Source organism: Poecilia reticulata, chromosome 22 (assembly GCF_904066995.2).
Source record: "Poecilia reticulata chromosome 22, P_reticulata-male-v2, whole genome shotgun sequence".
NCBI lineage: Eukaryota > Metazoa > Chordata > Actinopteri > Cyprinodontiformes > Poeciliidae > Poecilia > Poecilia reticulata.
The window spans coordinates 7,227,158-7,298,361 of NC_088851.1; the positions used below are offsets into that span (position 1 = coordinate 7,227,158).

Below are 71,204 nucleotides of genomic sequence, written 5' to 3' on the forward strand. Positions count from 1 at the left end.
ATAAAGGACGACAATGTTTATACATCGATAGTGTCAAATATTCAGCAGTTTTCTTTCAAACTTTTAAAACAAAGTCGTTGTTTCTTTACTATATAATAACAAAATCCCCATGTTGCTGTCTAAGTTTAGCTTTCACGTGTTTTATTGATAACGCTTTAAGAAACCCTAATAGTCAATATCATTTCAAGTTTAACAAGACTAACCAGTTAGAGCAAAGTGATGGGCTATGCTAACGAGGCTAATTTTTTACAGAGGGATGTTTGAAGGAAAGTGTTTGCTAACTTCATGTTTTTAAAAAACGCAATAAAACTGAAAAAAAAAAAAAAAAAGTTGCCACAAAGGTTTAATGTTGGGGAAACAAAAAAGAAAGAAAAACTCACCGAAGCCCCCAAACTCGGTTAGCAGGCGTCTCCTTTTCGGACGCGAATATTTGGGGTGGAATAAAAAAAAAAAAGTTTACAACATTTCTCTGCTGACAGCGCCGTGTTTCTCCTGGAAGTTCATTTATCCTTGACAGACCGTCAGTGTGAGGTTAGAGGCGTCTTCTTACTGAGAAACATTACAGAGTGCGGATAAACAAAACAAAACAAAACAAAAAGTCTTCTTGACTCGCTTCCTCGAGTCCCCCTGGCTGTACAATCATCCTCCAGAGGTTTGTAGCGGATTTTGAAAAGCGCTTGACAGAGGAAGGGGCGGCGACTGAGGGCCAGCGGCGGACTCACTGGTCCCAGCCCTCGTCCCCCTAGTGGACGGAAGCGGAACTGCTCAGTTTACAAGGCACCATGTGGTAAAACTTTCACCAGCTTTCTTCTCACTGCTCTCCTGCACAACATATGCTCTCTCGCGATATGTCTCTTTGTCCAAAAATAAGCACCTCTGTATTTGACTTACTATCAAAGTGGAGGTCAAATGGGAGCCCACTTACAATCTATTAAAACCAAAAGCCACTAGAGGAATTTATTTTCTCTATTGCCACACTTTACCTATGTGATTGGAAGACAGCCATCTACATACACATCCATATTTAAGAGTCCAGGCTGGGATTTGAACCTAGGACCTTCTTTTCACTAAAAAACAGAGATTTTCTGATGGAAATGAAACAGGCTGAACAGTGGTCACTATGTAGCTTAAATAACCCGTTGTTTTGGTTATTTGTTGCTGAAACTCATTTGCTTCGATGTATTTTCAGCAGGAGAAATTGTATTCTACAAGCTCCGTAGTCATTGTTTAGATAATTGTATTAATTTTATGATCTAGAACCAGATTATTCTCTGAAATCTTATATTGACAAGACATTTTGGACCACACAACTGCCACAGGCTGGATATTTTCTGTATTTGGATCATTCTTTGTTAAATTTCAAAGAGTTTTATGTTTGAAAGTCCCAGGAAATCAGCAGTTTCTGAAATACTCGACCATGCAGGGGAAGTTTATGATCGATAAACTTATATTCAATATAATAATTATCACAATGAAGAAAAAAGTTAGCAGAAAAAACAAATAATGTAACAGCTGTATGCTAGCATCATGTACTAGCTTAAAAATATAAACATAAAAAGATCTAAAAATAAAATAGGCTAAAATACATACTGAAGAAAAATATTGAGCTAAATAATCATTCGACACATAAAATTGTTGTTACTGAAAACTGCTATAAAACAATGCTAAATGAACGAAATAAGCATGTATCTTCTTCACGTTTAATCGGCGCTGCTTCGTGTCAAAGAACTTCACTTCCCACAGTGCTTTGCTGCGTAACGTCAACCGCGTTCGCATTGTTTTGATAATTATCGTCATTTGACCGTGTATTCTTAACTGAACTGATTGTTTTTGTAATCTTAATACTCAGTAGGCAGAATTTAAAAATATATCTCTTCTCTTTTGCAGACTACGGTTGTTTTTTGTTTGTTTGTTTGTTTTCTGTGCATGTCCGCCTCACTGTGTGAAATGTGAACAAGCAGCAGCAGAGGAAAGCTGAACTTTGACCTCCTCTTCCTGCGTTTCGCCACACCGCTGCTGGGTTTTCTGTTGGTAAACCCAAACTGGAACAAAAAGCCAAGGGCGGACCTGATCTGGACTCCGAAGAAGACAGTGGAGAATAACTTTGTCTGCGGCACAAATGAAGAAAGTTGTGTCCTTCCTGCTGACCGCGTACGTCTCGGTGCCTGTTATTCTCTACCTGTTTCCAAGGATACTGAGCTATGCCATATTCTCTCATCTGCGTAAGTAAATGTTCCTGGTTTAAATGGGGCACCAAAGGATTTCACTGGTAAAAAATATATAAATTATCATTGCATTTACAGTGACTGTAACATTGTTCTCATAAATCTCAAATAAAAAAAAAGTTTTTTCCAGTAGTTATTCCACCAACACCAATGGGACATAGTAAAATAATTTTAAAAACGGATTTTCACATAAACTACAGGAGGACACAGATTTAAACTTAAACTATTCTAAAGCTTTTATTCTAGAAAATTATTCACGGAGTTAGAAGAGTAATCACACCCTGTGAATTTGTTGCATTTTGTTAGATCACAGCCACAAACTTCATATCGGTGTGTTTTTTTACATTTTTATTGGCATTTTAAATGCTGGACAAACACAGAGTCACGCATAACAGTGAATTGCATGTAAAATAGTCCACAGTTTTTATATTTTACCATAAAAATCAAAACGTGTGCTGTTCGTCCACATGTGGTCCCCATTTACTCTGCCTTCAGAAGCCATCAAATTAGAAAACAGAGACTTCCAGTCCTGTGAGTGATTTAATCTCAGCATAAATCCGGCTGTGCAGTTTGTTAGACAGCATTAGTGAAGATGAAGAAGCTCATTAGAAAGGTTGGGGATGAATAAAACTGTGGAGAAGCATGAAGGAAGGTTAGGTTGTGGAAACTGTCGGACGTGTTTAATGTCTCATGGAGTTTCGTTCCATCCATCATCAGAAAATCGGGAGAACAAGAGGATTTACTGGCAGTGCGCCCCACCAATCTGGTCGCTATGGAGAAGTGTCTAAATTAAAACCATTTAAGGATTTATGCAGCTTCCCACAGGCCGTAACGGCACAGAGCAACCTGGGGGAAGAATTTTATACCAAAATGTAAACTTTTCTGGAGGACAACCTAGTTAGAGCTACACATGAAACTTTTTTTAAAAATTTGACCTAGTCAAAGTCCAGACCTGAGTGTGTCTGAGATATTCATAGTTACACTCCATCTAATCTCACAGGCACATTTTGAATAGATGTTCAAAAGGGAAACGCACAAAAGACTTTTGCGGCGATCATTATTGGATCCACATGGAATTACCTCAGAAGGGCAGAAAAATAAAACATGCATGCCACACTTTCTAGATGTTTATTTTTTTCATTAAAAAATACAATGTTTTGGAAACATTTGTAATTTTTCATTTTTCCAATCAGTCTGTCACATAAAATCTCCCAATAGTAAAATTAAAAATATAAATAAATCCTTCGTTTTTGGTTCAAATGACACAAAATGTGAAAATGTAAATAAATAATTTCATAAAAAAAAAAAAATCTAATGACATAAAATGTGAAAATGTAAATAATTTCATAAAATATAATAAAAAAGAATAGTCCCTTAAATGCAGCACATAAAAACCCCAGTAAAACATGAAGTTTAAAAATCTGTGGCTTTCGATGCGTCTCGAGGCAGTGTGTGCACGCGTGTGTGTGTGTGTGCGTGTGATGTGATGCTGCGATTAGAAACGCCGCGGCGCTGACCTGCTGCGCTCTCACCTGCAGTGAGGTTTCCATACTGGGTGGATCTGCGCAGGCCTCAGGATGTCCTGAACCACACCTGCAACTTCTACCTCAGCCCAGAGGAGGGCGTCTCAGTGGGAGTGTGGTAGGCTGACTGTAGCTCTTTATCATCAGCGCTCTCGCCCGGCGCAGGCGGCTCTTGAGGCATCATGGCTGCACGGGGGCCCCCCACTCTGAAAACCCGCTGTATATTCTTGAAGCTCCGTGCTGTTCAGTTTCTTTTTTCGTCTTTCTCACTCCCTCTCCGTCTCAAAGGCACACGCTCCCTGCCAGCCAATGGGAAGCGGCCGCTGGGAAGGATCTCGACTGGTACCAGGAGGCCCTGGGAGACGGGCGTCCTGTTATCATCTACCTCCATGGAAACATAGGGACCAGGTGGGTTAAGTGCAGAAGGGATGCGCGTCCTTGAAACGATCCTAATAGAGTCTAGTGGGCATTAGACGGTTGCCTTGGCTCTTGTTGGCTGGAACAGACGAGTCTGAAAGTCTCTCTCATTTCGTGTCTGCAGGGCAAGCAGGCATAGAGTGGAGCTGGCGAAGGTTTGGCTAAAATAATAAGTTGTTTCCAGGTGTAAATATTTTAATCTTTGAGCTTTTGATAGAGAATTTGAATCGTTTTATAATCTCGTAGATCCTGAGTGCTGCAGGATACCACGTCTTATCTTTAGACTACAGAGGTAAGGAAGACCCAAAGCGTGCCGACGCAAGTAAAAAGTGAACCTTCACTTACGTAGCACTTTTCATAAAGTAATCTCTGAAGGTTAGTTTTTATTTGCTGTAAAAAACAAACAAAAAAACCCCCCCAAAAAACAAAGACCTCAAACTACAAAGGAGAGAGTTCTAATTTCCAGACTAGTTATTTTTATAGTTTATATGCAAGACATGAGGCATAGAGACAAACATGGATGGGGTTTTATTTATTTCTTAGAAGTTTCAGAATACCTAAGGGAAGAAAAACATTCAAACTTGACAAAAAGACTGGATTTGAATGTAGGAACCTCTTTCTGCGAGGAAACGGAGTTAGACTGTTGCGCCATCCAGACATATACGTTTAGATTGAGTCCAAATTCATGGAACCTCACTATCAACGATTCTCCTAATTCTGACTCTGAAAGTGGAGAATAATACACGTTTAAGACTGAAAGTAATGCAGCATACTTTCCCACGTTTGGCCTAAAAACAAACAAGCGACAAAAACGTTAAAGCGGGATAGTTTAACGACGTCGGCCTTTCAGCCTGTAATGTGTGTGTGTGGTTTTTTTTTAATGAGGATTTGGAGATTCCACCGGAGAGCCCAGCGAGGCTGGACTGACCAACGACGCCCTCTACCTGCACCAATGGGCAAAGACACGAAGCAGAGGGAGCCTGGTCTGCCTGTGGGGACACTCTCTGGGCTCCGGGTCCGTTTCTCTCTTAGATTCATTCATTCATTCATTCATTCTTTCATTCAGACAGCTTCTCATGACATAGACACAACACTCAATTTATCATTATCAAGTTTTCTTTTTTTTTTTTTTCCTCCTAGAGTGGCAACCAACACTGCAGTGAAAATCCAAGAACAAGGTGGGTTCGAGTTGAACTCCTTTCTCAGAAGCGCAACAGCTGATGGCTGTTACGCTACACTCAAAATGAAAAATAAATAATTAAAAAATACAGTCATTAACTTCTTGTCGTCTCCCGCTCAGGGTGCAAACTTCTGTCGAGGTCCAAAATGCTTTTAAAACATATTTTAAAAGCACATTTTGTCATGTTGCAACCAAAAATTCAAGATTCTGTGTCAGAACTCAGCCGATGCTGTAATTGTCTCCCTTTGACCAATAGCAGTTGCACATGATGTTTAGAGTAGTACTTTTATAAACACCAATCTGTGTTCTGCATAATAAATAGGGTCGTGTTTTTGGCACATCAGGGTCTGCCGTCGACGCTCTGATCCTGGAAGCTCCGTACACGAGGATCGGAGAAGCCATAGCAAACAATCGGCTGGCCAAGGTGAGAGGTCGACACGACATCTGGTCGGTTTGCCCAGGCTTTGGCTGAAACACGGCTGAAGTCATTTAAAAATGGACATCACTGCTTTTCTTCTGGGACTGTTTTGTTTTTGTAGTTGCTTGTGGTGTAGTAAATCCACTTTTGAGAGAAGATGTAGAGTAGACCATATAAGATCTTCAAACTGCGTTTTTTTTCTCCCCCCCATTCAAAACCTTTGTGTTAACATGTTCATTTTAAATAGTAAGTGAATGAAATAAAAGTGTGGATTAATGTTGCAGTTTGAATTTGGGGGAAGAAAAGTGTAAATGTAGAATTTAAAAATGCATTTTAAAGCACACCTAAAGCTTTCATTTGCATTTTCCACAAACCGTCTTGTTCTGGTGTGGATCAGAACTGCAGCACGTTTAAAGTCTTTATGAATTCAGATGTTTTCAGAGACCTCTTCCCCATTTATGTTTCTTTATATTTAACCCAACATTGCCCACATAGGGAGCCCATCATTTCCAGAAACTAACGACAAAGTAACAAAACTGTAGATAAAAAAAAAAAAAAAAGTTAACACTTGCTCAGTTTAAGTTTTTACTCGATTCCAAAGACGTATCACTTACCGTATTTGACAGTTTCACATTCTAATACTTCTCTGCGACTTTAATTGTCAAAAGTTGACTTTTACGCTTCGTGCCGCATTAGTTATTTACCGCGTTAAATTGTCACTTTCGCCGCCTCTCTCCGTATTCCCAGCTGTACATGTTCCTGCCGGGTTTTGAGAGCTTGCTCTGGAGCATTCTGGAAAGGATCAACATTTCATTTGCCAACGATAAAAAGTAGGTTTTTCCTGAAACGAAACCAGATTGAAAACGTTTAGTTTTTTTCCCCCTTGATCATCAGTAACATCTGCCGTCATTTCTGCAGCTTGCAGACGCTGAGCAGCCCCCTGCTGATCCTGCATGCAGAGGACGACAACATCATTCCGTTTCACATGGGTCAGAAGGTACGGCGGGTTTTCCTCGTCTCTCTCTCTCTAAATTTCCTGTCCGCTTTCCTCAAGCCCTTTTCGTCTATCTGACCCAGCTGTACCAGATATCGCTGCGAGCCCAGAGGGAATCCGAGACGAGCGATCGAGTGCAGATGATCTCCTACGCGGCGAGCCTCGGACTGTCCCACAGCCACATCTGCTCTGCCCCCGACTTTGCAGACGTCGTGCGGTGAGTCGGGAAGTCGTCGCCGGTTTGCGTTCAGAAATCGCGCCGGTGTTCGAATTTAATCCACACGCTTCTGTGTTGCAGGAAATTTCTACAAAACGTGGAGAGAGAAAGATGAAAGTCTGGGGGAAAAAAAAGGAAGCAATAAATAATTTTGACTTAAGTTTTGGGTTTTATTTTATTATGGACAGATTTTTTTTTTTTTTAACTCTACGTCCTTTTTCAAAAGTATCTTTTGATTCTAAAACATGGTTTCTCTATCAGGACAGGCCACCAACTCAAACTCAAACAAATGTTTAAACAAAAAAAACAAAACAAAACAAAAAAGCTTTTAACTGCTGCGTTCCTGATATCCATCTAACATCCTGGAACCTCTGACCGTCCCTCGATCCGCAGGAATGTCAGAGTTGAAGCGAGTTCTAGAGCTTTTCAGCTCCTCGCAGGCCGAACGTGTTGGCGCTAAAGAAATGTAACAGTGGTTTGACTTGAAGTGTGCGTCTCTAATAGCACCACAGAAGAAGAAGAAGGAAAAAAAACGTAATGTGTCGCATAAAGGTTTTGTTCTGTAAACGCAAAAGGCAGCTCAGGAGGTGAGGAACATTTTTCACATCTTCCTCAGAGCCTTGGCGGTTTCCTCGATGGCCTCGCGCGGCTCGCTGGGAGGCGGGATCTTCAGGTCGGTCGGCTCCACCCCCCACACCTCGGTGGCGTACTCCGTGATCGTTCTGTCGCTCGAGAACTTCCCCGTCGCCGCGATGTTCTTGATCACCATCTTGGTCCACTCCACCGTGTCCTAATAGAAGAGAGAAACATTTGAAATACAGAAATAAACCTGTGGAAAATACGTGATTAAAAGATTTTTAACTGCAGAAGCGGAATCTCTCAATGAAAACATTTTATTTATTTATTTTTTTTGCGACTCAAAAACACAACAAATAATGGCACAAATCCTGGCATCCACGCCGGCTATGTAAAGTAAATCTCGACGAAACCTTTCTGAACGTTACACCGACTTTAACTGGACCCGCGTTTTGTTAAAACGAGATGAAGGTTGAGTTTAGCTGCGACAAACCCTCCAGGTGGGTCTGCTCTACAACACGGGATAAGAAATTTGCTAAAGCGTTGAACGCTGTCGGGCATGGCGGAGGATCGGTGATGCTGTGGGCCTGTTTCTCTTCCAAAACTCCTGGGAACTTTGGTTTTACAACCAGAAGTGATCAGAAATACTGTGTTAGATGTAAAAATGCAGGAGATTCTGGAAGTAAACACACAAAAACAACATTTTTAAAAACATCTTTCCGGATGTCTCTTAGTGTATGGTGGCGAGATAAATATGGATCCTCCAGTTCCAGCATGGCGGTCGTCGTATTTACACCCCGGAAAAAAACAACAAAAAAAAAACAGGAAGTCACGGATGATCAATTTGTACGTAGAGGATTTAATGATCATTGCTGGGGGAACCTTTTGATTTTGTTCCATCAAAAATGTATTTTTTTTTCCCTCTCCGAATGAATGTACTGAAATTAAAAGAAAACTGTCCGAATTTACTGAGAATTTAGTACTACAGCAGAAAGAACAATTAAGAAAAGGAAAAGAAAAATAAACATTACCTGATAGAGTTTGCTGACTTTTTCTTGGGTTTTCAAGTAATCTTCAAAGTCTGCAAACACTTTGAATCTAAAAAGAGAGAGAGAGAAATAAAAGAATGTAACTAAATACGAAAATACAAGAAGAATAACAACAAAAAGGAAAAGTAAAGTTGCTCACCGGTCGTATTTGAAGAGCATGTTGGTCAGGTCATTGAAAAGCTCTGGATTCTTGGGGCTGAAGAATCCACTTGCAATCTGATCCATCACTTGTTTCAGCTCGGGGATCTTCTCGTAGTACTTCATGGCATCGTACCTTAAAAACAAAAACATAAAAACAAAAAACTTGATCCGTAAAAAAGACATTTTCAAACTCCGCTCCACTGTGTGCGTTTTATCTCGTCGGGTCTTTTACCCCTTTTTGTCCATCTCGGCCACGTCCTCCACCCGCATGCCGAAGATGAAGAGGTTTTCCTCGCCCGCCTCCTCGGCCATCTCCACGTTGGCTCCGTCCATGGTGCCGATGGTCAGCGCTCCGTTCAGCATGAACTTCATGTTGCCCGTCCCCGAAGCCTCGGTGCCAGCGGTGGAGATTTGCTCCGACAGATCAGTGGCAGGAATCACTGAGAAGGAGAAAAAAAACAAAAATCAAAAAGTCACAACATTTTCTTTTCCTCTCCAACAGTTTTTTTTTTTATTTTTTTTTATTAAATTATACCTTTCTCCGCAAGAGAAACTCTGTAGTTCTCCAGGTAGATAACCTTCAGCTTGTCTCCAACCACGGGATCGTTATTCACCACGTCAGCCACCGAGGTGATGAGCTTGATGATCATTTTTGCCATGTGGTATCCCGGTGCGGCCTGCAGAGGGCGACGATGCGAATCGTTCATTCCGGTCGTGTTGCTCTGTCGAGTTCGGCGCGCGCGCTGTGACCTACCTTCCCACCGATGATCATCGTTCGCGGTACGAAAGGCGCGTTGGGGTTCTTCCTGATGCCTGATGGGAAAAAAAGACGAACATTTATAAAGTGAAAAAGTATTGAAACTGAATTGATAGAGTACAGTATTTTAAAACTGAGGAAGAAAAATGCATAAAAAACCAGTATTCAAAACAGATTTGTAAAAAGAAATACATCTTCAAAAGGAACAGATTATTATTATTATTATTATATTCGGAACGGCGACGATAGAGAAGTGCATTTAAATTGAAAGTGCTATTTATGGGACAAGCTTGACAGAGACAAAACAATCAAAATTTCTGCATTTAAAAGAAATTTGAAAATTATGATAAAGATATGGCATGGGAATAAGCTGATATTTTGCTCTTTTTAAAATATATATATATCTGCATTTTAGTTAAACAGCTAATTCTCATTTTTTGTGAATAGATAGATATTTTATATTTATAGTTTATACTTCTTACTGCATAATTTCCTTCATTCGTTTTCTTTCAGTTGTTGCACAAATGAACTCAATTTTTGCACCGGTTTGGTTCATCCATTACACAAAAAGCCACAAAGTATTGAAATTTGAGCGTTGTGAATACTACAGCAAGACACTGCAAACAGCACATCTGTGGAGAAACGTCCTAAAACAAAAAGAAAAGTAAAAAAAAGCAGTTTCGCTGTTTATTGCAGCTTTGTGTAAAATTCCCCACTGCTGATTGCAGTGGCTGCATTCCTCGTGTCTGTTTTAACATGAAGCCCCAGGTGGGTGTGGAATATTCCACATCAGGAAACGTCTGACTACATCATCTAACTGATCACTCAGAGATTCACATGTACAATCACTTGTGGAAACTTTTTTTTTTTTTGACTTCACATCAAATGACTAAGCAGAAAAAAACAAAACAAACTCGTCGCTGCACGTACGGTTGTACAAGGCGATGATGTGCAGGCAGTTGAGCAGCTGCCGCTTGTACTCGTGGATCCTCTTGACGTGGACGTCGAACATGGAGGAAGGGTTGATCTTCACCCGGTACTCCTTCTCCAGGAACTGGGCGAACTTCAGCTTGTTGTCCTGTGGAGAAATGCAACGCGACAACGGGAGTCATTGATGTGAAAGCTGCTGAGTCAGGAAAGCGCTGCCCTGACACGTGCCGCGGCGCTTATGGCCACAAGGTGCGATGTCGCAACGCCTGGCTTTGTCAGACCGAGATGCCTCTTCATGCTGTGATGTGCAGAAATATTAAGATGTAGTTTTCCATGTGACATGATGATATGTTACTTCATCGTTTCTGCTCTGATCCATTTTTCACCTTTTAAAGGATTAATACCTCAGGAAGAGCAACAACTGATTAAATGGGCGTTACTTTGTGTTTTCCCAGTCACATAGTGCCATTTTATAGCACAATTAAGTAGCCATGTTGGCTTCAAACATGACTGAGAAGAAATTTTACTTCCTGATTTAACGCCTACAAATTGGGCCTCTGTCTCTTTAAGAAGCTCCTGCTCTTTCTGAAACTCCGCCTTCAGGAAGTCATCACAACATATCTCCTATTAACCCTTTAGCTAAGTTTATAACCAGCGTTTCATTCAAAAGTAGCTCCTATAATGATCTCAGCAGACACAGTTCCACCAGGTGTTTGCTAATTGCTGCTGGCTAGTCTGAAGGAGCCGAGTTAGGGAGGACTGCTCTGTGAGGCTGAAGCCGCATCTCTGAGGAGGAGCAGCGTATCGAAGGCGGGGCTCGCTTCTCCCAGGCGTTTTAGCACAGCCGAATGGTTGCCGTGGAGATTAAAGGATTTCTCAAACGTGCGCAGAAGAATCACAGCAACGCTCCCGGTTATGTTTTTGATGAGGGAACAACATAAGATGATGTGAAGCCCTTTAATTGATAATCTTATGATGGGATTTTTCCCGTTTCTCCCAGTTCTTCTGACCCAGCTCAGCTCATACTGGATAAGAAAATGTCAGCAGACCAACCCGTCAGACTCACCTGTTTGATTTTAGCGACGTCGCGAAGGAAGGCCAAGTCGTTAACAAAGTCATTCAGCTTCTTCAGCTGGCTCAGGTCCTTCACATAGTCCTCCCCAATGACCTGAGAACGTATCACATTACAGTAACCAATGTTCGCATTAGTCAAATTATGGGATTTTACGTCCTAAAGGCTAACTGGCTGCTGAAGCGTGGTAAAACTGGTCGAACCTCAGCAATAAGCTCAGCCAGCCCAGGGTTGCAGAGGAGCAGCCAGCGTCTGGGAGTGATGCCGTTGGTTTTATTCTGAAACTTGCCCGGTTCAATGTCACTGAAGTTTTTAAACCTGTAAAAAAAAGAAAACAGAGGAAAAGTTAGGATTTGCTATCTGGACAAGCAGCAGTTTGATTTCAGCTGGTTAACCAACAAAATCTAGACTAAATAGATGGTTTTCATCCCAATATGCTGAACCAGGACGACATTATTTTTATTATTTTTTTTAGATGACCTCTTTTACACTTCTGACCAATCTTGGAACTTTTATCGCAGTCGACCGTCGGCGAAAGGCTTACACTTCGGTTTTGATGATGTTGGAGTGTATCTGAGCGACTCCATTGACGGCGTGAGAGCCTACGATACACAGATGGGCCATGTTCACCCTCTTGCAGCCGTCCTCTTCGATCAGAGACATCTTCCGCAGTTTGTCGATGTCGTTCGGGAAGAGAGCAGCAATTTTCTACGGGGGCAAAAAAAACAACAAAAAAACAAAACACAAAAACGTTTTCAAGCTGCACAGCTGAGGAAAGCGGTGACATGTAAAAGCATTCAGTCCTTTAACTCGCATTAAAATTATACATTTACATTTTATTTGGGTTGATTGTGGGAGTAGTTAGAAACCCACCAAGGCGTGTTTATCCACCTACACTGATTGGCCGCCTTTTATCAGTGGAAAAATCAATAAAATACACGCGCAAAATGTCATGTTTTGCATAACTTTATACATGGTTTCATATCTCAGAAGATTAAAAAAGAAAAAAACCACATTGATTAGTAGATATTCTGCGTCTCTGCTGCGACATGCTTACGTCTAGGTGAGTCTGGTTGATCTGGTAGATGATCTGCAGGTGTCTGGGCAGCAGTTTCTCCAGCAGCTCCACAGGCCAGCGCTCCAGGGCCTCGGGGAGGATGGTGTGGTTGGTGTAGGCAAACGTACGCCTGGTGAGGTCCCAGGCCTGCCAAGGAGGAGGGACAAGTTCTAGTTTAAGTGTTGCATTTTAAGAATCATAAATAAGACCAAGCTTTTATAATAAACTCGACTATTTTAGTCGCAGATTGAAATTCAGCAGGAAGCGGAGGTTTTCGTTTCATCCCCTCGCTCTGTGGTTTTAACCTCAGCTCGCATTACTTGCCCTTACTTGTTCTCGATTTCCTAATTTGCACTTCCTGTCATGGTTGCCGTTGATGATTAAGACCAACAAGAGACACTCGAAGGCGACTTTAACTCACCGTCTCCCAGTCGAGTTTCTCAATGTCCACAAAGATCCTCATCAGTTCGGGGATGGCCATGGCAGGGTGGGTGTCGTTCAGCTGGATGGCGACCTGGGAAACAGGAAACAGTCTGTAGCAATGAGTCAGTCATTTTGTGGATTATTGAAATCAACTTTAAGTCGTAGTACAATAGACAAGAGGGGGGAAAAAAGTAAATGAATAAATCGATCCATCACTGATCTGATCTGAGCACAATAGGGGCCATTGTAGATGGGGAGCAGAGAAAAAAAAAGAAGTGATACATTTCTGCCAGAAAAACTCACAAATTTTGAGATCTTAGAAATTTTCTGGAAAAACAATTTTTGAATTGGAGAAGTCAAACTTTTGCTAGAAAAAAAACAAAACAAAACAAATTAATTAACCTCAAATTTTCTAGAATTTTTTGTTTCGACATTTGGAAATTTTTGTTTTCAAAAAGTCAAAAGTCTTTGTTTTTATAGCACATTTTTGACTTTTCAAGCTCAGAAATTTCTGAGGTTTTTTTTCTAGATTATTCTAAAAAAAAAAAAAAATTTACTTGTAGAGCTCAGAATTTTCTTCTGTTTTTCTGGAAAATTACTGTTTTTTTCTTGGCAGAAATTTTTCTTTTCTATCTACAATGTCCCTAACACACCTTTGTGGATTATTTTTGCTTTCCCCTGTCCTTTTTTATTCAATAATTTTTTTAAAGCCAAGGTAACCATGACTTGACAAACTTCATTCACCTCGCAGCTTCGGCAGCTGCAACAGACGGAAGCAAAGAGGAAGTGCTGACATAATGTTGCAAACCAACCAAATGAGGCAACATGCCAACTAAAAGCAGACAACCGCTCCTCCTTTTGCGACACAGAGTCAGAGTTCTTACTTTGTCTGGGAAGGCATCGAAGGTGGTGCGGCTCGGTCTGCCCTTCTTGGTGGTCTTGAAGCGGCGGATGATGTCTTGGAGTGTGGCTGCCACGACAAAGTACTCCTGCTTCAGACGGAGCTCCTTTCCTTCAAAGAACTGAACCGCAGAAAGTTACACCAAGGTGGAAAACATCTGATGGTTTACTGGCCGTGAAAAAGTGAACTTACATTATCGTTTGGATAGAGGACTCGGGAGATGTTCTCCGCCAGATTTCTGTCCAGAACGGCCTGTATGTAGTCGCCTACATTAACTAGAGAAAGAAAAAAAATTACTAGTTTTAGTTTAAAAAATTAAGAAACAAAATCCCTAAAATGTGGCAGAGAGGAAGCGACCACAGTTGCAGAAGTTTCTGTTGATTTTGCACAACTCAAGTACAAGTATCTTTAAACTTTTCCAGAAAACAAGCAAGTTATTTTATAATAAGTATATTGTGGTAGACCAATATCAGATGGTGGAGAATTGTGAAGATTTATAAATTGAACAGTTATAAATCTTTACAGTAAAAAAAAAAAAAAAAAAAAGTGTGACAAAAATTTATATTCAACCCTCTAAAGCACCTGACCAACTTTGGGGTACTTGCAAAATTAGACTGTTCTTGTTAAAATAAGTCAAGCTCAGTCAAAAGTGGATGAAAAGCATCTCGACATAATCTAAAAATTTCGCAGCATTCAGGGAATCACCCTGAATGCTGGGTGATTCCCTGCATTCATGTGTATGTGTATCTTCTGATAGGCAAACTTCTATCAGAAGATACACAAAAGGTTTGTTTCACCGTTTCCTTTTGGTCTAGAAGTGGACAAATATGTCCTGGATGTGTTCATCGGACTTAATGGTGTCACTTTTCTTTCAGAGCCGCTGTATTCATTCAACAGACGACGGACAGAGACTTGGTTTTAGTGGATTTAGAGGTAACCAAGTCAAAGAAGGCTGGCTATTTTCCTTTTACTTCAGTTGTACAAGACTTTACGGTGGTCTACCGTGCCAAAGTCGAACAACACACCCTAAAGAATGCGGTTGGAACGTGCCAAATGATTCAGGGGATCTGAATACTTTTGTAAAGCCCGGCACATTGTGCAACTCTTTTGCTGAAGAGGTCTAATATTTTTTTTTGCATAAAAGCGAGACATCGTCCTGGACTTACAGTCTTTCAAGTTGAAGTCGTTGGGCGCCCGGGCCGACCACAGCCTCATCGTATTCACAGTGTTGTTCATGTAGCCAGGAATGGGCGTGTCGTAAGGCATTGCCAAAACAACCTGCAGGTGAAAACCCAGTCAGAGGTCACAGGTCGACCACATCTCACAAGGTCATTTACTCTGGCTCAACCCAAATTCATGCAAATCTTTTCCACTATGTAGTCGCCACCAAGTACCTGAGTGTTAACCCACTTGGGCCCGTCTCTCGTCTCCTCCACTCGTCCGTAAAAGTGGACCGGCAGCATGTACTCGGGGCGAGCCTTCTCCCAGGGGTTTCCGTGCCTCAGCCAATCGTCTGCCTCCTCCACCTGCAGCGTGGAAGGTCACAGATAAGTGAAAGCCCCAGGACAAACTCAGCCTTATCTGACCTCTTCGTATAGCCTGAAACGAGGAAGCTCAGCTCTTACAGTCTTACATCCAACACGGCCCGCAATCGCATTTTTTGGTTTTGACGTAAATAACCGCTCTCACCAACAGCGGATATCAGGCGCACAGGTTCATCCACCTGCGTGGGTACACAACGAGCACGCCTGGTGTTCAGAGTTCAGGGGGACATGTTTACACTGACAGGGTTCGACCCGCAAAGAAACCCGGCGGAACTCAAAAAACGGCAGAAGCCTGCAGTTTTGCAAACTCCTATCAGAAGATACACAAAAGGTTTGTTTTGTCATCCACAAAACAAACCTTTGTCTGACCCTCTTTAGCCGTGCTAAGAGGATCAGACTACAGCATGTTCCTTTTGTCAATAATTAACCTGTGATGTTTTCTGACCCAATTCATCTCTACTTTAGCCTCCGTCAAATTTTAAAAGGGAATCCTGCTTTCAAAAAAAAAAAAAAAAAAGATAAAAGGTGGGGGAATCAATGTCTTCGTCACAGAGGTCACAGCTGAGTTTCAGGCAAATCTTTTTTTTTTTTTTTTTAAAAGGAAGCATAATTACCTGCCAGCCATCTCTAATCTTCTGATTAAAGATGCCGTATTCGTATCTGATGCCATAACCGTACGCTGCGAGTCCCAGGGTCGCCATGGAATCCAAGAAACATGCTGCAATGGCAAGGAATTAAAATATCACACACTACAGTTAAATAAAAAGAGCTGGGGTATTTTTTAATTTGTGGTGCTGCAGGAGAAGTTTCAGCAGCATATTTGCTCATTTCCTCCATCTGCCGCAAACTTTCATAAGCCGAGAGTTGCTCCACATGTGCGGTAGACAAGCAGATTTATTAGAGAAGAGCCTATGTGCCCTGAAGACAATGATGGTGCAAAACTGCAACGGATACAAAACGTCTGCACGGAAATGTGCTCTTAAAGTCATCTCTGTCCCACTTTTCATCCTCAAAGGTGGCTTTGAGGACGTTTGCTCACCTGCCAGTCTGCCCAGGCCTCCGTTGCCCAGACCCGCGTCCTCCTCCACCTCCTCCAGCTCCTCCATGTCCAGGCCGAGCTGCGGAGAGAACATTCCCAATCAGCAAACTCACAACGGCTGAGTTGCTCGGATTCGGCAACTTTAGATCTCTGAATGAGACCGTCTGACCTGGTAGATGGCCTCGTCGCATGCGTTCTGCAGGCCCAAGTTGATCATGGTGTTCTGCAGCGTCCTGCCCATGTAGAACTCCAGGGACAGATAATACACCCTCTGGGGGGAAAAAAGAAAAAAAAAAGATGGGGGGGGGGGAAATTAAATCTGAAACAGTCTTTTAGCATTGAATACGTCAATAACTTCAATATACAGGAAATCCAGTTTAGAGCGGTAAAACAAATGGAAGTGGAACAATCCTGCCTTCCCCTGCACAAACAATGATTAATATGTGAACCTGACGCACTGACCTGAAAATACAAAGCCTCTTTGTGATCCATAAAACTTTATGCAACACAAACTAGTGGCTGGGTGCTAAAGATTCTCCGTTTTCATTTAGAATAATCTGCATGTGATTGAAAGTTAGTGCTCGGATCGCTCCTTGAGCATGCATTTCACACAATAAACACAATCCGAGGGCTACTTCGGGTGCAGATCCGTTTTACCTTCGGGTCTGCTTCGTAGTAAAACTGCTGCGTCCTGATCCACCTGCCCACCAGGTGGTCTCTCACGGTGTGGGCCAGGGCGAAGTAGTAATCCCTGGGCGTCGCGATGTTCCTGTCTTTGACCAGGGTGAAGTGCAAGTGGCGATTGAAGCCCTTCTTCAGCTCGGCCACGTTCTCCACTCCCACGATGCCCCTGATGCTGATCTGCTTCCGCTTCTCCTGGTCGGTGAGAGGAGTCGCCATGCTGGCCCGTGTGCAGGTACTGCTGATCCCGAGCTGCTGCTGCTGCTGCTGCTGGAAGGAAGCGCTTCTGAGCCTTGATCCGACCCAACCCGACTGGGAGCGAAGCGGAGAGGAGACTAGAGGTGTGTTGGCGGTGGGGGAACACAGGAGTCTCCTCCTCGGGCTGTTTTTCATTGGCGAGTTCAAGGGGGAGGGAGGCGTTTCCCCTCCGGGGCCTTTCTTTACTTTACTGTACTTTAGAGACGGGGGGGCGGGGAGGAAACACTCCGGGTAGGTCAGCTGAGCTGAATTTCAATCACAACTTTTAGAGGAAGACCGTCGTGGGGGCGAAGGGGAAGAAGAGACGGGTCTGTTTTGGAGAGGAAAAAACCCAGCAGGAACTAAAAAACAACCAGCAACAGGATAGAGACTGGGCTGGTGAGTGCAAAGAAAAAAAAGAAAAAACAAAAATCCAGGAAGAGCCAAACTGGCATACATTACATACTTGATAATGGGAAGTTTATTACAGAGGGATGCAGTGAGAACAGTGTTCAAAGTTGTTTATTTAGTTTTTTTTTTTTTTTTTGGTAAAGCTACTTTCCGACAACACGGTTTTTGTACTTAACTTACAAAGTTAAATACAAAATTTAAACCAAACTGTAAGAATCTTAATAATAATTTTATTTGCTGTACATTTCTTTATTCTCCTGGATTGATGCAGAGCCACTCCAAGGCTGAATGTGGGACCTGGGCGACATAACTTGGGGCCCCACTTAAAATAATTGATAACACTTTATTTGAAGGGGGTGAATAAGACTGACATGTCACTGTCATAAACATGAATAAGTCTTCATGAATATTTATGACCTTTGTCATAAAGCGTCATTCAACTTGACATTAAGCAAGAAATTATTGTCTTATAAGGATAACATTTTAAATTTCACCTGTTATGACATTCATGACAAGTTATAATATCTTGTTTAATGTCAAGTTGTCATGACAACGATGTTATCTTGGGTAATGTCACATTTTTGTAACGAAGACATTTTCAATAATGTCAACTTTGTATTAAAAATGTCATGATTTACCGAATGACACTTTATGAAAACAGTCATAAATATTCATGAAGACTTATTCATGTTTATGACAGTGTCATGTCAGTCTTAATCAGGGGTGAAAGTAATTTTAAATTCTTGGGTACTATGACAAAAGTATATATATTATTATTGTTTCAACACCTTGTTGAAACAATAATCACTGAGATTATTATTTTTGTTGGGTCATTAATTTGAAAAAGTTTTGTTGACTTTTTGTTGTTGTTCTTTAATAAAGTTATGAACGTTTTAAGCCAGTCAGAGGAGGACGTGCTGCTCTCATCGTCCTGGCGGCGTTCAGTTTGTCACCTAATGCCGAGATCGACTCAAAACCTTCCACGATCAACGTATCGCACCCCTGCTCTAACAAAGAACAGTTCAGAAACAATATTAAATGTGGGAGGAAAAGCTATTTATTAACTGATTAAGTCATGTTTTGGATTGTTCTTGAAAAACTAATCAATCACGGCTGATTAATGGCTGCACTCACGGCTACACAGTGAACCCATTAATTTTTTACAGCAGACAGCCGCTCCCCTCTCTTGAGGGTACTGCGTACCCCCGCTAAATCTTTTAGGGGTACGCAGTACCCTGGCGTACCCCCTTACTTTCACCCCTGGTCTTAATCACCCCCCTTCAAATAAAGTGTTACCAAATAATTAGAGGTGCAGATCATATCAGCTCAATTCAATTAAATTTACTTCAATTAAATCTATCTATCTATCTATCTATCTATCTATCTACATTAACAAATTTTTTTAGTTAACTATAATAACCTTGAGCTGGATGAAGACTCACATGTACCTCATCATCACACACACAGTCAGGGCAGCAGCAAAGCGTGGCAACTTGGGGGGGAGGAGAGGGAGCCACCAAATCTCCATAGCAACCATGGATGCTATGTTGTTCCCAGTAGCTGCCAGTAGAAAGACTTTCCTGTCCCACTATCACTGTGGAAACCGAGCTTGTTCCGTGGAAGTCATCACAAATACTTAAAATGTGTTTTTCATTTATAACAACCAAATAAACAAATGGTTCGTCGTGTTCTTCCATGGGCTCCACAACTAAATTCTCTTTGGCTTTCAAAGACATTTTTTTTACCGTCGTTTACAATCCGTCTCCTCTGGCGTCTGTGCGTGTTTGACTGGGTTACTGCTGCCATCTGCTCCAGCCCTTCTCCGCGTAAACGTGTGAAACATTGTTAGCAGGATGTCTTTCGTTCATCGCGCCCTGCAGATTTTCCACATGCAACCTGCTTCAGTAAAAGCATAAGCAACTTTTATCAAAGACGGCAATAAAGAAATAATCGAGACAAGCCGTTGTTGACACCGATTTTATTGAAGATTCACAGATACGAGAAATACAGAGGCTTGTTAAATACTTCAAATAATCATATAAGTGGTAAGATGTGCTAATAGTAGACATGAAACTGTGACAATCGATAACCATATTGTCTGGAAATTATAATGAGGACAATGTCATTTTTCCATTTGTCAGATTCTCATAAAGAGAAATTTCAGGTTCACTGTAACTAAAACTGAACGTGACGATTCACCTCAGATCAGACAGGGCAAAAAAGAAAAAGAAGAAAAATCCCTCTGGAGATATGATGAACGTATAACCCACAGTCACACACACACACACAAGATATGTATATACATTTGGAGATATAACACCGAGTGTCGCCCAGCGACTGGGTGTAAATTTAGGTTGTGATATGAATCTGCGTCCCCGTAGTTTGCTTAAACTGTGTTAAACTATTTATTTTTTTGTCTTAAAGAAACCGTGTTGCATTCACGCTGAGTAAAATCCCCGTTTCCTTTTGTACGGTTCAAAAGCACACTTTCAGGTCATGTTTATTAGATCCGTGCCGATGTTTCCACCGAGGACTTCCTTGGAAAAAAAATCAAAACAAACATTTATCTTGAATTCTGATGTTACATCGGGAATTTATTGTGGCTTTATGCAAGTATATAAGGGCTAAATCAAAGTTATACTTTAAAAACCAACCAGTTAATTCTTGCAAAGCACCCTGAACGTGGTGTAACTTGCTGAACTTTCTCAGTCAATACACACACACAAACACACACACACAAACTGAGGAGTTATTATGCTTACTGTGTGCTGATGTTTCAGTATCATCGTATGGTCTACCATGGCTTTAGTTGCTTTATAGAAAGAGGGAAAAAAAAGTGTAATATTCCTTTAAAGATCGTGATAGTTACAGTACGTCCAAAGGGTTTCGGATGGTAAAAATGTGCCCTTTTACGATAGAAAAAAAAGCACGTAGCAGCAGATGAGGTCAGGCATCACAGATGTTACAGTTGACTCTGCTGAAGCATTTGATTTCGTCTGTAGCAAAGTTTCACAAATGTTTTTTTGGGGGTGGGGTGGTAATACAAATGGGGAAAAAGGCACACCCGTGAAGTTCTAACACAGGATAGCACCTCATGTGTATGCCAGACAGGTGCCTAAGAATATTCACGCCCCTTTGCGACTTTTTTTCCACGTTTTTGTCGCATCACAACCGCTAACGTACCTTTGTGCTTTTGCGATTTCAGGAGGTGGGCCAAAATAGGTGCGTTTATATTAAATATTCAGCCCCTTTTCATCCTTATATATCAGCCAAACTGTGACAAGATGTTGGAGACAAAACACTTACAGATGTAATGTCAGCAAAAATATGCATGCCCCCACTACAATATGTATTTTTATTTGAATATAATTCTTAAATCTGCATTTCTTTATCCTTCCACTTACAACTATACGCTACTTAGTGTTGGAATCTCACATAATATCCTTAATAAAATAGTTTGTGGTTGTAACGTGACAATGTGCGAAAGAGCGAAAGAGGAATGAATACTTTGGCACCGTTCGTCCGTTGGGCTACAACAATCTGGAAAACGACTTTTGTACCTGAAGCGGTAACGTTTCCCCCAATGTGGCCATTCAGCATTAGGATTTCAGTTCCTTCTGTCAGCATTTATTTTACCAGACGCAGTGTCGGACTATGTTTTACAGACAGACGTTATTCTTCTGTGAACTCAGCAGTCAGCAGACCTAACAGCTGTAGCTCAGGCCAACCTGATGGAGCGTCGATCAGACGGCCTGCAGCTCATGCGACGGAGGTTTTACTTCTCATCAAAAGTTACAAAACATCTCAGTTTTTCAAGATTCTGTTTAAAAACAAAATTGGGTGAAGAACGCAGGACATTTTTGAGGAGTCAAGCTACAAATTCAATGTTTAATTTAAAAAAATCTGGTGCAATATTTAATTTGGTTTTATTTCCTGCCCAAAAATGCTTAATTAAAGACTTACTTTTTTTTTTTTTTTTAACTCGAAGCAGATATTGCCGCTAGATCCGCTTTTCCAGCTGGTTGTCACCATCAATTCAGCAAGAAATTTGTTTAAAGGAGCAATCAGATAGGTTTAGTGACACCTAGTGACGAGGTTAAAGATTGCAACGAACTCAAAACGTAACATTCTTCTTCCTGAAAGACCTTTTCTTAAGACTTCTTTTGTCTTTTCTTTTTTTTGTCAAGCCATTCTGGGCTACTTTAAAACATAGAGTATATTATACTCTATATCTATTACAATATGTACTGTTAATTACAATCCTACGTTAAAAAAAGAACATTGAGTTGCCTTTAACAGACGGCCATCTTTTCAGACTGAAACTTTTATTGAAAATGCACGTAGAGGTTGGTAGTTTTAGCTGCAACTTGAAAAACTGAGGCGTTATAAACCTGCGTGCTAGCACGCTAACATGTTGCACAACGGTCGGCTGGGTCGCAGGATTTTACAGTTGGATGGTTCAGGTTGTTCTGTTGTCACGTGGAGCAGAATAAAACAAATTCTTACTACGTCAGACAGCATTCGCTTTGTCTGGTGCCTTGTGGTCTGTATTCATCAGTTGTGTTTGGTGCTAATTAGCAACTGTTAGCATGACAATGAGGCCACTAGTGCTTAGTAAAATTGTTACGAGACAGATTGTTGGCACAGTTTTTGTCACGTTTGCACGCCAGTAAGTACTGAAAAGAATGTTAGCCATAAGAAAAACAAAAAACAAAAACCATTCCAGTGTTTCCTGTCTTGTTGCTTTTGTAGACATGTAAACTGAATCCAAACCCCCCCACCCCCCACCCCGACGTCTAATAAAACGTTTAAAGCAGAGAAGCGCCGTTCGTCCCCTCGGCTGTAACTGTACATCGGCGAAAAAGGGAACGAGGATAAAATTCTCACTAAAAATCTCTTAACACCAATAACTTATTTAACTTTAAACCTCTTCGCAATAGATCATTTCAATAACAATATTACAAAAACTACCAGAACTCAGTCACTCACAGTAAAAAAAAGAAAAAAGCCCAAACTATGTGAACTGCTTTAGCACCTTATAAGAACGTCTTCACAGTCGTTTAAAACCCCCCCGTCTTTGAGATGGATTCAAGAAAAGTCCCTCCCCTGTTTTGAAAGCGCCATTGCAGAAGAAAAAAAAAAGTCTTCCTTCCTGTTGCATCCTAAACCTCGATGCTGTAAATACTAAAAATAATAATAAAAAAAAAACCACAACACAGAAGTTTCACTTGAGCCAAACCACTAAGAAAAGCTTTCCACTTACACGAACGAAGGTAATGACACTGATATGGCTGGGAGCTGGACTCTGGTCCAGGGATCATGGGAGGCAGCCCCCCCCACACACACACACACGCACGCACACGCACACACACAGTCACAAAATATGACTTCTCATTCTCGACTCAAGAGTTTTGAATCCACAACAGTCTTCAAGATGGAAACCTGACAAAGAGGCATATGTCTAAAAGAATGCAATATATTGAGTTATAAGAAAAATGAAATGATTAATACAAGATCTTTGTCTAACAAATTCATAAAAAAAACCTAAAACTCCTTCATTTAAGAAAAGAATTGGACATTCTGCCAAACATTTGTTTCTTGTGATCTGAGCTGTAGCGTCGTAGTGATCTCAAGGCTGCGTTCACACTGCAGACGAAGACGTGAGCCCTATCTGATTTGTTTTTTCTTTAAGATGAATCTGAGTGGCAAAAATAAGATTTTACTTTCAAATGCGGTCCAAAATCAGAAAAGTAGCTCCATCTTTACGCAAGAAGCGTCACAGTCTGTACAGCACAATTCCCGATTTCCACGTCCCAAATCGGATGATGTTCTCGAAAGCGATCTTGGTCTGAACAGACATGTTGCTTTGAAAAGTCACGGAAACGTGGTTACAATTTTGCGCCAAATGAGGCGGAAAGCGGCACGACCGAATGTAAACAGTTGGAAAAGAAAAAACAAAAAAACAAACAAAAAAACAAGCACGGCAGACGCCGTCGACGGAGCCAATCGTCATTTCTGGCAGCTTCGATTGCGCCGCGTCAGAACTGACATGTGACGATGTTCGCAGCATCCGCATCTGCTTCTGCAAACACAACGGGCTGCTTGTGACATCAAGTCTTCTTCTGCTCGTGCCGCAGAGCGTTCTCAATCATAGTATAGTAATATCAACAACACACGAAGAAACAAACCCTAACCCTCTGAGCATAACTGAGCATTCATACCTGCAATGTGAAGGTAGCCCAACTCTCGACTGTAGGCATGAGCTGGTTACCAGTAACAAGAAATCAGGTTTCAAAAAGCAGCTTTTTGGAAATAATTAGATACTTATGGCCTGGACAGTAAAAGACAGGCACTCATTCTTCTTATGGATGCTTGCTTTTCTGTTGAGCAGGTGGCTGCTACATGAGCAGATAGCTCAACTGACCCGGCTGCTTGTTATACTCCCAGTGTTGCTCTAGAAAAGGTAGAACGGTGCAATTTGTTGCTTCATAAGCCAATTCTCTTGAAACTAATATCACAAAATTTAGGGAATGTTGGGATATTAGACTTTCTGGCACATTTTTCATTCCACCAATGTCTGAATTTTGTTTTTTTGGTGTTTGTTTATCAGCATATTCTATATTCTGTAAGGTTCTGTCAGTTTTTTGTCCCCATATGTCAAACAAGAGTTTTGTTATTACAGCAAATCCCGATTATCTTGATAGATGCTTTCCTATTTAGACAGAACCTACTTGGACTTATCAGCTGCTAAAGTAACAGAAAAGTCTGAGATTAAACTTTGGTGACACGTAGCTGGAAAACCGAAGGGGAAAAACTCAGTAATAATCCATAATAATCTGAATAATAACAAGAATAATTTGAGTTACAACACTCTTGGAGCAATAGAGTACTTTTAAAATTTGAATTGAATATTTGGGAATATATTATGTATGTGTGCATTTTGAGAGAAAATGAATGGGAGAATAAATGTTGTCGCCTGTCTAAAAATCCTGAAATATAAATTTACAAAATATTACGAACAAAAAAAAAAAAAAAAGCATCTGTTTTATACGTTCCTTGAGAGTTTCACACCAGCCCATGCCTAGTCTTGACTCAATGTGCCGTATTTTCTGAAATGTAAAAGTACTCCTTCACTTCAGTGCTTTCGTTACTGATCCTCTGGACATTGCGGTGAAACGTCCCGAGTTGTAGGCACCACATGCACTGTCCTGCACATGGCCGCGTCCAAAGCTTAGGCATGAAAAAGGCATGGCTTAGGGCTGTCATGAGGCCTCCGACGGCGAGTCACGGGGGTCGTTAGGTCGGGGCGACAGACGGCGAGTCGAGATCAGGAGGGCGAGGACGGGGTTAGAGGTATTGACCTACGACAGGGCGGGGAAGGGGGTCGGCGCTGGCTTCAGCACACGGAGCTCGTTGGGTCTGCCTCCCCGGGCGTGTAGAAGTCAGGGATGGGTAGCCCAGTGTGAAGAGTGACCTGAAGAAAAACAAAACGTTTACATACAAATATTCATACAGAGGACGGTTGAGGCAAGATTTGCCCTGCAGGTGGAGCTGTTGAGCTTCGTTCTGGAGAGGAGAAGCTTCACTGAAGATTTAGAAACTTCCAGAGCCACAAGTGGCTTTTAAGAACATAAACCAGCTGATGTTTTGAAATGTACATGTGATGCTAAATGCAGGTTTTAGCAGTTATAGTTATATTTGATAGCATTGACTTTCTAAAACAGAGTCTCACTAAAATGTATTATCACTAGGTTGAAAATTGTGTCTGAAAAAAATAATGCATTTGTTCTCTTTTTGCAAAAGTTTCATCCTTTACTTTTAGACCCTAAAATGCAAATAAAATAGTGGTCATATAAGAATGGCAACACATTTCCTGTAGTTGATGCTCATCAAAATTATAAGTTGCCTTTTTTTTTTTTCAAAAGGTCATCTAACATTTAAAATGGAGAGGACATTTAAATGAATACGGACAGTTTTGGGGGGGTTTGAAACATCATAATTTCGAATTTATCGCAACAACGATAAATCAAAATTCTTATCGCGATAAGAAATTTCACGATAAAATGATAAACGATACAAAAAAATTATTTGCGCCAAGAACAAATAATTTTTGTTCACCTGATTTTAATTAGCGTTTAGCTCCAGTAAAGTGCAGCGTGGTTTCCTACCTGGACGTTACGGTTGAGGCTGATGGCGGGGTAATAAGCGCCTTCCAAGCTCTCGAAGGCAACAGGACCCTGCTGCTCATCGTTGATGAGGAAGATGAGGATTCCACGTGTGAAGTCCAGCAACACTCCTATCGTCGATCCTTTGGCGACGCCACCATCCGTCCTGCGCCGCCGTCACATGAATTGAGTCAGACGTGTAATCCGTGTCGCGGCAACTTCTGGATATTTCCGCGCAAGCGGTCGCTTACCTGTTGGTGTGAGAGTTGTTGTGCATGAACCAGGAGCGGTTGTTGTCCACGTACATGGCCCAGGCCTTGTCGTCCTTCCCCAGCATCACGTCCTTCAGGACGTCGCCCCGACAGATGCCGAAGGCCGGGTCGGGGTGGTTGTCATAGCGGTCCACCGTCATTTCCCAGTAGTGGACGCCGCGGGAGAAGGCGGCGCTGCCCAGGACCACCCGGTCGTCGTAGCTGCTGCACGACACCGTCAGGTTGTCGTTTGAGAAGACGATGTCGGGGTGAGCGGACACCGGGTCAAAGGTGAACCAGGCAACTGCGCGGCACACAGGGAGAGCGTATCGCTGTCACTGAGCAAACCGAGGCGGCGCAATGACGGCGCTTTGACAAACGTGACATGAATCAGGAGGGTGGTGAGTAAATGAGGAGACGCTAGACTGTAAAAACATCTTTATGAAAGATTATCATTGTATTAGGTTAATAATCCTTATGGTTAAACTCTATAGCTTGTTGCAAACTCTATAAATTATGATTACCGTCTTAAATCATATATCTGAGTCAAACAGTCTGGAAATCTTAACTGGCAAATACTTAAATATAGTTAGTATCTTACAAAAAATATATTTATGTGAAGTTCTGTTGATGAGATTTAGGGCTCATATCTCACCAGCAGCAGTTAACTAATTTTCCCAATTCCTAATCCAGATTAGTTGTTTGGAGGCAGTGCACCATCAATGATCTTCCTGATGGAAACGAGAACCGAAAACAGGAAATGTTTCCCGTCATTTAAGGACATCGACTTTTATGTTAATAACTGCCTAATGAAAACATGAACGTTCAGGATTTAAAGCTTCATAAAACATTGTTTCCATGAACTGCTGTTATGGTTCGTGATCTTGGAACAGTTTTGATTAGCGGTTAGCTTTAGCCCCAAGATCATCAAATCCAAATTTGCTCTGAACGGCGAGAGATTTATCTACTGTAGGCATGACATTAAATCCTTATAACCTTACAACAGAACTTCACTTCAAATACCTAAATGACAGATAAACTATGATAGAAACTGAACAATATTGTGATTATTGTAAATGAGGTACAAAATAATTATTTTGAATAATTTCAGTGTTTTAAAGTAATTTACTGCTTTGACATTGTAATTTATAGCAACTAGCTAGTCACTGATGAAATTACACATCTTTCGATTAACAATAATCTGCATTTTTATTCCTTACCAGATTACACATGGCCCATCTACAAGCAAACGCTTTCAATTTTTTCTCCTTTAATGCAGGGATACCCAATAGACTTAAATAAAAATGGCGGATAAAGTTAAGCAAACACAGGAACCACCAGTAATTACGGTCCTTTACCCAACGTCCTAACAGCTAAGATTGCAAAAACTGCTTGATTCAGGCCTGAAAACGGCAACATCACATCTTCATCGTCTACACAGGGAAACATGGAGTCAAGCAGGCGGGCTTTTGTTGTTTCTATGGGCTCCAACGGTCCTGAACGTCTACAGCTCTCGGCGTCCCCACGAGTGGCTTCGTTCCATTACCCCGGTTTGATTTCTCAAAGGAAATAAGACACAGACATTTATTAGGGGGGCCGTAATAAATGTTTAATATGTGGAGCCCACAGAGCAGCAAACTGCCCCCCTGCTGGTCGGAGAGTGACGACCTCACTGATGAAACAGGCAGAGGCCCGGGGAGGATTAGAGCGAAAGCAGTCGGCCGTGACAGCCGTCCATACCTGTGCCTATAGACTGAATATCGCATGGAGGGAGTCCAGCTGAAATGTGACGTGAAGGGGGGAGAGAGAGAGTAGAAGAAGAAAAGAAGAAGGAGGGAGGAAGAGCCGAGCGAAGCAGCGGCGCAGACAGCGTGGAGGGGATTTGGAGAGGGAGAGCGGAGAAGATACAAAAGCAGATTTGATCAGGGAAGCCAGTTCACCGCCGGCGGTCAAAGAGCAGAGGATTTCCTCAAAATCAACCAAAGAATCAGGAAAAGGAGAAACATTGAAGAACATACAATGAAAATAAAGAGAATGTTTTTTTTTATTATTTCAAAAAAACCAACAAAATCAAACGTCAGTCTGCTCTGGTTGATGGCTGCAAAAGAAATAAAAAAGAAAAAAGAAGCTGAATGTGTCTGTAAGGTTCGACTACACAGTTTCTGAGAGCTCGTTCTGGAAGCTGTCTGAGGTTTTTCAGGCCCACAGATGGATGACGCACTTCCTTAACGGTGCAGAGCAGCATTTAACTAATGGCAAAGCGAGAACACGAGTGGATTACACGCCGAGCAGATGATGCTGGACGTCACGGCTTTAAAGGCTTAAACATATTCCTATGCAGTATTCAAATCAGACTAAAATCTTGCAGTGGACGCGTCGAAGAATTAAGTTACTGTATTGCATTGAAACAGAAATCAGCTGAAAGTGACGCCAAATATCTGAACATCCCTTCAGAAAACTGCAAGATTTCAGTCTTGCAGTTTTCTGAAACTGCAAGACTGACTCCATAAAGTCTATTTCTTCTATAGACTTTATGGAGTCAAGATACAATGGTAATGACACAAAAAATATCGTTTAGTCGACTCTAGTCAGGACAAACTGTTGCTGTTGTCACAATAAAGTGCATGCATGCTAATTTCCCAAGGATGCGATCACAGCCTTATTGCTAACACACACAAAGTAACGCAAGAATCTACGACGGCGGGAATATTTGAGTTGTAACGATCTGAGGTTGTTTCTATGGAATGAAAAATGTAAAGATGCTCTCAAAAACAAAACAAAGCAGTTTCAGGTTTCATAAACCTAAGACTGCTTATTGGAATATAACAACAGTTAATTCAGTGAAGCACACATTTAATTTGTTTTGCAACGTTTATCCAAACAACACAAAAATGCCTCATCAAGCCACTCGAGGTATTTTAGATTTTGACTAATGTTGCAGTTCCTTGCCTTTAAATCAGTGAAACGATCCTTCAAATAGTTACCAAATAGGAATATGAAATAATTCACTTCAACATAATTGGAAAACAAATGTACGCTCGTCTTTCTTACAGTGAAATCTTTCTTTTTCCCCACCCTCAATCCCTTGCACTGCCCCCTAACACAGTGACGCCCTGAACAAAATCCTACTGCAAACAACATTGTAGTTGCTTTGTTTGGATAAATGTAATATCGATTGTAGTGTTTAAAGATGAAAAGCCTCCTATAACTCCCATAATAATGAAATATGTTTCCATTCTCCAGAACATAAGTAAAAAATAAAAGATTTTTTTACTTTAGCCCACAGCAGGCCTTTCAGATTCAATCTGGCTTTAATTTCCTCCTGTGAGGCAAAGTGATGACTCATCGCACCGATTCCTTTAAAAATTAAGGTATAAGTCTAACTGCGTGAGCTTTCTGGTGGACATATTGTGTAAAGAATATAACACGGCTTCTTTTGTGAACTTAACAATGGCTTTCACGCAGTTTGCACAGATTATCAAGTGGCTCTACTTTCCCAAAAACTAAATCAGTTTGCTTCATGACCATCAACAGAGGGCGGCCTGGGAGTTTGGCTCGCTTGAGGACAGTCCGTAACGGATCTACTTTCTTGGCTCTCTCTGGAGTCAAACTTTTCCGGAGAGAGAAACTTTAATCCCAAACGCTGACAGCTGACGATCCGGAGTCCTCTGAATAAATGGATTAGCGCTGCTTAAGGCTCGGCTGTCAGAATGCTTTGTTGTGATTAATTGAGATTAATCGCACTTACAAATTTAATTGCTCGCTTACAAAAGGACTATGCTTGTCCATTAACGAGACGATCATGCACAGCACAAGTGCATTTGGATTTTAAACAAAATGTATACATTATAAAATAAATCTATAATTTGTTGGATTAAAGGGGCAGCATTATGTGCTTTCATTTTATAGCACAATCAAGTATCTATGCTACTTTCACTTATGTTAAAAATGCTTCATATATCAAATATGACTATGAAATTTTGACTTCGTAACTTAACGCCTTGAAATTGGACCTCTCTCTCTTTAAGAAACGTGTACTCTTTGAAACTCCGCCTTCAGGAAGTAATCACAAGGTGGCTCCTCTATTAACCCTTTAACGACGTTTGTACCAGCGTTTCACTCTAAAGTAGCTCCTATAACAGTTTCAGCAGATGCTCAGTCCCACCAGGTGTTTGCTAATTGCTGCTGGCTAGTCTGAAGGAGCTGAGTGGGGGAATTGCAGAGAGGGCTGCTCTGTGAGGCCGAAGCTTGGAGGCTCGGAAACTACAGAGGAGGAGGAGCTGCATCTTGAAGGCGGAGCTAGGTCCACCCAGGCGTTTTGCACAGCTGAATGGTTGCCACAGGAGATTAAAGGATTTCTCAAACATGCAGGAAAGAATCACAGCAACACTCCAGGTACGCTTTTGATGCGTGAATAACATGACTTAAAGCTCTAAAAAGTCTATTTAACTGAAATTGACTATATTAACAGAGATTAATTATCGAACCTTTGCATGGCACTAACTAGTAGAATAATCTCTGGGAAGTGCTACAGCTTAGCTTTTTCTAAATCTCATCCACTGAGCAGGAGGGGGAGGCGGCAATGCTCCACTTACTCTCAGAGGTCTGCATGATCAGCGTCTTGCTGTACTGGCCCACTCCGCTGGAGTTGAACGCCTTCACTCTGGACTTGTACGTGCTGTTGAAGTGGAGCCCGTCCACCGTGCAGATGGTTTCCGTCCCCACGTACACCTCCTGCAAAACACACACACACCAGCTTCCCGTTAGGCCAGCCAAATGCATCAAGTGCGTAATTATGACACCAAACGGAGGGGTCCCTGCTGGATTTGATGGAGGAGGCAGTAAGCGACGGCGTGAGCTTGTACAGCGGAGCGGGGCGTGGGCTCGCCGGGGTATAAATAGACGTTGGCAGGCTTTGCGGGGGGGGGAGACGCGAGTCGCCAGGCTCAGCGGGAGGCTGCGTTGGTTGGACTCGGTGAGTCAGAGAGTAGAGGATGGGGGGAGAAAACTTCCCTCGTTATCTAGTGCATAGTTTTCAGGCGAAATGTCGCTCCGTACGGCGTGGGAGTTGAAATGATGCAATGGAAACACGTGTGGAAATTATTTCCAATTTCAGAGGAGCTGCAAAATTGAATCTTAGGATATTGTGCTGCGAAACGCACACAAACACCACGAATGTAGAAATATTTCCCAGCTGTAGCACCAGTTATTAGTTACTGGATACACTTGATGATTCAAAACTGGATACTGCAGCAGGAGTCATTCACTCTTGTGCTGTATTAAAGGGGCAGTAATTTTGTGTTTTCAAGACACAGTTCTGTTTTGTAGCACAATCAAGTAACTGTGTTAGCTTCAAGTGTTAGAAAAATGTTGCATGCATCAAATGCGACTTAAAAGAAATTTGACTTCATAATTTATCGCTTTGAAATTGGGACTCTCTCTTTAAGAAACTCCTGCTGTTTCTGAAACTCAGGAAGTTGTCACAACATGGCTCCTCTATTAACCCTTCAACAATGTTTTTACCAGTGTTTCACTGAAAAGCAGCTCCTATAATGAGCTCAGTGGACGCTCAGTTCCACCGGGTGTTTGCTAATTGCTGCTGGCTAGTCTGAAGGAGCCGAGAGAAGGGATCTGCAGGGAGGCTGCTCTATGAGGCCAAAAACCAGGGGCTTGGAAACCGAGCTGCGTCTCGGAGGCGGAGCTCCGCCCACCCAGGGGTTTTGCACAGCTGAATGGTTGCCATGGAGATTAGAATCAAGGCAAACACTCCAGGTGTGTTTTTGATGAGGGAATAACTTCATAACATGAAGCAGAGCTCAAAAATTATTTGATTTTATATGCCCCTTTAAAATTTCCCATCTTTATGCAAATGAACACTTGTTTCCTCTGCCGTATAATAGTAGAGAAATATAACCTTTGCTGTGTTTTAGCTAAATAAACTAAGCCTGAAAAGCCAAATATCTTGAAGGTTGAGCGATTCATACACTTAAATGCGCTTGAGAATATCTTTTTGTTTTCCTACCTTCTCTCTCACTCCGTGTTCTGAGCCTGAGTAATCTGCCTCGGGGTATTTTCTACTTCTGCATTTAAGAAATAAAACTACATCCCCTCCTTCCCCGCCGCACCAGAATATAGAACAATAGACCTCACTCGTTGAGCTTTCACAGCGCTCTAATAACGGATCGCTCAAATCCTAGGCTGGGGGGCAAAATGTTAACAGATATGGATATCCACAGCTTTTGTACAGGAGGGAACAGTTCAGGAAGGACAGGTTGCTCTCCTGACAAAGCCGAGCAAAGATCCGGTGCGGAGCGAGGGAGCAGTGGTGGGGGGGGAACCGAAGGGAGGGATGGATTACAGGGCGAGTCTCTGTGTGGGTCTGGAGACCACTTTGATCCCAGATCGCACTTCATGCAGAATCGTCCCGGCTGGCAGCTGCGTTTCAGGCCGGCGCTGCGAAAACACACAACTTCTCACCGAGCGCTTTCGGTCCAGTTTGTATCTCAGCATGCTCGGAATAAGACAAAGCGAACACAGGAGTAACTTTTCAACAAGATACAGGAGCTAGTTTTAGGTAAGTAATTGATGAAAATGTACAACTCCAACTGGGAGATTATTTCACTTACAGTGAGACGTTTTCCCCGTGTTATATGTGAAATAATTTGCCAGTGGAACTAGTACTTCTTTTTAAAAACAATAAATATGAAAGAAGTATTTACTTAAAACAATCTCCTATACAGATCTGGAAAAAAAAAAATTACAAGACAACTGCACAGAGTCCCACTGAAAACCTGATGCCACCAAATATTGATTTCTGAGTTAAAACATAAGTATTGTTGTTTCTAAATCAATATGAACTTGTTTCCTTTGCATTGTTTGAGGTCTGAAAGCGTTGCACAAATAAGTACTAGATTTTTTTCTTTGGATTTTTAAGACATGTAGTTCATAGAATAAACATTAATTTTACTCAAACATGTAGCCATAAAATGTAAAATGAGAGAAACTGATCATTTTAAGTGGTCTCTTCAGTTTTTCCAGAGCTGCATATTGCTGAAAAATTACTTAGAAGTTACTTTTGTCTTATTAGATTTTTGCACTAGAAACAAAACCAAGAAAAAAACTTGGTAAGATATTGATTTATTTTTTTTTTTGCAGTGGTAGTAGCTCATTCACTGCCATAAAATGCCGTGTCACAGTTTTGGGACGAAGGGTTTTGTTCTCACTGTTAACTCCATAAATTTCAGCTCATTGCTGTCACATCCTCCGTTCTGCGCCGGTCATCTTCCAAAAAAAAACCCCAAAAAACCCGAGCATCCCTACCCTGAACGGGCCTCCGTTCCCATCGTCCAGCTCCAGGATGTAGCCCTCGACAGCGATGGTGGAGAGCGGCGGCTGTTTCCATGACAACGTGGCGCTGTTGTTCTGGGTACAGCATTCTTCTAGCTGGAGGATGGGAGCAGCTGGGACTGAGAGAGAGAAAGAGAGAAAAAAAAGCAGGGCAGATTACAGTCTGAGATATGAAAAGACATCCACCATGCACAGCCCTGCTCCACATCCAAGCGCCGCTCCGCGGTTTTCATCTCTTTATGATACATAAATCAACAGCTTCCCTGAATAACGTCTGCAGAGTTTTCGAGAGGTTTCGACTAATTGTAGGGATGCCAAAACAATCAGAAACGTCAGACGTTTTCTGCGTAGTCCTGAACGTGAAACCAGTTTGAGGTGCAGCTTCTGTGTGAGAGCTAAACAGGTCATGCTCAAAAAACAAGCTTTCTTTAACTCCAGACTCATGAGGCTGCTGCTGCCACGAATAAAGAAGGACACTCCAGATTCCAGGAAGTATGCCGCGCTACATGCCTAAATATCTGAGGGTTCACATTTTGATAACGTGGTTGACGCAGAAGCCTTGCATTTTGTTCGAGGAAGATTTGACAGGAGAATCGGAGAGTCTTTCGGAGCCATCCCCTCCTTCACCTTTCATCTGTACAAAGTCCAGCTGGTGGATGGTTTGCAGGAGCGGCCCGCTGTCCAGGGTGAGGTCAAAGTCACTGGTCATCCTTGGGGTCAGGGTTCCCTTCCCCCACTGGCTCTCGGTCATGTGGACCCTCCGGATCAAAGCGTCCGAGATCTGAAACGGGACACCGGTGAATCACTGACAACACATAATGAAGCCCCCCGCCCTCCTCAATCTTTACTTTGAAATTTCCCAGAAGTCCTTTCACCTGCAGGAAGCCACTGGGATCGTTCTCCTTGATGACCTCCAGGCAGTACTCCATGAGTCCTGTTGTCTGACGCAGCTTCACCGTGCAATGGGAGATCTGATCCCGAACCACCTGGACAGACGAGGCGCAGGGAAGAAGGGAATAATGTATTTAATAGGACTACAAGGGATTAAAAAGAGTTAAATCATTGATTAATTATTATAGGCTTTTCTTTCTAGACACCACAGTAAAGCATAAATAAAGTCCCGCTAATGTTTTTGAGTGCAATTTGTTGAGTGAGGGGAGATAAAATAAAAAGAAGGTAAAATAGGAGAACATTTATTTACATGGTGTAGAAAGAAGGGGGAAAAAACAAGATTTATAACAAGAAAACAAACGAAGAATGAAAAAAAAAACAGATTAAAAGGAGCGAAGAGACGGTTAATGAATGAGCAGGACGGACACTAATGAAAAGATAAGCGGCCGAACGGCTCGGGTGATTGATTAGGTAATTTTTTTTTCCTTGTCTCTCTGGACGCATGTCCAGGGAGGAAGAGGAGGCTGAAGGGTTTCTGCCGCTGACGTCAGCAAAGAGAAAGTGTCATGTTTTCACGCGCGGGCTGAAGACAGTCATGGCGAGTTACATCAGGGAGCAGGACGAGAAGAAAACACTCTGAAATGACGAATGATGGAATTTTTTAACATATATGTATATATATATCTTGAGTACTTTACTCGATGTCTGAAAAGAAAAGTGCAAAAAAGGAACAGGAAGCATTGGCGTTGTTCACGGCAGCGCTGTGAATACCTGACCAGTTTTCTAAGGTGGGAGATTCCCTCCCGGCCTCCCCCCTCCTTGCTCGCTGACAGCTCTGATGTTGTCCACCGTCTCTTTGCAACAGTGTGAAATAAAAGCAAGTGCTGGACTGTGTGTTGCTAGGAAACAGAAACTTAGCTGCTGCTATCCGAGGAGCAGCTCCGAGGCTGAACGGAGAGGAAAATCCTCCGTGGAGCCGCACGGCGGACCGGGCAGCTTCTGTCAACACGATTCACTGGCGACTGCAGCTGGCAGAGACGGAGGAATTCACAGGAAAAAACCAAAACCCGCTCCTTTATCGGACCTCAAACCACATTTTACGCAACTTAAAATGGACTGGACCTTGTTAAATGATTGGTTTGAACAGTTATGTATGTCGTAGCATTCTGCTAACAAGTGGACAAAATCATTAACGTCAAGTCTAATTTATGTGAGTGAAAGACACCAAAGGGCATCAGTTAGCATTTTTACAAAAAGTTAAAGTCAAGAAGAAAGAAAAACTGGCACGAGGCAACCGAAGATCGACAACTTTATGTCTGCAAGTCCGAAATCTGTCGCAACAGCCACCCGAGAAGACAGGAATGACAGCAAAGTTTCCAGCATCAGTGTGAAAATAAACTGTTCAGAAGTCAGGAAAATAGTGGAGTATTACCATGGATACCTATCAGATTGGCACCCTGTTCAAGGTTTTAAGAGCGCGTTAATTTCTAACACCTTTGTCTTTGTCATCAGTATATGCTGCAGCTGTGAATGGAAGCAGCTAAAAGTCGCATATTCCATCTGTGTTTTTGTGTTAATTTCACTTCAGTAGCTTAGCTGTCAACATGTTTCTTTAAGGTACTCTATAAAGCCTTTTCGCACCAACATGTTGCTCAGCTCTAGTCACTTCAAGCTTATGCAGCGTGATTGTTGCAAAGAAAGTTGAAATATTTACAACCTGTCACTCTTTTGTTAAAGGCTGAATTGTAAAATGATGTGTGTGCTTTGGTAAAACAATTATTTTATTTATTTGTTATTCAAGCATTTAAAATAGTTGGATTTTCTGACACTAAAATAGGATTTCTACACTTTTCACTGGGTGGAAACACAAAACTTTCAGTAAAACAAGCAGATAATTAACAAACCGAGGCAACTGTTGGAAGTTACCTGAACCTTTTGTGACAAACTCGATCCATTCAGTGTGAAATAAAACAAATCCAGCCTCAGTCCGACTAATCCGCTCCAGCTGTAATTCACTAAAGCACTAATCGCTTCCTTTTAGAGCGAAATCAATCAGCCTGGCGGACAGCGTTTAACCTTCCTCATCGCGCAGCTGGAGGACATTTTGCTCCAGGCGTGCGTCTGAGGTCCGGTCCGGACCGCCTCTTGTTCTGTGAGTCTGAAACAACTGCAGCCCTGCAGTGGCCTGGCGGCGCTCCAAGACGAGTTCGTCACCGCCGCCACTGCCTGCTTAGCAATCCTGTCCACTCCCGGCAGGTACAGCCTCCTAACTCACACACAGCTCCGACCGCAACCATTTTCTTTCTCTGTAAAGGTGTGTGGCGTTAGAAAAAATGCCTCTCTTTGTTGCAGTTCTCCAATAGTGAACTTATCTCTCTCACTATTAGCCTCATTGTGTGTGGTGGCAGGATAAACAGCTTTGAAAATGAAGCTTGGATTGAAAAACTGCTTCAGTTACATTTCATTGTGGCACAGCTGATTTTTGCTAAAACAATTACTTCTTAAAGTGTTCATATTTATAGCCTTTTAATAAAATATTGCTGTTTTTAGCACATCTATGCCATTGGTAACAAAAACGTAGAACTGGGTGAAAAATTCAGGATTGTAACTAAGTAAAAAAAATGTTTTTGAAGCTATTTACCTTGTTGAGGAAAGAGAGAAAAAAAGAAAGAAAGGTGTAAGAGTTAATTAAACGACTAAATCTGCTCCGCTTCCGTCAGTCACGCATCCCAGATGATTTACGCTTGACTCACCCTGCGGCTACAACAAGCGACAGAATGGAGCCGGAAGATATTAATCAAAAGTTAACGGGACGGGAGACGTTACTGCTTACTCAAATTATGATCTAAACAAAAGCATAAGTAGTAAAATTTAAATTGAATTATGTCAGGTTCATTCACTGTTCACATGTAGGTCAAAGTTTTTTGTTGTTGTTTTTATCTCTGCAGAGAAAACTTTAGGTGTGTTCATCTGATTTATGTGTGATGGAATCTGGATTGGATGCTCAGTGGCGCAGTTGGTAGAACTGTTGCCTTGCAGCAAGAAGGTTCTGGGTTCGATTCCCGGCCCCGGTCTTTCTGCATGGAGTTTGCATGTTCTCCCTGTGCATGTGTGGGTTTTCTCCGGGTACTCCGGTTTCCTCCCACAGTCCAAAAACATGACTGTCAGGTTAATTGGCCTCTCCAAATTGCCCCTAGGTGAGTGTGTGTGTGCATGGTTGTGTGTCTCTGTGTTGGCCTGCGACAGACTGGTGACCTGTCCAGGGTGACCCCGCCTCTCGCCCGGAACGTTAGCTGGAGATGGGCACCAGCACCTCCCGACCCCACTGAGGGACAAGCGTGTAAAGAGAATGGGTGGATGGATGAAATCTGGATTATCTGTTCAACATGTTGAATGTTAATTAAATCGAATGAAAATTAGACACATCTGAATAGCCATTAATATCACGATAAAAATTGTCCAGTAAAAATAGAAAACGACAGAAATGTATTTATTTTTTGATGTCGTCAAGTCAAAATGACTCACGATAGAAAAAAGTTTAGTGCGGTATCAATTACTGCTCACTGAAATGCTCATCTCAGCTATCATCGGCATTCATCTGCCAGCCGCTCCGCCAGATGACAGATAGGAAAGATTCATTTATCTGAATTTGTGCAGGAGTGCAGAGGACGCAGCAGTCATGCAGCGTGACACCCTGAGGACAAGATTTGAAATCTCGATGAGTTTGGTGAATCTGGTGCGTTAAGTGGGCCACAAACTCAGCACGGGGTCTCAGAAACACAATAATTGCGCGTTATTGACAATTTCCGTTGCCTGATTTCTGCATCTGTCATCATTTTGGGGGCAAACAGGAGCCCCAAACGCAATTCTCCACCAACTCTCTGCTCCCTGGTTTTTTCCCCATCAGCAGCAACTCTCATGTGGGTCTCATGTTCTTGTGCTGCGTGAGCCATCTTTTCTCTCTCTATCTCTCTGTATCTCTCCATCTCTTCCAGCCTCCTTCTATTTATGCCCGCCTTAATTATTGGGCCACTGCGGCACATTTGGCCTCGCAAAAAAAAAAAAAAACACTGCGGCTGCAGTTCCAACAAGTCATCTTTACCCGAAGGACAGCGGCTGCACTGCACAGTCACGGCCACATGCAGCATCACATTTGTTACAGTTTGACTTTTTGGGTTATTTTGTTTTGAAAGAGCATGTAAACAATTAAAGTGCAGAAAAAGGAACACATGCGAGACGGAAGAAGACGGAAACGGCAAACCAAACCGGAAGCGAAGACGGCTAGCGCGACGCGTCGCTCAGAGTGACGGCGACAGGATGTGACCGGCTTCGCGTCGCCCGTCGCTCAGATGTCAGCGAGTAAATATTACTGATGACTTCTGTGACATTATCAGATGGAGGGTAAGTGTTGGGAGGGAGAGCAACTTTGCGATGAAGGAGCCGAGGCGAACAAGAGAGGCAGGTTTAAGATGTTTTCCTGACACACGTCTCAGTTTCATAATTGCGTCATACTCTTTGCACTTACATTTTGTCATATTAGAACAACAGATTTCAATGTGTTTTACTGCGATTTGCCACAGATCAGGACAAAACGTGCATGGCTGTTCAGATACACGCCTGGCTGTCGCAATAACTAATTTTTCCAGTGATTATTGTGGTCAATTATATTACTGACGTTTTGAGACCATTTTCAAGTAAATTTATTAATAATGTCACAATTACGCAAAGTTCCTTTAAGGCCTTCAACGAAGAGCTGGATTTATGATGAGATTAAATCACACAATGCGGGACTCTATTTGCAAATTGCATGATTTTTAAAGATGCCTGGCTGCCCCGAATCTTATTTAGGGATAGTCAAGTAAAGAGAGCTGAATACAAGTGCACACCACACTTTTCAGATTTATATCAGTAGTAAAACAAAAATAATGTTTTGGCCTATTACGTGATTTTCTTTTTCTCAAAATGTGAACAAAATAGGTGCATAAACATTTTTGAGAGAGGTATTTTATGTCCTTAGAAAACGGGGGGGCAGAAGGGGGGGTTTAAAATATTTAAAAGTGAAGGCCTCCTAAGGTCCAAAACATGGAACGCACTACTCAGACCTTTAGGAACAAGTTCTGATTCGAGTAAAAATGTTTGTACTGAAGTTTTTTAATAAGTCACGTGAATTTTTTATATTTTTTTAAACAAACCCTAGGAATCAAACTTCTTTGGCTTTTATTAAAATTACCTTCAGTGGCTTTTCCACAGGGTGTTTAGATGCAGCTCTGGTCTTTGAGAATGGATCGCTATTTGCTCTGTCTTTTATTTGCATGAATATATATAAATAAATATGGACACACTTTCCTCTGAAAGCCTCATTTAAATGTGGGCAAACTGTGTCCAGCGTGAACACATCTTTCACGCTGGAAAGATGTGTTCGGCGACAACAGATCCATCGTTGTTTGTGTAGCTACCAGAATTGGACAGAAAGTCAAAGTGCAGACCTGAATCCAGCGGCGACAAGACTTGAAAATTGATCTTTTCGCAGAAGCAATCCATCCAAGATGGCTGACCGTGCAACGAGGACGAGGGAAACATTTCATTTCCTGTCATTGTGCAAAAAATGTAAGACTTCTTCTGCTCTTGTTTTGAGCTCTCATTTGGCCCAAAACGAAAATGAGTTTGACATCCCTGATCTATCGCAATAAATCCTGATTTGTAGTTGTACAAATGTTTCTGTGGATGCTTTTATATGGGCTGCGTTTGATAAACAGATGTTTCTTGCTCTGGTTCAGTTTTGCATTTTCATTTCCAGGCAAATCCAGGCAGGAGGGCATCATCACACACGTAAGTGTGTGTGTGTGTGTGAGACAAACCTCCATAAAACAAACCTCCGCCTCTGCCGTCTCCTTCAACACAGGTCGGACTTCCTGATGTTCTGGGAGATAAAAAAAAAAAATTAATCTGACTCATGCGACGAAGGACTGCCTTTAGTCTCTAGGGCTCCGCAACAGCAAGCAAAGCAGGTCACCATGGCGACAGCCAGGCTTCAGTGTTTTGAACCGGAGGAGAGCAGCGGGAGGCTGCGCCACACGCGCCTCTCATCATCGGCGGACAGATTTCAGGTCTCTGTCTGACTTTCTGACGCTAAACTGCATCCTGCTGTTTAAGTGTAACTCAATTAATGGAGGAGTCTGCTGGGTGCTGCTGTTAAAAGCTGCAGAGTGACTGCGCATGCGTACAAACTCCTGTTGGGGATTCCACAAAACTGTCTCCATCCTGACTGACGTCTTCATTGAATGGAAGAAATCCTGAGAAGCACAGCAGCGCTGCTGAGTTGCATCAACAAACAGGGAGGGAAACTTCCCTCCCCAAGCGGCAGCGCGGCGCCTGCGTAGCAGGATTGAGTTAGCAGCGAGCTGACAGGTGCATGGGAACACGTCACGGGCTGAAGGTGTGAAGTGTGTTCTCCTCCAACCTAAAAACAATCATCAGAAATTCATCCATCGTGGCGACGTGTTATATTTTAAATGTGGACGGAGTTGTTTAATCTGTAGCTCAACAAAAAAAAGCATCTTCTCTCTCTTATTTTAGGGTTTTGAATGCCTGAAGAAAAACAACTTTGTCAGATTAGGTCAATTGGAAAATATTTAAACACAAAAAGAAAAAAAGTAACTTCAAAAAATTGTGAAGTGGAAGAAAAATGATGCATGATTTTCAACATATTTTAGCAAGAAAAAACAACCTGAAAAGTATGCTGTGCAATTTTATATTCAGCTCACTTTCACAAAATCACCTTAGTGGACAAAGTGCGCCAATCTGTAATTTAACCTCAGTTTAAATCCAGCTGGCCTGTGAAAGCCTTTAAGGGTTAATTTAGTTTGATGAAGCTTGAGCTTTTTTGCAACAAAGAAAGAGCACCAGAAGTCAGTCTTTAAGTGGGAAAACCGCTAGAAACATAATCTCAAATGTCAGCTGTAATTGCAACTAATCATGTTTCACAAACGAATGAGTCAGGGCAGCTGAATACCAACTAAAGCGTAGATCCAAAATAGATAAAATCCCAATAAAATACCACTCTACGATGTGTAAAAATTAACAAATGATGGTAGAAAACGCCTTAAGTGCGAAGACGCAGCCGCCGTTGACTGCTGCGCAAAAAACCAGAACGTTTGGAACGCGTGTTTGTGCAGCGTGTGGTTCCGCTCACATGCCGCCGTGCGCAGACTGTGTTCTTCACCCCACCTACACGTGTGAAGCTCCGATTCTGCACAGCACTCAAGCATGAAATTGGACGCTGTTGCAAAACAAACGTGTGTCTCTCTCCTTTCCTCTCTTCTCTCATATCTCGTGTTCAACTTGCCGGGGGTGGTTTTTACAGGAAAACGAAGCAGTGAATGTATAAAAAAAAAACAGAGACACAGACTGCGATTTCACGAATCCTCATACAGTTCATACGACAATTAAAACATTCAATGGATAAAACGTGCAACCTCAAAAAAGACCTCCCAAAAGGAAGGATTTTTCTAAGCAACTGAGCTGCAGATGAAAACATTTTACGTTGCCGTCAACAAGGACAGACGTGCTCCCCTCGGGGCAAGTGGCAGCTTCAGTTTATGGCAGTTCAATTTGATTTTTTCCGATACTAGAGAGACACCTGTCTCTGTTTTCCATTCCAATTTGAGACCTGATTTGCAGAGAGAGCGTCACCGTTCTGTCTCGTTTTTGTTCGAAACAGAACGCCGTGACGGGGGGAAGCAGACGGACATTGTTTCGCCCTGTTTTAACGCTCATGACGTCAAATGTTTTTTGTCACTTTTACCCACCTTGAGCTTGTGTTCGTGCTCCTTGTTGACTTGGGCCAGGAGCTGGGCTTTGCGCCGGTTCAAGGCGTCGATCAGTGCGTCGCACTGCGCCACCAAACAGGCCTCAAATTCCACGCCGTTTTCCTGGGGGGGGAAAAAAACACAAAAAAAAACCCTGCAGACATGAGCTCTCCTAGAATCTGTGATGGGTTTTTTTTTTAAGCAAATTAAAAACTTATTTAACTTAACTTTTAATTTAACTTAACTTTTATTTGAAGCTCAAATATTTTATCATGTTTTTTCAAATTCTACGGGATTTTATTTTTTGTTTATTCTCTGCTGTTCTCTTCTATGATCCGAATGGCTTTAATGTTATTTTTCTCTTATCTTGTTTTTAGTGCTGGGAAGATTCCCTGATAAATTCAATATAATTATACCCGTTATCTCTGTTTTTCTGCATTATGGTCAAATGTTACAGGGGTTTTTAAGCATTCCAGAGTTTGAATGTTTTTTTGTTTTTTTTACAAATTCACTTCCTAAATTCAACACGTTCTTTCTCGTCTTGTTCCAACTTCATAATAATTTGGTTTTTTTTGTTTGTTTTTTTACCTACCTCAGGATTTTTGTCAAATACAACAATGAAATGTGTTACATGTGTTACAATGTGTTACATTTCATTGAATGAAAAATGGTTTATGAATAATGTCAGATTAATCGATTAATATATCCCGTCAAGGCCCAGCTTTAAACATTTTAAATAAATTCCATTTTTATTGTCGTTTCTTCACGGAATATCTTATGAATTCCTTAAAAAAAAAAAAAAAATCAAAGAATTTTACAGCCTTAATAACTCTCTTGAATATTTTTTTTAATTCAAAAATAAAAATGTAAAACTGTGATATCATAATTTAAATATAACAATTATTATTAACTACACAGTCTGAATTAGTAAACACACACACACACACTCTGGTGTATCTAAGTCTGTGGGATGATTATCAATGGAGGCCTTTAATCCCACCCAGTTAGGCTGACCACAGCGTCGTCTGGCTTTGTCTTCCCGTGAGTTTCCTAATACACCACAGCGTCATCGGCATAAACACAGATCCAGCAGAGACGTTAAGTTGTGGCTTTAGAGGTTCTTTTTTTTTTATTAAGCAGCATGTCATAAGTTAAAGATTTTAACATATAAGAAAACAGCAGTACAAGATCAAATACATTTTTCGAGGTTGCAATAAAGAAAACCGTTAGCGTCTTTTTTGGTTTGGGTAAGTTTGGGCGAGTACCTGGATATGCTGCACCATGTTCCTCAGCTGAACCAGGAACTCTTTTGCTTCGGTGGCTCTGTCTGACAGACCGTTTAAGGCTTGGGACAGCTGACCCTGTGGAGGACAAACACATTAGAGCTACAAACACATTTCAGGCGCTTGGACTAAAATAGAAGATGCACACAAAAAAGAAAACCCATTGTCTCTAAAGTCTTCGGGACGTTCTTAGTGTGTTCAACAACAAACCAGATATCAGTAAGAGAACGTCTACAATGACCTAAAATAACTAAGGTTTTCAAAATGAGTCAGCACTTTATTTGAAGGGGTGTGCATGAGATGACATGTCATAAACATGAAGGAGTCTATATGAATGTTTACGTCATGACGTGTCATTCGATAAATAATGACACTTTTAATGCAAAGTTGACACTTTTATCAGAGTTAATGAAACGTTTAGATCAACTCTGCATTAAAAGTGTCATTATTTACCGGATGACACGTTACGACAACAGTCGTAAGCATTTGTGGAGACTCCTTGACGTTCATAGCAGAAGTTATGGCATGTTTATGACCGTCATGTCAGTCTTATGCACACCCCTTCAAAACAAAGCGCTACAGAGAGTCCAGGTTAGTGACTGGGCCACTGCTTTGGCAGCCTGAACCAAACCAGTAGAGACAAAATCACTAAGATGAACAGGAAGTACAAGTAGCATCAGGTTGGCACAGTTTGGTACGAATATTGAGTTCAGTGGAGATAGGAGAATAGGAGAGTGCAGCTATTTTTCGACATAAAAAGTCTCTTTAAGTTCAAGTTTAGGTCATAAAATTAAAAACTAATCCGTCTTCGAGCTGTACGGTTGAGATGTGACAGGATAAAAACATCTAGAACGGCATGAGGGAACTTTGCATCGTTATTATTGGGTTACAGCTGCTGGGCTCCTGTTGAGAGCTGAGCTCAGCACACATGACAGGAAATGCCACTGTTGTGGATGTGTGCGATGACACAGAAGGACTTCTGTTTGGATAGCAGGGAAGAAGAGATGACTTGTTCGCATGTATGTAGAGCGAGGCCGTGTGAACACAGAGGTGAGAGAGGGAGAGAGCGAGGACCTCTGACCCTCTGGGAACCTCGTCGGGTTGAACTCGAACGGCCGTCGAGTTGGTGGGCGCATGTTGTCTTCTGGCGGTGTTTTTTTTTGTTTTTTTTTGGGGGGGGGGGGGCGTATCCCGACGAAAAGGAAGAAAAATCGTCTCGGCTGCGGAAGACCACAATAAAAACCAGCTTCTAGCTGATCCGGTGGAAAACGCTGTGAAAACAATCCGACACACGCTCCTCGGTGACAGCAGCCGGGCCTCTGGAATCTGACGTTAGTCGACCAAATGGGAGTTGGCCTGCCGGGGCCGACAGCTGACCTTTGAACTCCAGAGTTTGGGAAAGAAAAAAAACGAAGAAAAAAAAAATGTGACAGCTGCTGCCAACATGAGTCCACGCAACTGGGGATGGTCCGAGCTGGCAACAGCTGAGCAAAGATCTGGACGTAAAGTTTTTAACTTTGTTCAGGGCTTCCTCTGTTAACCAGGGACTCATATTTTAGAGTCTCAAGAGATTTTCATTACTGGAAAAAGCATCCTCCCCCCATGTAGTGATTTAACTATTAGATGTCACAGCGTATAGAAAAGTCTACAGATAGACAAGTTTATGTCTAAAAAAAATGTCCTGAGTTATGTAAACCTAAACACCAACACCAGGATTCTTGTGCAAAATTACCCTGGGGTTGTTGTTTTACGCCTCACAGCAACAATCTACATTTAGAAAGCCACTGATTTAGGTTAGTTAATGAAATTGTTCAAATTGTTGTTTCCAGAGGTCACGAAAGGTCAGCCAGCCCTCCACACCTTCTTCAAGTCAGACAAAACTGGCGTCAATCAACTCGGATACGTTTGTGTGGCAAAATGTTTTGTTTGTGCTGCTTTGACTTTGAAGATATTAATGAAAACTTAAAGTTCAACCACTCCCAGTTTTACACACTTACGTTGCCACGCAGTCAATTTTACAGTCATTTCTTCTTTGAAGAAGAATTTTATCCTAATCAGAATGGACTGAAAGCAGTTTTGTTTTGTTTTTTTCCCACAACTGTGGTTTTCTTCTCACTACTTTTCCATAAAGTCCAGATCTATTTGGTGTTTATCCCTTGGTATTTCCTACATCATGCTTTGGAAGACCACGTCTCTCTTTGCTTCTGCTTCATAGCTGCGTACTCTCAGCAAAATCCCAATCGTTAGCACTGAAATGTGGCTACAACGTCCGAAGACATTTGTCAGCTAGAAGAAATAGGTAGGAAAACTCGAGAATAGAAAGTAGAAACTTATTTTTGCGGTATTTCTGTTTTGCCCGAAGTTGTTTTGTTATTTTTTTTTCTTTTCAACTTGAATTTATGCACAGATTAGATAAACCAAGAGTAATGAGATTTATCCGGCCCGCTGGGAAGATTCCTAGTTCCTCCTCGTGCTCCCGGCTCCGTCTTCATTAATATTCAATCTGCGTTATGAGACGCTTCCCCTAAAGAAATCCCAATATTTCTTCAGAGTATAGGCTAGACTTTTATTTTATTCGAACTGGAGAAGAAAAACAAAAAGCGGACTCTTCTTCTCCTGCCAGCCCGGATCCATCTGCTGCTTCTCTCACTTCAAGATCTCACTAATCGCACTCAGTCTGTCCGCGGCGTTCAGTTCACACTCTGCTGGTTTTTTGTCACTGATCCGGCAGGTTCCCTCACTTCCTGCCCTTCCAAGCTGACCTAAAAAAAAAAAAAAGAAAGCAGCTTTCCTTTCTCCATCCTTGCGACACAAACATGGGGGGTTAGCCCCTGCTTCGCCCGGTTAACAGTCGTTCGTCAACGGAGCAGATGAACACGAGAAGCGCTCGGATGTCTGGAGGCATTTTTCCACGGCGTCTGTTTCTGAAGCCCGCAGAGCTCCGTCCTCCCGAAAAGCAGGTCACCGGAAAGTGGAGGCTCTCTTCATTCCCGCGCCGCTCACGGCTACTTCCTGCTCTGCGACAAGTGCAGCGCCAAGGCCGGCAGGCCAGCAGACGGGAGGACAGGGCCTCTGCGGCGAATGGGGTTGGAGGGCAAGACGGAGCTGGGATCCTTTAAGGTTTGGGATTTTGAAGCAACAGGTTGGAGCAGCTGAGTTTTTCTTCTTTTTAAAAATAATTTTCTGCTTATTGCACCTTCTTTCTGCAACATCCATCCATCAATTCGGTCGGAGTTGCAAGTATATATTTCGCCTTGACTTTAGAAAGGGCTTACCGGGGCGGTAGCCCCAGGGCACCAAGTTTTGGGGGTGCCCAAAAATTCAAAAAGATTTTTGTAAAATCAAAAGTACTCCACAATTTATAAACTAGTAGGAGTTTCTCTGGATAAACTAATAGGACAGTAAAAGTGTAAAAAGTTTAATGATAAATGTTGATCTAAGGTTTGTAATGCACTGTAATTTTCATGAGTAAAATGATTGTTTTTTTTTATTACTTATTTTTTAGGAAAAGGCACCAAAACTCTCTCCAGCCCGGGGGCCCCCATCCTTCTAAATCCGGCCCTGCGTAGCCTACTTCATCCCCTAAATCCCAGTAAAATCTACTGACATTGTGTTTGTGCTTCTAACGCAAAGTGACTGCACACGCAGCACAAACAAGTTGTCACAGTTCCTGCGATGACTGATGGGAAACGTCAGTACAGAAGTTAGCTTACAGTGAAATTCACACATATCCACGCGTTCATTTGCATTTTCATCTGTTGCCGGGGTGATGGATTTCACTCCCTGTGACATCAATCATGATTTTATGTCTGGTTGTTACCGGTCCCTGGAGGAGAAATGTTATTTTATTTATTTAAGCTTCAGATGAACAATTTACCGCTTACATTAATGCAAAGCGTCGCCAGGTCATGTGGCTTCAGGTGAAAGAAGAAAACACTTAAAAAAAAAAAAAAAAAAAAAAATTGGGAGGGGTTCAGCTTAGACTCTCCCCGGTATTTATGGGGGCACCGATCGCCTCCGCAATTAAGCCGAATGGAAACGCGCGCGTCGCGGTCATGAATAATTCACCGGCAGCTCCCGGGACCGGTTCATACGTTTCCTATTAGCCACTTGCCGATAGGAAAAGGTTTTAATGTTGAGAAAGGCGACGGAGGCAGTTTGGAATAATGTCTCCACAGGGCGGAAGAAGGAGCGGAGGAAGTGGGTACACAGTCACTTAAAGTGGAAAAGAAAAGCGATAACACACACTTCTTTTAGCTAATTGAAAAGACACATCTGGAGAAAAAAAAAGAGCTTTTGAGCTCTGAAACCTACTTTTAAAAACTGCACTGCTCTTTTTAAAGTTTCGGGGTCTTTCCTCCCCTCCCCCCTTTCTTAATCTTTAAACAATCAGTTTAGGCGCAACAAAAAACAAACATAAACCAAATATCAGCCTCTGTTAGAAAAAAAACGATGCCAAACCAGCAAAGAGAGAATAGCGTTTACATGTTGGTGACTAGAGCAATGAAAGTATGTGGTTGTTTAGGCGGGACGACAACGTCCTCAGAGATTAAAGATGAGAAACGCATTAAGCGTCTCGGTGCTATTCTCTCCCTTCCTGTTGCTAAAACGTTTCCAGGAGTTTGGATTCTCCTCCGTGTTTAACAAGATCCCACGTGAGACAAGTCTTTCCCACGAGCAGAGCCTTAAAGCGGCTGGTGCATAATTCATCAATGAAATCTGCCGTCATCAATAATGCACAAAGGAGGTTTAACAATCCACACAGAAGTAACAATGACACTGTGGCAAGCATTAAGATGATGAAGGTTTTTAAAAAATTTTTTTTTTATGTTTCTTTGTGTTTTGAATGGGCTCACAGCGTCAGCGCGTCCAGGGCGGGGGGAGGTTTGTTCCTGCAAGCTTCTCATTAGCGCTCATTTAAAAATGTCACAACTGACAGCCGACAAAGCTTAAAAAGAGTTAGCCTAAATGAAAATAGACCGGGAGCAGACGTCTAACTCATGTTTTATTTTGGGCCATATCAAAAATGTGAATTTCCTTAAAGAACACCGGTTGTGCCAGAATGTGTTGGTAAAACCAATTGAACTGTTCAAAAAATATCAATAGATAGCCGTTTCAGTATTCAATTAGCTGTTCTTAAATGAATGTTTTTGTGGCGCCAATTCAGAAATATTTGTAAGACATTTTTATGATATTTGCGCTAATGTATGATACTAAATGTGACTTTTTATTACTCGCCATATGAAGTCACCGACGTCAAGTCAAGCTATAGAGGCAGCAGTTATTTAAATCCCATGTTTTTGGCCAATTTTAAGAAGAAATTGCAGTAAAAATCTGAAAAAAAAATTTGTGGTGCTCTCTTGATTTTGTGTGGATTTAAAAATGATTTTTTTTTTTTTTTGCAGATTTCTGAAAAACTGAAGTAGGCCTACACAAGTAAAGCCTGATTTTGTACTCAAGTAAGAGCAGCAATATGATAAAATAAGTCAAGTAAAAGTAAAAATACATTGTTGTTTATTTTAGTTTTTATTCACCGTTTTAGTCTAGTTTCCTTAAATCTGGTTTCATTTTAACCCAGTGGTTCTCTTAAGAACCAACATCAACAACACCCAGGCACCCATGGCTTTGTCCACACAGGACTCAGTGTCACATATCCTCTTCTGAGGGAGGACTGTGCTGTCTGTGAGTGTTTTGGGAGAGGATATGAATCTGTGGTAGCATCTACTCACTGAAAAATGAAAGAGTCAAATGTGCTTTCTAATAAATGTCCCAAAAAATTCAGCAGTAACACCAGAAAAAGAAGCTAGATTTGTTGCTAGCGTTAGCTAGCTTCCAGTTGCTGCTAGCATTCGACTTTGTGAGCTCAGGATATGAAGGAGTGGACTTTAGGTTGTTATTTTTCAGACTCTTATTATGAAGCAACAAAAAGGAAAGTTCTTGAGTTTCCCTATTGTGTTGCCAAAGTTGTCTAGGAGAGGGACAAATTGATAAAATATCTGGTCAAATTTGGGCTGCCATACTCTACTACGCTAATCACAGATTCTTTAACACTTTGTGATCTGCAAACAAATAATTAATGGAAAAATTTGGGACTTTTCCCAAATGTATCAACCTTGTCTCATCCGGTTTGTGAGTAAGATGTATAATCTTCATACTGTGGGCTGGATGTATTATTTCACCCCTATAATTCACCAATACGTCAACATGAAAACACCTTCTGTCTGGGAGCCAGTGTTTCCTGCGTGAACTGAAGTTGGAGGCTCATTACACTGATAATGACTAATCCTTCATCTTCTTCCTCAGTCAATGTTTCACTTCCTCTCTTCGGGCATTTGGGGGTCACTCCCTTGCTCTCATTTTCCCGCTCTTTATCTCCGTCTTTCATTAACATTTGCACAGCTAATCTCCTTACACGCAGCTCGAGGGGTGAACGCTGCTGCCAGTAATGGAGCGTCATCCGGCTAAACGCCCACTGTGAAAATTCATTCTCTCCAAGACGCCGCCCCATCCTCCGCGTTCCCAAGCAGCGGAGCGACCGTGTCCTGTCGGCTCAGAATCACTGATAGCAGAAATGACATGCTCTGGGATCTGCACCACGTAGCTGTTAAAGGCTTCTGGGCTTCTATTAATTTGTCATTAAGGAAGAAAAATAGAGATGAGAGCTAGCTGAGGAATGCAGAAAAGAAAAGTCCCAAGTTGTTAAGTGTCAGAGTCTAATAATAATATTGGGGTTAAAGTTAATTTAAGTTTAGGAACTTTTCTTTTGATTATTAATATATTTGGATGCTTCATACACACATAGCTACAGTTTGATTAGATTCTGGATTAGATTTACATTGTGGAACCTTTATTAGCAAATAAAATAAGCCAATTCTTAATCTGTTTAACTTTAAAGTGATCTCTTAGATTTTTCTGAAGTGGGGTTATGTGGTGAGGTTATGTAGTGAGGTTAAATTTATAAATAAATAAATTTATTTATTAAATTTATAAATAAATAAATAGTCCTGTGCTAGGACTCATTTTGAACCAAGCAGAAATGCGCTTCAAAATGGCAGAAATGTTTATTTGTCTCCAGGCTGTGCTCGGTTCACAAATTTCTCATGACTTTATCACAGGTAACACAAAAACCAATAACTAAATAAAAAGAAACAGGCAGGTCTGCAAGCTCCTGCATTTCATCACTACACTAACACATTTTTCTGGACAATAAATAGTCCCAGAAATGATTCCGATAAATGATCAAATTGTTGTTTTGAGGCCATTTTCAAGTCTTATTTTGACAATCTAATAATACAGGTTCGCCCTCTCAAAGACCTATAAACTTTAACTTTGTACAAAACACTCCTGATTGAAAATTTAAGAAATTTTAAGAGTCAAAAATAAAACACACACAAAAAACAATAAATAAAACAGAAATTAACACACACACACACAACTGAAACCATGAATAAAATGGATTGTGAAATCTCTAAAAAAAACATTAATCATCAAAGTGTAAATTATCAAGCTCATTTTAATTCATTGTGTGATTGATTGATTGATTAATTGCTTATTGTGATAAGCTTACTCACTGTAGACATTTTTGCATTGCCTTGGTGTGGAGTTCTTTCGACTTTCACTATCTACGAATTTTCTGTCACGGTACAAAACATACATTTTATTCCTCCTTACCGATAAAGGGGAAAAAAAAAAAAAAAAAGGACGAACATGTACCCAGACCACAGAACACAAACTGTTCCAGGCACAGAAAGGCCAAACGCCATTTCTCCCGTCTCCTGACTCACAGTTAGCACTCTGCCCACAGCAACCCCATCATTTTAAGCATCACTTTGAATGGATGTCCTGTGAGTCAGAAGAATCCTGTGAACACAACAGATGTGACGGACAGCGAGGCTCGTTACGACAAGCAGGCCGAGGTCCGAACACTAGAGGAGGAGGAAAGGTATTGCGACTTTTTAGGTTTTCCTCCTAGCTCGCGCTGAGATTTTAAGAGACTGCAGGCACCCAGAAGCAGCTGACAACATCAGCGCCGAGACTGTAATGAGATTTTTAATAGTCGTCCCAGCACCTGCGCCGTCTGTCCTCATTAGCTTACTTTGTGGGGCATGGTGGATGAGAACTGCCTTCATGTCTGCTTTAGTTAGGCCTGCTTCACTTGTTGCACAGCTGAGGCTCAAACACATGCTGACGTTAAAAGCACCAAACATTAACGCTTTGAAATGTCTTAAACTCTACACCAAACAGGAAGCCTGCGGCAATAATTAATCAGTTAATTAATCACGTTACAAATTGAAATGAGTTGGGTCACCTATGAAGGGCGTTTTTGTTTAGAGACTTCATAATACATCTTATCTATGGTTTCTGTTGTGTGTTGCTTTTATTTCCATTTCATTTTACTCTTTGTGTGTGTTTGGTTGTGTTTTATTTTGGATATCTTCAATGTCTTCCAGTTCCAGTGTGGAGTGTTTTTTTTTTATTTTTTTATTTTTTACAAAATTCAAGTTTATAAGTCTTTGACAGGGTGAACTTTCATTATCAATATGTTACTTAAAAATCGTCTCAAAACAACAGTATTATTGCTTATTGCAATCATTTCTAGGACAATTTATTATCCAGTAACATTTGGCCTAAGTAGCGTGGAAAAATTTTGAATTTGTTCATGCATCATGTCTAGAAATACCCTGCTGACAGTTCTGCATTAAAAAATGGTCAGACTTTGTATTTAAACTTCCCAAATTGGCCAAAACTGTCTAACAGTCAGGAAAGGTGTGTCATTTTAACATGAGAACCACGTAGAAAGCCTGAATTTGTGTTTTGGTGAAGCTGTCGACTTCACAGATCTTCTGGTGATCGAACCTCCACCCGACTGTTTGTTTTTGATCGGCTCTGAGGCGACATAGCCTGACCCAGACGTCACTCAACGACCTGCACGGCCTCTAACAGCATCAGCAAAGAGCCGCAAACAGTGATGTGGCAACAAAGCGGACATCTTGTCAACACATCACCGATCGTCTAATCACAAAAGGCAGACAGGAGCTGGATGAGTCACACTGTAAAACTCTTCTTTTTCAATCACTGCTCTGCTACTAAGGTTGACTTAGGGTACATTGAATTGCGCGACGTTTTAGACACGCTGCCATCAATCTAGTGTAAGGAGATAAATGCCCGAGGTTTTATCGTCTTTGAGACCAGACACACCGTAAAGCGTCTGGGATGAACCCCTCGCGGCTCCCGGTATCTTGGAGACCTCCGTTGCTCTGTACAGCATCAAGAAGGACTCGGTTGCCATGGCGGCAGGTTGTTCAACTCTTACCCAATAAAGGTAAAAGAGAGGACAGTGAAGGATGCAGACTGAAAAAAACTCGATGAAAATGTTCAGGAAGAAAGCAAAAAAGATGGGATACTAGAAATGTGTGAGTGTGGATTCATTAAGCTTCTTTGTGTAGACAACACGCTACAAACATTAGCCAGTGATGATGATGATGATGATGATGATGATGATGATGATGATGATGATGATGATGATGATGATGATGACGATGACGATGATGATGAAAAATGCAGAAGCCCGGTAAGAAAAGCTCAGAGATCAAACACAAGTAGCTTTGATCTGATGAAGCATGAAGGAGAAAAATAGAGGTGTCTATGTGATGGTTTTCTTGATGTGATAAAGCCTGGAGGTGAATGCAGAGCGGGACGGTACACAGCAGTAATTAGAGGACGACACATGACAGAAACCTTGTCAGGGCACTTTGATGAACTTTACTTTCTTTCACCTCCTTCTCTCTGGTTTTACTGTCAATATTGCCCCTGAGTGTCAATTAATAAAGTTTTTTTTAGATACACAGACAGGTTAATAAACATACTGGGCTCCTAAACTTTTAAGATAAAATAATATCCATAATTATCCAGACTGTTAAAGACTTAAAAGTTGTCAATTCACTTACTGCATTCTTTTAAAGTCTAAATAACTTTTAGAAAATCAGTAGTTTGAGCTCAAACGGTCGATTGGTTGATTGGTCGGTTACTTGGTTAGTCGATCTGTCAGTCAATTGATTGGTTAGTCGGTCAGTTGATTTCATTGGTTGGTCAATCGATTGGTTGATTAGTCGGTCGGTCCATTGATTGGTCGGTCCATTGATCGATTGGTTGGTTGATGGATATCAAACTTATATCATATGGCTGCGAATAAAGTCTGGAAATAAAATTACTTCCTGTAATTTATTTTTCCAATATTTATCCAAACCTAGAACGCTTATTTCAAACAGACCACATTTACTATAGATATACATAATATTCAACAGATTAACACAATCTACATGATAGAATGAGATATAGTTGATCTTTTGTGAGATTCAGGTGGTGAACTGAATAGCATCAGTTTATATCAAAGAACAATACAAAAGAACTTGGAAAAACTGTGGCAGCATCGAAGCAGCTGATTTAACCCTGATTTATGACCCAGTGTTTTAAAACTACAACGTCTGTATTTCAAACCAAACAACTGTACAAATGTGGGTAGAAAATTTGCATGAAAGTTCCTCACACAGCATCACAAAATATCACAACTTGAAAAAACGTTGGCTGAGTAAAATCTATGTCAATATAACTCCCTGTTTCAGATTAATCCAACAGAAACCACGTAAAAAGTTTTTTTTTTTCTTTCATATTTTTCCTCCTCAGTTCATTAAACATGTTTTCTAAGTCTGCAGTGGATGTTAATGTTCAAATAAATGTCTCCCTAAAGCTGAATTATAGAAGTATAACACAGTTATTTCTTTTGAACGCCGTGCTAATCGAAAGCATCATGAATTGTTTATTTCAGCGACGTTTTCCTTCTGTTTTCCCTCATGTCATTCTGTTATTTTAATGTTGTTACAATTCACTATCTGCTAAATAACATATTACGACTCATCTGCGCCCCCAAGCGGTCAAAAATATACATATTTTAACATGATGCTTCAAGGAGAAACAGGCTGTGGTATAAAACAAAATGCAAATTCTGATACAAATCAGGATTGTGAGGAAAAACTTAAAGCCACAATGAAATTATTTGGTAAACTGTCTCCATGTCAGACTCTGTCCCATCAGAAATAACAAGACGCTGCTGATGGAGGCCAAAATCAGGGTTGCATATTGGCCCCAATAGCCCTGCCGCCATTGATTAGTTTCTTAAAATACTCTGCTCCTGTTTCAGACCCGTGAAACCACGAGAGCACACGAGGTCAACAGACGCTCAGCCTCCTCTGACTTTTCCATCAGTTTTAAAATTGAACTCTCACGTCTGAAATGATGGACTCATCTCAGCTCCGTCTAGAACAGATGATAAAAATGGAGGCTGGTTAAGCGTTCCCATTTTTTTTCTCTCTTTTTTTTTGGGGGGGGGAGAAATACAGGACTCCGTTTCAAGTGTAAACAACAAGGACAGCGTTCCTGAAAGCACAGGCGATGATTTGTGTCAAGTTTTTGTGTGAGCGGTTGCTCACGTTTTTCTGGGTTTGTCTGCATCGCTACGTGTGTGTGTGTGTGTGTGTGTGTGTGTGTGTGTGTGTGTGTGTGTGTGTGTGTGTGTGTGTGTGTGTGTGTGTGTGTGTGGGAGTCTGCAGTGTTTGTGGAGCGTTGTAGGGACTAAATCTGGCTCTCCGATGTTTTTTCCTTCACTGGAAAGAGGACGGCGGAGGTGAAGGGTCAACGGTGCAGAGGCGTAGATAAACGTGGCGGCCAAAACGCGGTGCCCACGACGACTCGAGGGTTCCAAAATAACCTCCGTTATCTACGCCAGAGGGCTGCATCTGCGCTTCACTTACAAAAGCAAGATAAGGGTGATGGCAAGGAGGCCTGCCAACTTTGAAACCATACTTTGTGATCTTGAAAATATACATATATTTTTCAATTTATGTCACAGAGAGGTTAGAATTTTCTGTTCTCAAAGAATTCATTCTTGATTTTTTTTTTCTCCGCCGATGCACTCCTTGGGTTTCCCTAGTTCGGAGTGATGTCAGCACGCTCGGGGCCGCCATCTTGTTTGTTTATTTCAACTTTGAATTTAGGTCAATTCGCAGAAGGGATAATTGAAATAACCTCAGTTTTTAAACATATTTTTTGTCCATTTGTAATTTTTTTCTATAAGGAAAAAAGGCGAGGGCAAAACTTGATTAGTCGAAATCTGATTTGATATTAAAAAAAAAAAAAACATTGAAGATTTTATATTTATGCCATATCGTCCGGCCCCAATAGAGGCTGCGGCTGAATAGACAAGGGTTTTGAAAACATCTCTCTTTTTCCACACTATCACAGCTACATGTTACAATTCTCGTAGTTCTGTAATTCTGGAAAATGTTTTGATTTTCTCATTTCAGGGTCCATCTTCAAAAAAAAGAAGAAAAAGAAAAAACAAAGTTTATGCTGGAGATTTTAAAACTTAATCTAAAGGGTTAATGTTTTTTGAAATGTTGAAGCAAGTTCTAAGCTATTTAGCACAGCTGCGTCCATGTAGCCTTGATGATCATATTTAAACTCTTTCATAAACAACAGAGCTTGTTCTTTTTATTATTATTATTCAAAGACAGTGGAAGATTGTACACGGCCGCCACACGTAGCATTCAAACCCACTTCCAGGTCGGAGTATCACACACGTCTCCAAAGCAACACTCACTTTCACTATCCATGTTCAATAGCTTTCACTTTTTTTGCATTACAGCTCATCGCTTCACATAATAAAACCTATATAACTGCATGACAGAATATGTTTTGTGTGTTGCTTTAAATTATTTGCATGTTACTCAGCAGCTTAGCTAATATTGGAAACAACTTTTCCTGTGCCGCCCCCTAGATCTTGCCACCCAAAGCAAAGAGCCACATCATCCAAACCATCCTTAGATCGTATTTTGTACATTCACAGCTGCCGATTTGTCCCCCTTTCATATAAGACTCCACATAAGCAATTATTCCCTTCTTTTCCTCAAGATAAACCTTAAACACCGCACCAGTAACAGAGAAACACAGAAACTTATTTAAAAATCACATATCAAAATCTGTTTCCTCCATTTTGTTTTTAAAGACAGACCTGTTGCTCCGCCTAAAGCTGAAGAAAACCTGTTCGCTTCAGAGAAAGCTTTCGTGTTTTTACGCACGTACCTTGTGCAGTTTCCACATCGCGCCCAGAGCTTTGACTTCGTGCGTGCCGTGCTTCCCCTCTTCCAAACACTGGTAACACACGGGCATCTTGCACTGCACGCAGTACATGCTCAGGTTCTCCAGCTCGTGCTCCGTGCAGGTGGAGATCTTGCGCGGGCTCGCGCGGCGACTGATCCGGCCCTGCGCGGGGGGAACCAGGCGATGTTTGGCAAGGGGACCGCGGGGCGGGTGGCAGCGCAGGCGGCACGGGTCGCAATAGAACACGTCGCACTGCTCGCACATCACCGTGGCCTCCTTCGGACTCTTCTCGCACAGCTGGCACTTGAGGGCGGCCGCCTTGCTCTGCTGGTACCGGTCCACCACTCCTTCCAGCACCCGGTTTTTGGGGAATCCCCGGAGCCCCCGGTCGTCCAGGATCAGGCTGCGGTGACACTGCGGACAGGTGATGCAGGAGTTGCGGGGGATCGGGGGCAAGGAGGCCGGATGCGGCAGGAGGTGCTGCTGCGGACCGGGCTGGGGGACGGCCGGGGGGAAAACCCGGACTCCGTTCGGTGATTTCTGACAGGGGGTGGTCGGAGCGCTGACAAACCCCCCGTAGGACCCGTATCCGCTGTCCGCCTCGCTATACAAACTCATTTTATCCAAATCCAAGTAATCATAATCTGAGACGCCGGATCCGGAGGCTCGGCTGCTCTGCGGGGACTCGGCTTCGGGGGTTTGCACAAGAATATTCCGCGCACACGCCAGGCAAATATTGTGGGAGCAAGGCAGTATGATGGGCTCCCGGTAAAAGGAGCCGCAAACGGGGCATTTTAACTCTTCCTCCATCTCGTCCATGGCGGACATACCGTGAGGATGGAGATCCTAGAATGACCCTTCGGTATGAAAACGAGAGCAGAGCTGCTGCTGCTGCTGCTGATGATGATGATAATCGGTGCTGCTCTCCGTGAGTAAGCGGCGCTCCGTTCGCGTCCTGCTGCAGCTGCCAAGTGCAACCTTGACCAAAGGAGAAGCGTCTGTACTCGGGAGGCAGAAGCTCCTTCCGCCAATCACCAAGCAGCAGCTGCTCGGAGCCGAAGGCTATTGGTTGCCCGGAAGATTCCATGGAAGCATTGGACAGCTCGTCTGTCAACGTGAAGGTCTATTAATGAGCTTCACAAGGCGGGTAGTTAGCACACACCCCAACTAACTTCAAACTAATAGTTTCATAGAATTGACGAAATAGAATTAAAGTAATTATTTAAAGCTAAGACAAATTAAAACACCAATAATAACCAATAATGGCCGAGGTTTGCATCCACTGTTCTTTTCTTCATACTTAAAAAAGACAGTCATGAATGTAAGCCTCCAGCTGTTTTATTATGTGCTATGAATTATTATTATTTTGTCAACATATCAAATAACGATGCAGTCTTTACATGGTACATGATAGAAACCCTAACATATCTATAATACAGTATAAGATACTCTCAGCTACAGGTGGCTCTCAATAATACAATTCAAAAAGTTAATTTTTCAATTTATTACAGGGTTTTCCGTGTTTTATAAGCCTGGTGGGCCACCAGGCTTTACTTGTGCCACCACCAGGCTAAGCATTGCTTATTTTTTGTAAGTTCCTTTAAAATGTTAGCATTTTTTAAGATGCTATAGTTGTTGTTCGGGTATTCATCTTCTAATGGTTTAATAACACATAATTATTAAGTAATATTTTCAAATTTACTGTCAACTTTAAACATTTTTAACTCAAAAACACGACAGGCTGCTGGATGAATGGCTGCCCTGACTTAGCAAGTTTTCTGAGGGAAATTAGTTTTATTTCACTAATTTTGATAATTGGGACTTTCAGCCAATGAAAACACACCATTCAGTTTTACATTATATTAGAATATTACTTCCAGTCAATAAAAACAGATTTTTTTCAATAGAGAATGTGGGTCCAGTCTGAAGTACTTGGCTGGAGCTCCTTTTGCATGACTTACTTAAATTACTATTATCTCAAAAGACAATCATTTTTTTCTTCTTTGTCCAGGTAAGGTGTCGTCTTTGATTTTGGGGTTTAACATGCTAAATGCCTTAGTTGCAGCCCATGATGTCCTGACTACGTCTTTGTGTGGAGGCTGCAGTTCATTCTTTGTAAATTTATGCTACAGTTGTACAGTTTGAATTGTCCATAATCAATTCTGCATTTTCATTGTTTCTGCCAAACCTTCTCGTTACACTCAACTTTCCATTTGTACACCAGGATACAGAAACCATCAGAAACCCTGTGAAAGACAGGTTACTTTAGTTGTGGTATTATTTTCTGATTTTAGTCTGTTGATTATCTGCCAAGAGGGAAATGGTGGGGGTTGGAATCAGTCAGACAGTTTGTCAGTGGGTTGGGAAACACCTTTGTTTTTGCTGAGCTCAGCGTTTATCACAATCTTCTATTTCATACCGACACAGTAAGTCGCCGTAATTTGAACCCACTCAGGTTCTCAAGCATTCCTGACTCCAGTTTCATCATCCTCAAAGTATTTGTCATCCTTGGCTTCACCGGTACTTTTTCTGTTTTTGTGGTTCTGGATACAGCAAACATTTGCATCTTCTTTGCCTCCTGCTTGCAGCCAAACTAAACTGTGTTTGTGCTGGGGAACACAAATGCAGCAGAGAAATTGAACACACTGAATGTGCATGCTACTTGCACCTTCAATGAAAAAAAAAATGCCAACAGGTTTATGTAGCTAAAAACAATTGTTCGTGTATTCACAGGGATTTTGCTGCCAGTTTTCTGTCCGACAGGCTCAGATGACTCTGGGAGGATCTGCAAGTGTGTCAGGCAAAAGCGAGGGATAGCCGACACGATAGGTCTCATCTGACTGGGTCTGCACGTGTGAACCAAGACCTAGATTAATCTGGAACAAAAAAAAAAAAACTGGTTCGCTTACAATAGAAATGAGATTTTGTTTTGACTCTATCTAAAGTATGCTGAAGCCAATGGATCTAAGAAGGAATAGATAGGTAATGTGATTAAAATGTCAATTTGAGGTGTATTTATTTTACAAATTTAGGATGTTTTATGGCATTTTACTAACTCTCTGAGGACTGATCAAACTTATGTGAACCAAACTCCAGGCCCAATGTGGCATGCCCCAAAAACCATATGAGGAGTTTGGTTTAGAGGTTTGGTGTGAATTAAGTAATGGTTTGGCTTTGGAGTATACATTTGCATTCAATAAATTAGAATACGCACTCCGATGAGTCTCACTTGTCAGATTATAAGTACCTTTTGAAAATTAACAACCTTTAAGCAGGTTTTAAATATACTTTTCATTAAGACCACATTTTTGTATAAAAAATATAATTTTATAGTTCTTAATATTTTGATTTAAATATGTTTTCATTCCTGTCACAATTAACAGAAACAAATATCTCTGATAATGTGTTTCACTTTGTGATAAAGTTCCTCAAATAAATTGACTTTTCAATAACAGTCTAATTTATTGAATGGGAAGAATCAGAATGAGGGTGAATGCAGTTCAAATGAATAGAAGTCAATGCAAAGTCATAATATGGGTGAAAATACAAACGCGTGCGTGTGTGTGTGTGTGGGGGAACCAGGTTTTTATGTCCTTGTGGGGACCTAGTTAACGTTGGGAGGTTGTGGGGACCACTGCGTCTTGTGGGGACAAATCTTGGTCCCCATGAAGGGAATTGCTGTTTTTGGGTTAGGATAGGACTAAGGTGTTAATTGAGTTTTGGTTAGGTATATATGATGGTTAGGGTTAGGCTGTAAAAAACGAATAGAAGTCAATGTATAGTCCCCACAAAATATGAAAACATGACTGTGTGTGTATATGTGTGTGTGTACTTGTTAGCTATTCTTCATAGGACCATTTATTGCATATTTACTAACCTTCTAAAATCCAAATGCGCTTATGGGGACCAAAGTTGGGTCTCAATGCAATGAATCCCCTTGTTTAAGGTCAGGGGTCAGGTTTAGAGGTAAGTTGTGAGTTAAGTTTTAGTTTAGGTTAGGGTAAGGAATATACTAGTAATGGTTAGGGTCAGGGAAAATGTCTGGCTTAGGCATAAATACAGTTACTAAAATTAATGGAAGTCAATGCAAATTTCTAATATGGGTAGAAATGCAAACTTGCATGTTTTCACACAAATGTCAGCTTCAAATAAGAATTTTGTTAAATTTAATTTCAAAATGTTAACTTCTACTTTCAACTGTTTTCCTTTAAAGTGTGTTAAAACAACAACTAACAGAAAATGTTATATTAGTCAGTAAGATGCTGCATGTCTCTATTTTTAACCTATTACTTTCCTCCACTTCATGTTTGAATGTATTTACTGCCACGTTTTTCTGCTTCTGTTCACTGTTGGCAAGATCAGGGTTGTGTTTTATACATGGATGTTAGGCAGTTTCTCGAGGAGACAGGAAAGGAAACAACCCTTGTTTTTTTCTTTTGTTTTGTTTTTTTGCTCCCAGCGTACCCAACCATCACTGCGTCTATTTTACTGCAGGACCAGCGACTGTAGAGGCATCTCTCTTAACCGGTGATTCAATGCAGTTGACTCATCCCCCCCACTCCTTTCAAGCGGCAAAAAATAAAGCCTCCTGCCTTCAGCCAAGCAATCACTGAAATGCATTAACACTTGGAGCTCCGAGGAGGTCATTAACAGTCTCACATTATCAAATTAATGAGACTCTGAATGCAAAAGGCAGGAGGTGTTGAACGCGCGTGTGGAGTCAGACACTCGCTCGTTTTTCTGCAAAACACCAGACAACCACACTGCAGCAAAGCCTCCAGTATATAAAACATGAAATATATAACATACTGCATTAATTAAAGTTTATGAAGATGTTGCATAGCATTGCTCCTTTCTGTCTAGCTGTGTCTTCTTTCAGTGAGTTCTTGGAATATTGTTCGCTTTGTGAATCTGCTGGATCGCACGATGACACATGCTTTTGCTTCTAATTCTATTTATTATTGGAAAATAATAGAACAGCTGAACTGTTAATTTCCTACAAATATTTTTCTGCAAGATGATTACCAAGAAGCAAATAGGTATCTTTGCTCAGACATTCTTTTAGAAGTCACACTTAAAGGAAATTTACTGTAAGTTTGTCTCCATTCAATTTCAGAAAATCAACATATATCCACACTTCCTACCAACTTAGTTGACTTCTTCAGGGAAGTGTTTGGTTAAATATATCAACAAAAAAAAGAAAAAAAAATATATATATATATACATACATATATATATCTGTGCAGCAGACAAAATAAACATATGTAAATAAACAACTTCCTCAGGTGCATTATGAGAGAGTTTTGTATCTTTGAAGACCTGAGATGTTAAATGGATTATGGCAGAGCAACACAAAAAAGTGGATAAATATGAAGTGGTGTGAAAATTATGCCTTGTTTCAAAAACCTTTTACACATTTTAGTCTGAATAGTACGGAGTGGATTTGTTTTTAACACCTGCTGACTCTATACTTTGTAGAACAACCTTTGGTTGAAGGTAAGCTCTAAATCTTTTCTGAATCTCATCTGTAAACTAAAACATTTGCCTCAACAACTCAGCCAGACTGGATGATAAGCAAGGTCTCAAGGTCTCCAGTCTGCAACCTCTAATAAAGTTCCTCAAGTATTGTATTTCCTGCTGCTTCCATTCACTCCATAGCATTATGCTGCCACTGAGTTTTACCAAGTGAGGAGTTGGTTTTATGCCCCACACAGCATCTCACACATAGGCCCAAGTCATCACTTTCGCTCTGAACAGAGTGCATTTCTCCACATGTTTTCCACAAAGTTTTGCACATACTTGTAATGGAAACGCAGCCAGTGTGGTGGATTTCTGCAGCTCCTTTCAGTTTAGGATGTTTTCCAGTTGCAACCTAACACTGCGCTAACTAACATTTTCCACAACTGTCTCACTGACACGTCTGTTGTATTTCCTGGCTGTAATAATGTTTTTTTTGTTTGTTTTTTTTCACTCACTAATGTTCTCTAACAAACCTCTGAGGCTTCCATAAGCCCAGCTGGATTCCTGCTGAGATTACTAAAATAAATCAAGGAATTCGAATATATTTTGCAAGGTGTTGGGTTTGAAATGATGCTAATTGTTTTGAATTAAACATTAGAGCGCATTTTAAATACCCAAATGACGATGAGAAGGCTCACCTGCATTCAGCACCACTATGTTTCTTCTGTCAGATGTTGATGTTTTAAATGATTTATAAATATCTGCTGCTTTAATTTAGCTTTCATCAATTCCCAAATCTGTTCAAATCAAGACTGAACGTCTACACGAGAAGAAAAAAAACAAACAAACACAAAAACAATCTGGATATATTTTTATTCTGCTGCGAGGGCCAAAACAGACCCAATTTATTTTTACCGCTCCCACTAACACATCATTCCGGCTCGGTTTAGTTCACAAACAGGATCATTCTCTTACATAAGGTGGATTTCCTTGTTTCCGAGGATGCCCATATAAGAACAACATTTCTAAAAAACTCCGCGATGGATGATGCTCTTCACTCTGCAGGCTGGCGCAGAGAGGAAGGACGGTCGGAAGCCGTGGGAGGACAGCACCGGGTCGGTAGCGAGGCCCGGATCTCAAATAGCAAAATGTGGGAAGCACACAGTGGCACATCATTCACAGACAGACACCCACGGAGACACGGCCTCGGTGGAGCTCTTTTCAAATATATTTGCGCAACAAGCTTCCCGCCGGGAGCAAAAACTAGATGAGTAAACGCAATTTACAAAAAGAAGAAAAGAAAAAGCAGATGCCCCCTTTGGAAATGGACGTGACGCAAAGCGTCTGCCGTCATCTGTGTCAGGATGCTGAGCGTCAGGTTAGCGTGGACCAGAGCTGGCATTTGGGGGGTAAAGAAATGATTTTAGTGACGCACACAGATGCCTCTCTTCTCTTTACCCATGTGACGTTGTGGAAGGAAGCTGTTCATTTGTTCTCAAACGGATTCTGACAAAATGCCTAAAAGAAAACTTCAATCGTGGGCGGCCAACTTTTAAAAACAGGAGTACGTTTTGAAACGGGCGTTTGAAAGTTTCACTGTCATCTCCCTACATACCTAAGTCTGTTCATGGAGGCAAGAGGCCAGAAGGCGTCGAGTGGGTCAAGGTTGAAACTTTGACTCATTTTGTCTGAATTGAGAAACTGGGAGTGTTTACAATTTTTGTGAGAAATCTGGATTTCACCATTGTTTACATTTTCAGAACAAACAAGCAGAAAGAGAGTGCATTTAGTCTGACAGCCTAAAGGTTGTAGCTAGTAACGTATCAATTATGAGTCATTTCAAGGAATATTGAGTTAGAAACTAGCATATAAAAACATAAAACCTCTCAGTCTGAATGTCCCACATGCGTCTAAACAACCAGACAAATTAACAAGTTCATAAAATCCTAATCTTGCAGGTCTATGGAAAAACATCTGCAGCATAACAGAATGTTTCAGCTTAATCCAACAGATGTGCTACGATATGAAGACAGGACTGTTCTTTTTCTGCGTAAGCACATGTTTTTTTAAACTAGATTCAGGCTTGGACTCGTGTGGCCGAACGGATTCACAGTCAAGAAAGAGAAATATCTCAAAGAGTAAGTTAACATTTTCTTCTAGAGCGTTCACTCTGGCAACAAGACGAGATTGTTGCCAGAAGCAGAAGCTAAAGCCAGTGAGAAGACAAAGGCCTTTTGTAGAGGGAGCTCCTGAAGATACAGAGGGCTGTGAACCTTGAACTCAGTCCAAGCAGCAACAGTGAAGCCAGGGGAATTTCAAATTAAATACATAAGGTTAAATTATCTCTCTAAGATGTTTTTTTTTTTTTTACTAAACTTTACATAAACTATTTCAAGTGGGAAACATGCATCTTGTTTTAGGGATGCTTGGTCAAAATTCACACAAGGTAATTAGAGGCTGCAAAATAATTGAGACCAGGCCAGAAGTTCAGCAGGACGACAACACCAGACATAGAGCCATTATTTATGATGGGTGTCTGTAAAAATGTGTTTATGTAATGGACAATAACTGAGACACGTAGTGACATTTTACAGCACAATCAAGTAACTATGTTAGCTTCAGATGTCCTAAAAAATGCCGTATATATCAAATATGATTTAAAAGAAATGTAACTTTGTAATGTAGCGCCCTTAAATTGGGTCTCTGTCCCATTAAGAAACTCCTGCTCTTCAGGAAGTCATCACAACACGGCTCCTCTATTAGTCTATTAACAACGTCTTTACCAGTGTTTCACTGAGAAGCGGCTCGCATAATGACCTCAACAGAAATGCAGGTCCACCAGGTGTTTGCTAATTGCTGCTGGCTAGTCTGAAGGAGTGGATTGGTCACTGAGGAGGGATGCTCTGTGAGGCAGAAGCTTGAAAGCTGAAGCCTGGAAGGGGGCGCTAGATTCACACCAGGCGATTTGCACAGCTGAACGGTTGCCATGGAGATTAGTGGATTTCAAGGCAACACTCCAGGTGTGTTTTTGATGAGGGAATAACTATATAACATTATGTAAAGCTCAAAAAAGTTGATTTTACATGATGCTGCCACTTTAAGCAGAAGAAAAGCTTTTGGTTTGATGCTAAACAAGAACTGCTTTGTTTGTTTTTATGCAAGTCAGGGAGGAGGCCAAAAAGTTCCTTTATTTCAAACAGAAATGTCTGAAACATTTATTTTCCTCTTTAGTCAGAGAGAAACTTCCATTTACTGTTGAAATTTATGTGGCTTATTTTCTGTTCTGGTGCCATGTTGCAGAACCCACCCCTTTATCTCAGACGAATTTCTCCAGTGGGAAACTCATAAAGTCACTTTGGCAGTAAATTGCAGCAAACAGCATTGGTCCATCTAAAGCCTTTTCCTTTCTTGTTGTTTTTATTTTCAAAAGGAAACAAACATTTTATCTCCCTTTTGTTACTTTACAATTATGCAGTAATGCGTTTTAATTTGTCACAAAAAAATAATCCTAATGAAGAACAATAAAGTGTTACAAAACATAAACGATGGAGGGTGTGAATACTTTTGGAAGACGTGGTAAATCTAAACTTTATGTTCAGCCTTTTTCATCACGTTGACGTTTCAAATTACGTTATTTTACGAGTTCCATTATCTGAAATTGGGAAATTTCACAGTGCAGAGGCGAGGAGGTAGTCGTACTTCATCCAGAGCTGGGGGAACGAAGGAGGGGTTGACCTCTGGGCTGACCGCTGCAGCAGGCTGACCCCTCTGACCTTTTCCTAAAGACCCTCAGTTCCCATGCTGGATCTCACCATTACTAAACTTTCAGTAGGTCAGATTATTATTATTATTTTTTTTTCTTTTCTTTTGTTAAACACAAGACAACAGCACCTCCACCTGAAGCATGTCTCACACCGCAGCTGCTCCTCCAATTTGTTTGCTCCATTTTTGCTGCACCTGCTCCATTTTCTCTGAAGTAAACAAAGGAGTCCTCAGGCCTGCTCAAACAAGCCCAGGGTGGGGGAAGTACGCTGAGAGGAGGTTAAAGGGGGGGAGGGAGACTGAATAATTTGACTGAGACATGTGAGCCAGAGTGCAACAATGCTGTTAAAGGGCAAAATAAGAGAAAGGTGGGGTGGGGAACACCACGCTATCCATCCAGGAATCCGTTTCTCCACCAGACGGCAACGCGTTCATCTTCATTTTCTTGATGCCTGCTGGTTATTAGGGGTATTTAGTCAGTAGTGGCTCATGGAAAAAAGAGGAGGGAGAGAAAAAAGGTGCAGCGGGTCAATAAAATGGCATTGTTAGCTCGGAGCTACACCAGTGACGTATTTTAATGAAGACGTATTGATCTCCTCGTGACTCATTTGGACCCACATGTCACCTAATTTGTAAACAAGAAGTTCACGGTTTTAGACTGTAGTTTTAAAGGGGGCGGTATTATGTGTTTTCCCGCGTTTTTAGCAAAATCGAGTAATTATGTCACCTTAATAACAGCCCTTGTTATTAGGGCTGATGTAAGAGAATATTGTAGTAAACGAATACTCTATCGATTATTCTGACGATTAATCGGAAACTCGGATAAAAAAATGAGAGAGAGAGAGAGAGAGAGAGAGAGAGAGAGAGAGAGAGAGAGAGAAAGAGAGTGTGTGTGTGACACAGAGAGAGAGATACAGAGAGAGAGAGAGAGAGAGAGAGGTTTCCCGGCCAAAACGGGAGACTTGACAAGTATGCGTCCACAGTATTCAGTTTATCTGCTCACCTGTTAAATACACCTGCGGCCACCAGACACCTGCGGTACCTGTCGTACTCTAAGCATCCTGCGAGTCCATTTAAGAATGCTTATTGGTCCCCCTGAAAAAGATAAAAACCCTGAAAATGGGACGGTGTGCTGCTAGCACTTAGCAACAACTCATAGACGGAAGTGAGAGCGCTGCCCAACCTGTTGGTAACAAGGTGCGGTAAATAATAATACATCGATTAATGAAGCTTCGAGGCAGATAAATTTCCCTTGAGAAATTTTAATAATCGCCGTACTCGAATCATACAGAAAATGCTGTCCATATCAAACATGACGTAGGAGAAATTTGACTTCGCCTTGAAAAAGGGTCTTGAAATTCGGTCTTTCCGAAACGACGTCACATCAACATTAACGACATTAAAGAACAATGACGAGGCAAAACAAAATTAGAGATATCTCAAATTGTAATTTTGACCAGTCAAAATTCCTTTTCAGATATCTCCAAGTGAATTAGAGATATCTTGAATTACACAGCTTTTCTAATTTAAGACATTTTAAATTAACATTCTGACTAGTAATGGCATTACTGACAAAAGCGAATTTATGTTAAAACGGCCTGCCATACCTGTGGAGCCTTTCCCCCGTCCGCAGGTCGGTTCAGGCTGCTCACGTCACGTGAGGCGTCCAGCGCGGCTCTTCGTGGACATTGTGTTGCTAATTATGGCAACTGCGCTACGGAAGGCCTGTGAGCACGAAGACGCTTGGAAATAAGCATCTCGCATTCCAGCTGGAGTTTGAGATGCTTTATTGCGCTGACAACATGGCACCGAGGCAGAGAGCCAAGCCAAATCAGCAGCAAAGCAACGTATTATTATAGCATTCTTTTCTCTTTTTGAGCGTTACGGGTTTGGGAGATGGAAATCTGTAACCCTGGGTTTTATTCCACTTTTATCAAAACAGCACAATCAGAGTGTTGGCTCTCAGAGGAGGAAAACGTGACATTTTCAGGATCTTTTCCCGTTTTAATTGTGTTCCCGCTCATAGCTCATGGTGGATGTATTACTTTCCATCCATACATCTATGTATTGATTGCTTTTATCCAGTTTTCCTTGCAGCGTTGCAGGAGAGTTGCTGCCTATCTTTAGTGGTACTTGGCCAAGAGTTGCAGGCCCAGACATAAAGCAAAAAGGAGAAGCACAAAGCAAACAAAAGTTGCCATGAGCGACATATTTAGAGAGTGTGCTGAACAGCAGCCATCACAGACAGCAGTGACAGCAAAGTCTACAGCTTAAAACTGTGGAGATTTACATGGGGATCAATCCAGCAAGGATGAGGAAGGAAAATTCAATGTTCTTTTGTAGCTTGGAGACTTAGCAAACCGGGACCCTACTCGTGTATTTAAAAGCCCTCTATGGCTCTTTCAGTTATGTAAGATCACTTGAAATTGACTCTCTTCTGACCTTCAAAGCACAACTCAAAACTCATCTGTTCAAGTTAGTCTTCTCACTTTAATTGTGCAGTTATTTTGTGGTTTTGTGTCTTGTAGCCATTTCTTTACTGTTTAATTTGTAATTTTAATGTTGTAAAGTGTCCTCGGATGTTTTGAAAGGCGCTGTCAAATAAAATGCATTATTATTATTATTATTATTATTAGTTGTGACAAAGAAAAATGCTTCTTCGGATCTGAACAACAATAAAACCTGGACCTACAAGCGCTCTCATTTCCCCCAATGAGCCATCAAAGTAGCTTTACATTAGTAAGCAATTAAATGAATTTTGCAACTCTCACTCTTCTTTACATAATCAGTCCATGTTTGACTATACTGTAAAAGTAAGAAAAAAAAGTCTCTAATTTATGATAAAATAGCAGTAAATACGATAAATTAGAGACTTTTCCTAACACGTTGACTTTTAAATTGTATTCAACCTCCACACCTAAACCAAAGGTCAGATAAGCAGATACTTTCAGTTTAATGTAAAAAGTCAAAAATATAAAAATGTTAAAAATCCCAAATTTTACAAGATAATGCTGAATTTCGCCCCAATAAACTCACACCCGTTCTGAATTGTTCGTGCTCTTCAGATCCGTCCTCCGAGCCTAATTTACAAACGTTTCATGAAGATATTATTTTTCCATGAGTCACTTTTACGAAGGGCGCAGATGGTTCTGAATCCATAAGCGTGAAGCATTTGGACGGCGCTGCATTGCGCTGAGATGTCAGAAAGTCAGCAGAGTTTCAGAGGACTTTCGCCATCTATCGAGGCCTTTCTGCTGCAGAGAACAGCAGATGGTGGTAGCTTGTTTTTTTTTAAAGCAAGTGTCGCATAAGAAAAGGTCACAGGAGACAAGTGGAAGTCAGTTGTAGGCATTACCGTCCATTACTTTTCTACATCCTTTATAAAGTTATAAAAACAGGAACACAGTTAAGCATCTTATCGTCCCGAAAATACATTTCTGTTTGACTTGAGCTTTGCGCTGTAAAGCCCCGGCAGTCTGTGCTCTTCTTTACCCAGATGTCTGTGGAGCTGTGCTGGGATTCTGGAGCTCAGCACTGAGCTGCAGGATTCACTAACACCTGTACAGAAGATTTTTTATTTTTTTTTTCAGATTTGAGAACAGGCCTCCAGGTGAAGCACTGAGCAGTGAACGTCAAGCTTTGACAAATTGTTTCCGTCCCCAGAAGTGAGGGAACGAAGGATGAACTGTTGCAGCGGGAACCTTTGTTTTTTTTGTGAAGTAAATCTCCAGGAACCCAACTTTGTACTCTGACAAATTTTCTCTCTTTTCTCTATGAAGAAATATACGGTTATTTACTATTTCTCTGTTGCTTTGACAGGGAAATGCAGCTCCTTCAACTTTCTTTTTTATTATTATTTAACTCTTTCCATTCTCATCTCGCTTCGTCGCTCCGTCTGGGCTTTCTCCCATTGACTTGGATTTGTTTCCGGTAGACTTTCCAATCGGCCAACAGAAGGAGAAGTTGTGAACAATGACGCTGATTTTCTGCGCCGCTTTTAGCGATGGCACGCGACGAACGAAGCATGGCGCACGCAGTTCTCGGTGAGCTTCTTGGCGTCGTACTAGCACATTATCACAGCTAAATGTTAGCAAAATTTAAAACCTCGACAGAGTCCGCGCCTCTAACTAAGACCCTCTGTGCGAAACGAAACGTAGAACGAGGGGCTGCTTTTTAATTTATTTAACAGGCAAAAAAGAAGTGCTGAAAAAGTGGTAGAAGTGGGGAAAAAAATATTCTCAGCAATAATTTGTTTACCAGTTTACTGACAGAAAATGTGACGATTTCAATCTATTTGTTGTCTATTTTTGATTGTCTCGCTTCTGCAAATTGTTAAATTGACACACACGCCACATAATTAACATAAAGTCAGCAATCCTTGACAGTAAAGTATTTTATGCTATTTGAAAATTTAGAAAAGAGTTTCTGATTTTTTTTGTTGTTGTTGTTGTTTCTTGGACCTTATAAAATGGATAAATGGGAGCCAGATTGGCCAGACACTGAGCGCTGCTTTGTTAGCCGTAGAGGCATCCAGTTAGAATCACCGGTCTTGTGTGAGCTAATCCATCTAGAGGTTTGATTTATGGGGTCTGCACCACAGAGGTCGGCCTCATCAACGGGGAGTGGATGCTGGGAAGCAGGGAGAGAGTTACTGGACTGGGATGCTTTTAAGATCTGCAACTCCTTTGTAATTTATTCACAAACTGGATCGCTTTCTGGAATTTCCAAGGCAGTTTTTAACATGTCCAGCTACAAAAAATTGATTACAGGATATACTATATTAATAGGGTTCTTTTTAAATGTTTCTTACAAGCTGTCAAAACACAAGACAGCAGATATGTCAGATTTCATAAAAACATCAGGAGTTTATCTTTTCCTCCTTTAACTTTTATTTGTTCTCACTTTCTTACCTGCTGTATTTTTGTGTTCTTGAGGCAATGTTGCGTAAACTTTTTATCACAAGTGCTGTCAGACATTTTAAAACAGTATCACTAAACTGAACTTGGACTGATTTTGTGGTGTCATAAAAAAAACAAAAAAAAAATTAAAACTTTTGTTTTTATTGGTGCTGCTTGATTGGTCGAATGAAGGATGAAACTTAAATTTGTGCTCAATTTCAATCAAAACTTTAAATTTCCTATTTCCTGGTCGGAAACACTTACTGACAAAAAATGGCAGAAAGATCCCCTGAAGTTCCTATTTTAAACGTTTTCACCGACGAAAATGTGAAAATTCAATAGTTTGTTTCAAGGTCTGATGATTTGCATCTCATCAAATTGCTCACACACCA

At 41.3% G+C, this 71,204-nt stretch overlaps 3 protein-coding genes across 4 annotated transcripts; 1 reads left to right on the plus strand and 2 right to left on the minus strand.

The window, feature by feature from the left end:
- The first annotated feature begins 1,752 nt into the window (after positions 1-1,752).
- Positions 1,753-7,134, plus strand: LOC103458322 (lysophosphatidylserine lipase ABHD12). The gene is made up of 12 exons (XM_008399009.3): positions 1,753-2,222; positions 3,764-3,866; positions 4,037-4,156; positions 4,290-4,320; positions 4,412-4,457; positions 5,051-5,180; positions 5,306-5,343; positions 5,690-5,769; positions 6,511-6,593; positions 6,682-6,760; positions 6,841-6,974; positions 7,056-7,134. The coding sequence occupies exons 1-12, from the start codon at positions 2,120-2,122 to the stop codon at positions 7,087-7,089; spliced, it is 981 nt and encodes a 326-aa protein (XP_008397231.2). The 5' UTR covers positions 1,753-2,119; the 3' UTR covers positions 7,090-7,134.
- An 89-nt stretch (positions 7,135-7,223) lies between these two features.
- On the minus strand, positions 7,224-17,577 carry pygl (phosphorylase, glycogen, liver). Its single transcript, XM_081603630.1, has 20 exons — positions 17,121-17,577; positions 16,633-16,734; positions 16,464-16,542; positions 16,039-16,142; positions 15,275-15,406; positions 15,047-15,158; positions 14,073-14,155; positions 13,864-14,001; positions 12,978-13,070; positions 12,557-12,703; positions 12,044-12,207; positions 11,703-11,817; positions 11,494-11,595; positions 10,428-10,575; positions 9,495-9,553; positions 9,276-9,417; positions 8,973-9,180; positions 8,739-8,873; positions 8,582-8,648; positions 7,224-7,764 (listed from the first exon to the last, which is right to left on the minus strand). Exons 1-20 carry the CDS (start codon positions 17,535-17,537, stop codon positions 7,576-7,578), a joined length of 2,736 nt encoding a protein of 911 aa, XP_081459756.1. The 5' UTR covers positions 17,538-17,577; the 3' UTR covers positions 7,224-7,575.
- Positions 17,578-19,753: 2,176 nt separating this feature from the next.
- Positions 19,754-58,450, minus strand: trim9 (tripartite motif containing 9). Of its 2 annotated transcripts, XM_081603092.1 has the most exons (11): positions 56,675-58,208; positions 43,520-43,615; positions 42,255-42,377; positions 34,431-34,541; positions 34,183-34,336; positions 33,529-33,674; positions 30,804-30,942; positions 27,949-27,987; positions 26,209-26,512; positions 25,961-26,123; positions 19,754-25,266 (listed from the first exon to the last, which is right to left on the minus strand). In XM_081603092.1, the coding sequence occupies exons 1-11, from the start codon at positions 57,518-57,520 to the stop codon at positions 25,189-25,191; spliced, it is 2,199 nt and encodes a 732-aa protein (XP_081459218.1). In that variant the 5' UTR covers positions 57,521-58,208; the 3' UTR covers positions 19,754-25,188. The 2 variants fall into 2 exon arrangements, with proteins under 2 accessions (XP_081459218.1, XP_081459219.1); XM_081603093.1 differs by lacking the exon at positions 27,949-27,987 and having other exon boundaries at positions 56,675-58,450.
- Between the last annotated feature and the right edge of the window lie 12,754 nt (positions 58,451-71,204).

Bases quoted from the DNA above. Each gene is read 5' to 3' on its own strand.
- LOC103458322 (XM_008399009.3), top strand. From the start codon at position 2,120: ATGAAGAAAGTTGTGTCCTTCCTGCTGACCGCGTACGTCTCGGTGCCT. The intron at 4,157-4,289 runs GTGGGTTAAGTG...TCGTGTCTGCAG, and splicing joins CATGGAAACATAGGGACCAG to GGCAAGCAGGCATAGAGTGG. The intron at 6,975-7,055 runs GTGAGTCGGGAA...TCTGTGTTGCAG, and splicing joins GACTTTGCAGACGTCGTGCG to GAAATTTCTACAAAACGTGG.
- pygl (XM_081603630.1), bottom strand. From the start codon at position 17,537: ATGAAAAACAGCCCGAGGAGGAGACTCCTGTGTTCCCCCACCGCCAAC. The intron at 16,543-16,632 runs GTCAGACGGTCT...TTCTCTCCGCAG, and splicing joins GCGACGAGGCCATCTACCAG to CTCGGCCTGGACATGGAGGA. The intron at 11,596-11,702 runs GTTCGACCAGTT...ATACGTTCTCAG, and splicing joins TGGCTGAGCTTATTGCTGAG to GTCATTGGGGAGGACTATGT.
- trim9 (XM_081603092.1), bottom strand. From the start codon at position 57,520: ATGTCCGCCATGGACGAGATGGAGGAAGAGTTAAAATGCCCCGTTTGC. The intron at 43,616-56,674 runs GTACGTGCGTAA...TGTCCTCCACAG, and splicing joins CGATGTGGAAACTGCACAAG to GGTCAGCTGTCCCAAGCCTT. The intron at 33,675-34,182 runs GTGAAGGAGGGG...TCTCTCTCTCAG, and splicing joins GGACTTTGTACAGATGAAAG to TCCCAGCTGCTCCCATCCTC.